This window comes from Aquarana catesbeiana, linkage group LG07 (genome assembly GCF_042186555.1).
Source record: "Aquarana catesbeiana isolate 2022-GZ linkage group LG07, ASM4218655v1, whole genome shotgun sequence".
In the NCBI taxonomy this organism is placed as follows: domain Eukaryota; kingdom Metazoa; phylum Chordata; class Amphibia; order Anura; family Ranidae; genus Aquarana; species Aquarana catesbeiana.
In genome coordinates, this window is record NC_133330.1 from 167,300,446 (window position 1) to 167,372,534 (window position 72,089).

The 72,089-nt window shown below is 42.7% G+C and overlaps 1 protein-coding gene across 1 annotated transcript; it reads right to left on the reverse strand.

Moving 5' to 3' along the window:
• Positions 1-12,009: 12,009 nt before the first annotated feature.
• Positions 12,010-50,458, reverse strand: TMCO1 (transmembrane and coiled-coil domains 1). Its single transcript, XM_073592858.1, has 7 exons — positions 50,261-50,458; positions 46,739-46,816; positions 43,746-43,805; positions 38,565-38,611; positions 24,200-24,267; positions 21,231-21,375; positions 12,010-13,731 (listed from the first exon to the last, which is right to left on the reverse strand). The coding sequence occupies exons 1-7, from the start codon at positions 50,328-50,330 to the stop codon at positions 13,633-13,635; spliced, it is 567 nt and encodes a 188-aa protein (XP_073448959.1). The 5' UTR covers positions 50,331-50,458; the 3' UTR covers positions 12,010-13,632.
• Between the last annotated feature and the right edge of the window lie 21,631 nt (positions 50,459-72,089).

Consider the following 72,089-nt stretch of genomic DNA (forward strand, 5'->3'; position numbering starts at 1 on the left):
CTCTGCTGATGTATATGGCAACAATGTTGTTTTGAGCATATGGATTTTAAATGAGAGGCTTATCGTTTAAGTGGATAAATCGCTGGAATGCTGGGTAGTTTCTCTTTCTCACTTCCCTCTTTGATAAAAACAGCTTTCTGCTTTGCAGGGATTTTGGCATATACTGTAGCTTTAACATATTGGAAAGTTAGCCATTTAGAGAAATATCAGCAACAGTCTAACCATTTATGTGGGATACGAATGGAAAATTCACCCCTTGTAGTACAACTTTGTCTCTTGAGGTGATTATCATATAACAATAAATGCCCTGTTTGGTGTGGTACCTGATGAATTTAAAGTATATCTCCCCTTTGCTTCCGCACAAACTTGGAAAAATGAAATCCTTTCTCTGGCTTGGTTACACGGTCAGCAATGTGGATGGTCTTTATTTCTGCCATTCAGCAGGTTGTTGTCCTATTGGTTTAATATGTACAAATGTCGTTGTCGTCCTCCAGAGCGTAAACTTTAATCCAGAAATGCTTAACCTTAGTGCACGGCCACCCTATATAGTACATTTTCCCCACCCACAACCCCAGAAGCAAAATGCTCAGGTACTAAGTAGCATCAAGAGACTACCTTATAGAACGATTTTAATGAGTGAGACATTCATGGTGCCTTTATAAATGCTAATAGACCAATCCCTCCAGTCTATAGTCTCATGGGCAGCACAGGGATACACTTTAAGAGCTTGTGGACTGCCTCCCATAGATTTACTAGAAAACAACACAGGCCTCTCTACAGAGAGCAGCAATGCGGCTGTATTTGTCCCCTTGCAAAGCTAGGACTAAAAACACTTACATCGCTTAGTAAAAGCAGCACACATTACACTTGGTAGGCACAGAGTTAACACTTTGATTGCTCCTAGCTGTTAACCCCTTCGCAGACAGTGTCATTAGTATAGTGACGGTGTATAGCAATGTTTCTCAACTCCAGTCTTCATGGCACCCCAACAGGTCATGTTTTCAGGCTTTCCATTATTTTGCACAAGTGATTTGATCAGGTTCACTGCCTTAGGGCTGATTCACATCTATGATTTTTTTAGTGCTTTTTGGTTTTTGCAGATTTGCACTACAGTCCATTTAATATGGTTTCCTATGGAACACATTTTATAGTGCAAATCTGCAAAATGCACTAAAAATGCATAGGTGTGAATCAAGCCTTAGTAATTACCACAGCTGTTTCATCTGAGAGAAATCTTGAAAACATAACCTGTTCGAATGCCATGAGGACTGGAGTTGAGAAACACTGGTGTTTAGTATTAAGACCCCTTGCACACCGAGGTGATTTCCAGGTGTTTTAGTGCTAAAAAAAAAATTAGCGCATCTCATGTCTCCCCAGTATGAAAGCCCGAGTGCGTTGGCAGGACGGGAAAAAATACACCGCTCCCAAAAGGCCCTGCCTATTCAAATGAATGGGCAGTGCTGCCGAAGTGCCTGTAAAGGGCTTCGGCAGCGCTGCATCACGGGCGCTTTTAACTCTTTCTTCGGCCACTAGCGGAGGTTAAAAGTGCCGCTAAAACTAGCGGCGCTTTACCACTAATGCACCCTCGCCAGATGAAAGTAGCCTAACACTGATCACTCTATTAGCGTTGCTGGTGGTGTCAGTCAGTTCCCACAATGTGTCAGATTGCTTGCCACACTATCACAGACCCTGATCACCACCATTACTAGTATAAATAAAAATTCCAGTATATTTCATAGTTTTTAGATGCTATAACTTTCACGCAGACTGATTAATATACAGTACTGGGATTTTTTTTTTTTTTTTTTTTTTTACCAGACATGTAGCGGAATACATTTTGGCCTAAATTTATGAAAAAATAGTTCAATTTTGGTCTCTTCTGACCAGAGCACCATCTTCCACGTTTGTTGTGTCCCCCACATGGCTTCTCGCAAACTGCAAACAGGACTTCTTATGGCTTTCTTTTAACAATGGCTTTCATCTGGCAACTCTTCCATAAAGACCAGATTTGTGGAGTGCACGACTAATAGTTGTCCTGTGGACAGATTCTCCCACCTGAGCTGTGGATCTCTGCAGCTCCTCCAGTGTTACCATGGGCCTCTTAGCTGCTTCTCTGATTATTGCTCTCCTTGCCCGGCCTGTCAGATTAGGTGGATGGTCATGTCTTGGTAGGTTTGCAGTTGTGCCATTCTCTTTCCATTTTCAGATGATGGATTGAACAGTGCTCCATGAGCTGTTCAAAGCTTGGGATATTTTTTTTTTTTTTTTTTTATAACCTAACCCTGCTTTAACCACTTCAGCCCCGGAAGGTTTTACCCCCTTCCTGACCAGAGCACTTTTTACAATTCGGCACTGCGTCGCTTTAACTGCTAATTGCGCGGTCATGCAATGCTGTACCCAAACGAAATTTGCGTCCTTTTCTTCCCACAAATAGAGCTTTCTTTTGATGGTATTTGATCACCTCTGCCGTTTTTATTTTTTGCGCTATACACGGAAAAAGACCGAAAATTTTGAAAAAAAATGATATTTTCTACTTTTTGTTCTAAAAAAAATCCAATAAACTCAATTTTAGTCATACATTTAGGCCAAAATGTATTCGGCCACATGTCTTTGGTAGAAAAAATGTCAATAAGTGTATATTTATTGGTTTGCGCAAAAGTTATAGCGCCTAAAAAACTAGGGTACATTTTCTGGAATTTACACAGCCTTTAATTTATGACTGCCTATGTCGTTTCTTGAGGTGCTAAAATGGCAGGGCAGTACAAAACCCCCACAAATGACCCCATTTTGGAAAGTAGACACCCCAAGGAATTTGCTGAGAGGCATGTTGAGCCCATTGAATATTCATTTTTTTTGTCCCAAGTGATTGAATAATGACAAAAAAAAAAAAATTACAAAAAGTTGTCACTAAATGATATATTGCTCACACAGGCCATGGGCATATGTGGAATTGCACCCCAAAATACATTTAGCTGCTTCTCCTGAGTATGGGGATACCACATGTGTGGGACTTTTTGGGAGCCTAGCCGCGTACGGGGCCCCGAAAACCAATCACTGCCTTCAGGATTTCTAAGGGCGTACATTTTTGATTTTACTCCTCACTACCTATCACAGTTTTGAAGGCCATAAAATTCCCAGATGGCATAAACCCCCCCCAAATGACCCCATTTTGGAAAGTAGACACCCCAAGCTATTTGTTTTGAGGCATGTTGAGTCCATGGAATGTTTTATATTTTGACACAAGTTGCGGGAAAGTGACAAATTTTTTTTTTTTTTTTTGCACAAAGTTGTCACTAAATGATATATTGCTCACACAGGCCATGGGCATATGTGGAATTGCACCCCAAAATACATTCAGCTGCTTCTCCTGAGTATGGGGATACCACATGTGTGGGACTTTTTGGGAGCCTAGCCGCGTACGGGGCCCCGAAAACCAATCACTGCCTTAAGGATTTCTAAGGGCGTACATTTTTGATTTTACTCCTCACTACCTATCACAGTTTTGGAGGCCATGGAGTGCCCAGGTGGCACAAACCCCCCCCCAAATGACCCCATTTTGGAAAGTAGACACCCCAAGCTATTTGCTGAGAGGCATGGTGAGTATTTTGCAGCTCTCATTTGTTTTTGAAAATAAAGAAAGACGAGAAAAAAAAATTTTTTTTTTCTTTTTTCAATTTTCAAAACTTTGTGACAAAAAGTGAGGTCTGCAAAATACTCACTATACCTGGGGTTTTTTTTTGCCACCTGGGCATTCCATGGCCTCCGAAACTGTGATAGGCAGTGAAGAGTGAAATCAAAAATTTACGGCCTTAGAAAGCCTGAAGGCGGTGCTTGGTTTTCGGGGTCCCGTACGCGGCTAGGCTCCCAAAAAGTCTCACACATGTGGTATCCCCGTACTCAGGAGAAGCAACAGAATGTATTTTGGGGTGTAATTTCACATATTCCCATGGCATGTTTGAGCAATATATCATTTAGTGACAACTTTGCGCAAAAAAAAATAAAAAAAATAAAAAATTGTCTCTTTCCCGCAACTTGTGTCACAATATAAAATATTCCATGGACTCGACATGCCTCTCAGCAAATAGCTTGGGGTGTCTACTTTCCAAAATGGGGTCATTTGGGGGGGTTTTGAACTGTCCTGGCATTTTATGCACAACATCTAGAAGCTTACGTCACACATTACCCACTCTTCTAACCACTTGAAGACAAAGCCATTTCTGACACTTTTTGATTACATAAAAAAATAATTTTTTTTTGCAAGAAAATTACTTTGAACCCCCAAACATTATATATTTTTTTAAAGCAAATGCCCTACAGATTAAAATGGTGGGTGTTTCATTTTTTTTTTTCACACAGTATTTGCGCAGCGATTTTTCAAACGCATTTTTTGGGGAAAAAACACACTTTTTTAAATTTTAATGCACTAAAACACACTATATTGCCCAAATGTTTGATGAAATAAAAAAGATGATCTTAGGCCGAGTACATGGATACCAAACATGACATGCTTTAAAATTGCGCACAAACGTGCAGTGGCGACAAACTAAATACATTTTTAAAAGCCTTTAAAAGCCTTTTTCAGGTTACCACTTTAGATTTACAGAGGAGGTCTACTGCTAAAATTACTGCCCTCGATCTGACGTTCGCGGTGATACCTCACATGCATGGTGCAATTGCTGTTTACATTTGACGCCAGACCGACGCTTGCGTTCGCCTTAGCGCGAGAGCAGGGGGGACAGGGGTGCTTTTTTTTTTTTTTTTCTTTATTATTATTATTTTTTTATCTTATTTTTAAACTGTTCCTTTCATTTTTTTTTTTTTTTAAATCATTTTTATTGTTATCTCAGGGAATGTAAATATCCCCTATCATAGCAATAGGTAGTGACAGGTACTCTTTTTTGAAAAAATTGGGGTCTATTAGACCCTAGATTTCTCCTCTGCCCTCAAAGCATCTGACCACACCAAGATCGGTGTGATAAAATGCTTTCCCAATTTCCCAATGGCGCTGTTTACATCCGGCGAAATCTAAGTCATAAAATGCTCGTAGCTTCCGGTTTCTTAGGCCATAGAGATGTTTGGAGCCACTCTGGTCTCTGATCAGCTCTATGGCGTGAATGGCGTACCTGAAGACAAAAAAATGGTTAACAATAAAGCACAGTAAATAGTAAGGTATAAAAAATTGCATATCTGAAAAGCAAACATGATAAAACATAATAACAATAAAACATTGCAGAATAGAATACAGTAAAAAAAAAAGAGCAGAACAATAGAGAGAGAATAGAGAGAGAGAGAACAATAAAACGACAACTATTTTTTTTTTATTTTATATTTTTGTATGTGTTTTTTTTTTTTTTGTAACTAACTTTTATAACTGTAACCGGTTCCAGGTTCGGGTCTCTCAAAATGCGATGGCATCTTGGGAGACCCTGTGAAAGTGTGCCTAGTCTGTGCAATGCTGTACCCTACGCTAATACTCAACTAGTGAATGGTAGCGTTCAAAACATTCACCAATGCAAAGACCAGAATTGTCAGGACAGGAGGGACAATAATAGCGGGTGTCACGCCTATATCCGCGCTTGCTGCAGACACATCATCTTTTTGGGGGGGGTTCGTTGGGTAGGGGTACTCGAGAGGACATAAAGAAAATGCCTCTCATGCAGCCGACTGCATTTGGTTGGGGATGTGAATGGGGGAAGTACGGGCGCTGCAGAAGCGGTGGGTTCCCAATTAGGATTGGCGAATGCAGCAGGAAGGGCACTATGGGCACGACGGGCCTGTGTTTGTCTTCTTGGTGGCAGCGGGACACTACTTGTGCTTGCCACCTCACCAGCTTGAACTGCACTTATGGGACTCACCACGTCACCAAGTGTTACTGCAGTGCTGGTTTGACTACGACCGGGGTGTACTAGGCCGCTGGTGCTTGCCAGTTCACCAAAACGCTACAAAAAAAACTGTTAGCGATCGCAGGGATCAGGCCTGACTCTGCGAACGCTGCAGTTATGCGTTTAGTGTTTTGTAAGTGACAGTGATCGATCGATACTGCACTTGGGTGGGCTGGGCCGGGCGGAGGGGCAAAACGCAGGTGCTAGCAGGTATCTGGGCTGATCCCGCTAACACTGCGTGTTTGGGAACCCTAAACTGCTGGGGACGCTAGTATAGATCTGATCGGATCAGATATTGATCCGTTCAGATACTATACCACTAAGGGAGCTGTACGGTGCGTGCGTGGGTGTTAGCGGTACTGGCGCTAATCTGACGCTGCCTGGGGCTGGTGCTTGCCAGTTCACCAAAACGCTACCAAGAAAACTGTTAGCGATCGCAGGGATCAGGCCTGACTCTGTGAACGCTGCAGTTATGCCTTTAGTGTTTTGTAAGTGACAGTGATCGATCGATACTGCACTTGGGTGGGCTGGGCCGGGCAGAGGGGAAAAACGCAGCTGCTAGCGGGTATCTGGGCTGATCCCGCTAACACTGCGTTTTTGGGAACCCTAAACTGCTGGGGACGCTAGTATAGATCTGATCGGATCAGATATTGATCCGTACAGATACTATACCACTAAGGGAGGCGTATGCTGCGTGCGTGGGTGTTAGCGGTACTGGCGCTAATCTGACGCTGCCTGGGGCGACGCATATCACCGCCGGGCGATCAGGGGGCTAAACCTTTATTCAGTAATAAACGGCGGGTGCCCTGACACTATAAAAAATAAACGAACTAACCAGCGTCACCCGTAACGGTTATACGGTGATCAGTGGTGAAAGGGTTAACTAGGGGGCAATCAAGGGGTTAAAACATTAGGTAGTATGTGGGGGTCCCTGTCGCTATAAAATGCTGACGGCGAACCTAAATGTTTAGGTCCCTAACTAGCGTCACCAGCGACACTAATACAGCGATCAGAAAAATGATCGCTTAGTGACACTGGTGACAGGGGGTGATCAAGGGGTTAAAACTTTATTAGGGGGGGTTAGGGGGGTATCCTAGACCTAAAGGGGGATAATATTAACTGCCCTAACACTGTAACTGTCACAAACTGACACCATGCAGTAATCAGAAAAAAAAAAAAAAAATACTGCTTGCTGTCAGTTTGTGACAGGGGGGGGGGGGGTGATTGGGGGGGATCGGGGGTGTAAAGTATGCCTGGCATGTTCTACTGTGTGTGTGTGTGTTGTGCACTTACATGTCTTCTCTCCTCGGCGCTGGGACGGAAACTGCCAAGCCGAGGAGAGATGACATCACATCCTCTGCCTGTGTGAAACTACACACAGGCAGGGGAGGATTCCGATTGGCTGGGAGCGATCGCGGGGGGGGGCCACGATCGGATGGTCTCCCCCTCGCCTCCCGACGCTCCCAGTCAAATGCCGACCGCCGCTGGCACCGGGGGGGGGGTCCGATCGGACCCCCCGCCCGCGGGAGGCAGATCACGTACAGGTACGCGATTCTGCCTGCCCGTGCCATTCTGCCGCCGTATATGTGCGTTAGGCGGTCGGCAAGTGGTTAAACTTCTCCACAATTTTATCCCTAAACTGTCTGGTGTGTTCATTTGCCTTCACGATGAGGTTTGTTCACTTAGGTTCTCTAACAAACCTCTGAGGGCTTTAGAGAACTGCTGTATTTATACTGAGATTAAATTACATACAGGTTCCACTAAGTATTAGTTAGGGGTATCAGAGTAAAGGGGGCTGAATACAAATGCATGCCACACTTTTTAGATATTTATCTGTAAAAAAAAAAAAATTTGAAAACCATTTATCACTTTCCTTCCACTTCACAATCATGGGCCCCTTTGTGTTGGTCTATCACATAAAGTCCCAATAAAATACATTTACATTTTTGATTATAACATGACAAAATGTGGAAAATTTCAGAGGGTATGAATACTTTTTCAAGGCAATGTGCAGTGCTGTGAAAAAGTATTTGCCCCCATTGCTGATTTTTTTTTATTTTTTTGCATACTTCTCACACTTAAATGATTCAGATCAAACAAATTTTAATATTACACAAAGATAGCCCGAGTAAATCCAAGATGCTCTTTTTAAAATTATTTCATAAGGAGAAAAAAACAGTTCAAACCTTCCTGGCCCCATGTGAAAAAGTAATTGCCCCCATCCATGCTGAATCATGAATGAACTGTGATTAACCACAATTTTTTGGAAGGCCAAGTTAAATTTCACTTGCCACACCCAGGCCTGATTACTGCCAGACCTGTTGAATCAAGAAATCACATAAATAGAAGCTGTCTGACAAAGTGAAGCACGCTAACAGATCACAAAAAGCCACACATCATGCCACAATCTAAAAAAATTCAAGAACAGATTTGATACAAAATAATGAACATGTATCAGTATAGGAAGGGTTTTAAAGCAATTTGTAAGGCAGTGAACCATGGGGAGAGCCATTATCCACAAATGGAGATAACTTGGAACAGTGGTGAACCTTCCCAGGAGTGGCCGGCCTACAAAAATTACTCCAAGAGCATGACGACTCATCCAGGTCATAAAAGAACCCAGAACAACATCTAAAGAACTGCAGGCCTCACTTGCCTCAGGTAAGATCAGTGTTCATGATTCAACAATAAGAAAGACTGGCATAAAAAAAAAAAAAAAAAATGGCATCAATGGGAGAGTTCCAAGGCCGAAGCCACTGCTGACCAAAAAGAACACAAAGGCTCATCTCACATTTACCAAAAAACATCTTGATTATTCCCAAGACTTTTAGGCAAATATTCTGTGGACTGATGAGACAGAAATGTTACTTTTTGGAAGGTGAGCGTCCCGTTACATCTGGCATAAAACTAATACAGCATTTCATAACAAGAACATCGTACCAACAGTCAGACACGGTGGTGGTAGCGTGATGGTTTGGGGCTGCCTTGCAGCGTCAGGTCCTGGACGACTTACCATAATTGATGGAACCATAAATTCTTAGCTGTCAGAAACCATGAAATCAGACCGAGACAGAAGTACAGTGAAATCACACTCGTTTAAAAATAAAAGTAAAAAGAACAAACATAGTCAAAACACAGCCAAAGTTCGGTAACTGGAATGGATAGTCAGCCAAGCCAGAAGTCAGGGATGAATGTAGTGGAACAGCAAGCAGGATCTAGAGCCAGAAGGGATGTCAGCCAAGCAAGTCTTTAAACAGGAGATCTCTGTGATGCTGACCAAGGGGAAGGCAGAGATCCTCTGGGCTGGACGGCTTAAGTAGGCAGGACTGATGAGCAGGATATCATCAACAGCTGAGTAACTGTGAAGAGATAGGAGCTGGCAATTAGCCGACAGCTGAGCGGCCAACTCTAAGTAGAAGGGCTGAGCCCAGCCCTGACACTCTACCATAAAATCCTAAAGGAGAATGTCCAGCTATCAGTTTATGACCTCAACTGCACTTGGGTTATGCAGCAGGACAGTGACCTGAAACACAACAGCAATTCCACCTCCAAATGGTTCAAACAATGCAAAATATAGGTTTTGGAGTGGCCTAGTCAAAGCTCAGACTTAAATCCATTTGAGATGCTGTATCATGACCCTTACACATGCCGTTCATGCTGGAAAACCCTCCAATGTGGCTGAATTAAAACAATTCTGCAAAGAAGAGTGGGCCAAAATTGCTCCACAGCAATGTGAGACTCATTGCCAGTTATCACAAACGCTTGATTGCAGTTGTTGCCGCCAAGGGTGGCACAACCAGTTATTAGGATTAGGGGGCAATTACTTTTACACATGAAGCCAGGCAAGTTTGGACAGCTTTTTTGCCTTAATAAATGAAACAATTAATTTAAAAACTGCATTTTGTATTTACTCGGGTTTTCTTTGTGTAATCATAAAATTTGTTTGATGATCTGCGTAATTAAAGTGTGATAAATATGCAAAAAAATAAAAATCAGAAAGGGGGCAAATACTTTTTCACACACCTGTATGTATGCTAGAAAATATACAGTTGCAATAAAAAGTATGTGAACCCTTTTGGAATGATATGGATTTCTGCACAAATTGGTCATAAAATGTGATCTGATCTTCATCTAAGTCACAACAATAAATAATCACAGTCTGCTTAAACTAATAACACACAAAGAATTAAATGTTACCATGTTTTTATTGAACACACCATGTAAACATTCACAGTAAGGTGGAAAAAGTATGTGAACCCTTGGATTTAATAACTGGTTGAACCTCCTTTGGCAGCAATAACTTCAACCAAACGTTCCCTGTAGTTGCAGATCAGACGTGCACAACAGTCAGGAGTAATTCTTGACCATTCCTCTTTACAGAACTGTTTCAGTTCAGCAATATTCTTGGGATGTCTGGTGTGAATCGCTTTCTTGAGGTCATGCCACAGCATCTCAATCAGGTTGAGGTCAGGACTCTGACTGGGCCACTCCAGAAGGCGTATTTTCTTCTGTTTAAGCCATTCTGTCGTTGATTTACTTCTATGCTTTGGGTCGTTGTCCTGTTGCAACACCCATCTTCTTTTGAGCTTCAGCTGGTGGACAGATGGCCTTAAGTTCTCCTGCAAAATGTCTTGATAAACTTGGGAATTCATTTTTCCTTCGATGATAACAATCCGTCCAGGCCCTGATGCAGCAAAGCAGCCCCAAACCATGATGCCCCCACCACCATACTTCACAGTAGGGATAAGGATTTGATGTTGGTGTGCTGTGTCTCTTTTTCTCCACACATAGTGTTGTGTGTTTCTTCCAAACAACTCAACTTTGGTTTCATCTGTCCACAGAATATTTTGCCAGTACTGCTGTGGAACATCAAGGTGCTCTTGTGCAAACTGTAAACGCGCAGCAATGTTTTTTTTGGACAGCAGTGGCTTCCTCTGTGGTATCCTTCCACGAAATTCATTCTTGTTTAGTGTTTTACGTATCGTAGATTCGCTAACAGGGATGTTAGCATATGCCAGAGACTTTTGTAAGTCTTTAGCTGACACTCTAGGATTCTTCTTCACCTCACTGAGCAGTCTGCGCTGTGCTCTTGCAGTCATCTTTACAGGACGCCCACTCCTAAGGAGAGTAGCAGCAGTGCTGAACTTTCTCCATTTAAAGACAATTTGTCATACCGTGGACTGATGAACAGCAAGGCTTTTGAAGATACTTTTATAACCCTTTCCAGCGTTATGCAATTCAACAATTCTTAATCGTAGGGCTTCCGAGAGCTCTTTTGTGCGAGCCATCATTCACATCAGGCAATGCTTCTTGTGAAAAGCAAACCCAGAACTGGTGTGTGTGTTTTTTTATAGGGCAGGGGAGCTGTAACCAACACCTCCAATCTCATCTCATTGATTGGACTCCAGTTGGCTGACACCTCACTCCAATTAGGTCTTGGAGATCTCATTAGTATAGGGGTTCACATACTTTTTCCACCTGCACTGTGAATGTTTACATGGTGTGTTCAATAAAAACATGGTAACATTTAAATTCTTTGTGTGTTATTAGTTTAAGCAGACTGTGATTGTCTATTGTTGTGACTTAGATGAAGAACAGATCACATTTTATGACCAATTTGTACAGAAATCCATATCGTTCCAAAAGGGTTCACATACTTTTTATTGCATCTCTCTCTCTCTCTCTCTCTCTCTCTCTCTCTCTCTCTCTCTCTCTCTCTCTCTCTCTCTCTCTCTCTCTCTCTCTCTCTCTCTCTCTCTCTCTCTCTCTCTCTATATATATATATATATATATATATATATATATATATATATATATATATATATATATATATATATATATATATATATATATATATATATATATATATATATACATATATACATATATACACATACACACACACACACACACAGGTGTATGTATATATATATATGTATATATATATATATATATATATATATATATATATATATATATATATATATATATATATATATATATATATATATATATATATATAGATAGATAGATATATAGATAGATATCTATCTATATATACACATACATACATATACTCACACACCCATGCATTCGTTTCAGCCAGACATAAAAGCCAAGTCACAAATTTAATTGGATCAAAAGCCATTTTAATATGAATTAACATAATCTTTGAATACAGGATTTGAGGGTTTACTTTTCTGCATGAATTCTATTGTTTAATGAATGATAACCATTCTACACTGGTTCTGTTGAATGAAAACTGTAGATTCTACAGCTCAATTAAAATTAGGATTCCAGCAGGTGTCATAGAATACCTCTGTTATACTTGCACTCTGACTGAAAAAAAAACAAAAAAACAGCTGCTCAGAAAATGGGATTTTTGTACTTGTTATAAATCCCTTTCTTGGAGCCCATTGAGGAATAAAAGGGTTTCATATTAAAACATGAACTTTGGCCAATTTTCTTTAGTTGGCAGTATAACCCTCAGTTGAGGAATACAAAACTTTGTGTCTCTCAATGGACAACAAAGAAAATGGGATTTCTGTACTAATTGTAAATCCCTTTTCCTGGACTCCACCAATGGACACATTGGGGGTTATTTACGAAAGGCAAATCCACTTTGCACTACAAGTGCAAAGGGAACTTGAAATTGCACTGAAAGTGCATTTGAAAGTGCAGTCGTTGTAAATCTGAGGGGTAGATCTGAAATGAGGGTAAGCTCTGCTGATTTTATTATCCAATCACGGGCAAGCTAAATTGCTGTTTATTGTCCTTGTATGTCCCCCTCGGATCTACAGCGACTGCACTTCCAAGTGCACTTTCAGTGCAATTTCAAGTGCACTTTGCACTTGTAGTGCAAAGTGGATTTGCTTTTTCGTAAATAACCCCCAATGTGTCCATTGGTGGAGTCCAGGAAAAGGGATTTACAATTAGTACAGAAATCCCATTTTCTTTGTTGTCCATTGAGAGACACAAAGTTTTTCGTAAATAACCCCCAATATTTCATATGAAACATGGATTATACTGCCGCCTACAGGAAATTGCCAACAGTTAATGAATATGAAAGGCTGTTTTCTTCAATGGATCATAGATACAATTTTAACATCATTCTAAACTAAATAGAAATACAGTACCCCATTACAGAGCAGGTGTACCTTAAACGCATTTACCGCTTTGTAAGCAACAATGCCCTTCCCCAACAGCCCTCGAAGGCATCAAACGGTCTTGTTCCAAGATTTCTGCTGTGCCTCCAACTCAGCACTACACAGTCTATCCCTTGAAATCTTTACTACTGGGTCTGGCTCCTTCTGCAACAGGTGAGCAAGCAGCTTTCAAGGGCTAGAAATGGGCATTAGGCCGTTTAAACAGACAAAGTACAAATGAGTTGCAATAGATTTACCATTTTCAGCACTGACAGGTGTATGAGCCCTGCTCCTTGAACTACAGTATCCCTTAGCTAATAGTCAGAAAGCCCTAATACTTTGCGTTTTAAAATAAATACAGATTAGACCGTGCTTGTTTTAGATTTTAACCTACATAATTTGTTTTTATACACAGAGAAGATTTTGTTTTAAATAATGTGTTCTAGACTTTTCAAGTTGCAAGTACTATAAAAAGATTCAGTGTATGAAAGAGTAAATTGTCCGTTCAGTTGCCATAAATCTGTTCAGTTTTCCTAAAATCAGTCCCACAGAGTCCACTGCATTTTCTAAAAAGAAAAATATTTAGAAAAGCTTTTATGTTTATCTTAAGAGAATTTCCCAGCTTGTGGAGGGGGTCCCAAGAATCCTCCAGCCTGTTTTGTAGCCGCTCGGGATGGTGCAAGGCCCAGCATTTTCTGAATGTTCTGAAAGAAAACAAAAACAAAAAAGTTTTATATTCTCTGCTTCAAAATGGCATATCAAAACCCACATGTCAAGGGTATTTATACACACACCTGAAAGTAAATCACTAACGGGCTGCAGAGGTGAATAATAAGGGAGAATATATTATATATTTATATATTAATTGGACATGCACCGAAATTTCGGCCGTCGAAACATATTGTCCGAAAACTGTGTTTTCTGCATTCAGCCGAAAGAAGAAAAGGTGCTGATAATGGCAATGAAAAGGTGAAGGGGTTACCCCCGGATGCCGCACATTGCGGGGGTGTCATTCGTCCTCCCCTCCCTCTTACAGAGCAGCGATCTTGTTGTGTTACAGAGCAGAAATGTCCGGGTGGCCGCAGTAACAATGTCCCGCTTCCTGTGACAGACAGCACACTGATACAATCCCGGTAAAATTGAATCAGGGTGACGTATCAGAGGAGGCAGGACATTGTTACTGCGGTCACTCAGCCAGAGAAATTCAAATCCATCTCTGTGACAAAGCGGGAGTTTGCCGCTCTAATCCGGCCACTGGTAGGCTGCACCTGACAGCCACGCTGCATCTTAGAGGCGCTGGTGAGGCTGCATTGATCTCAAGAGGTGCACTGAATGGAAATGTTGCTAATACTATTAGTAGTGTGTTTAAGTTTAAGTAAGAGATTGCAGACATGATACAAGAGATGGTCAGAGACTGAGGACATGATACAAGAGATGGTCAGAGACTGAGGACATGATACAAGAGATCTGCAGACTGCATTTTTCTTGAGCTTTTCCTGCACTAAAGGTGCCAACAATTAATTCATATTAATTTAAATTGATGAAATGAATTAAAAGTCGAATATAATACAATTATATATAAAAATATAAATATTTTTTAAAAACTATTGCTTTTTGCTAAGTGCATCCTGCATTTTCAGTAACAAAATTTCCATTCGGTGCACCCCTAATTAAAAAAATTACAGATATAGATATCTATATATCTATCTCTCTCTCTATGATAGATAGATAGACAGACAGACAGACAGACAGACAGACAGACAGATAGATATAGCTATCTATCTCTATATACATACACACATTTTTTTTTTTTTTTTTTTAATTACACATACACACACGCAAATTAAAATAAAAGATGGGCTACATACGCATTAGCTAATTAGCACTTTGTGCCAGCTATAAAAGTAGTGCGTATTCGATAACGTTTCAAATTAACCACTTGCTTACTGGTGGGCACTTAAACCCTCCTCCTGCTAGAGCTGCACAATTAATCGCTAAGAGACTTTATCTGCTCACCCAGCTGTCAAAAGAAAGCATCAGGGCAGTCTGCCAAGTTTAGAACTTGAAATATTGTAACTAACTTCCTTCTTAGATCAAAGGGATAAACAATTAACCCTGCCAAGTTTTAAACAATGTGTAAGTGCAGGAAATGTAACCACTTAAAGTCTAAATCTTTTTCTGACACTTCTTTAAGTTAAAATCAATATTTTTAGCTCAAAAAATTACTTGAAACCCCCAAACATTATATATATATATGTATATATATTCTAGCAGAGACCCTAGGGAATAAAATGGCAATTGCTGCAATATTTTAAGTCACACTGTATATACCCAGCGGCCTTTCAAATGCAATTTTTTGGGAAAAAATACACTTCAATAAATAAATAAAAAAAAAAAACGAAACAGTAAAGTTAGCACAATTTTTTTTGTGTTAATGTGAAAGATGTTACGCCGCGAGAATCGTGAGAGAATCGTGATCTATCCTCTAAGCAAAAAAATTGTGATTCTCATTTTAGCCAGAATCGTGCATCTCTACCTCCTAACCAGACCAATTTTAAGCTTTCAGCGCTGTCACACTTTGAATGACAATTGCACGAACATGCAACACTGTACTTAAATTACAGTTTTATCATTTTTTTCACACAAATAGAGCTTTCTTTTGGTGGCATTTAATCACCTCTTAGTAGTAGTTACTATGTGGGTTATAGGCCACCTTCAGGTGATGGACACTGGCATGCCCTAAGACAAAAAAGTGCACTCCCTATATAACCCCTCCCACTACTGGGAGTGCCTCAGTTTTGTAGCAAAGCAATACACGTGTATACTAAGAAGGGAGGGACCTCTGTGTCCCATGATGTACTTTAAAGAAAAAGATTTTACAGGTAAGCAGTTTTAAAAATCCTATTTTCTTTTCATACATCAGGGGACACAGAGCCATACTAGTTACTATGTGGGATGTCCCATAGCAATGCCAACTGAAGGGAGGGAGACACAACAAAAGTAGGACACCAAGAGACTAGAGGACTTATACTGCAGCCTGCAGTACACTGCGCCCAAAGGCGATATCCTGATGGCCTTTTACATCTACTTGATAGAATCTGGCAAATGTCTGGATTGAAGACCAAGTTGCGGCCTTGCAGATCTGATCCATGGAGGCTTGGTGATACACTGCCAAAGAAGCACTAACAGCCCTGGTGGAGTGCGCTTTAATATGAAAAGGAGGAATTTTCCTCTTTTACCATAAGCTTGAACAATCACTTGACGAATCCATTTAGAAATGGTAGATTTCGACGCCGCCTGTCCTCTTTTAGGACCGTCTGGCAACACAAACAAAACATCTGTTTTACGAATCTGAGCTGTCGCTTTTAAATAGACCTTGACGCTCTCACCACATCAAGAGAATGTAGTGACTTTTCTTCCACAGAACAAGGTTCTGGAAAAAATGAAGGCAGAAAAATATCCTGGTTTAAATGAAAACCTGATACTACCTTCGGTAGAAAATTAGGATGAGGCCGCAATACAACCTTAAATCTGAACACCTTTGAAAGCTTTTACATAGTTTGTTTGGCCCAGATTGGCCCAAACGGTCTTTCACGAAAATGAGGCCACTGGATGTGCAGTATAAACTGAATGAAAATGTGGCAATATATAGCATGCCGCACTGTTTGGGGTTTGAGCCAAAACCTCCAGTCTCATACACAGTAGAGTATCACAGCGGCGCTACATCATAGACTATACTGTGTTCTGGGTACGAGACCGGAAGTCTTAGCTCGAACCCGGAACACAGTGCGATATGCTGTATGTAGCCGCAGCTACATACAGTTTATACTGCACATGTTAGCAAGGGAGAGTTTGTTTGGGCCAACTGGCCTAACTAAAGAGCTTTAACCATTTAAGCCCCGGACCATTTGGCTGGCGAAAGACCAGAGATTTTTTTGCGATTCGGCACTGGGTCGCTCTGACAATTGCGTGGTCGCGCGACGTGGCTCCCAAACAAAATTGACATCCTTTTTTCCCCTTAAATAGAGCTTTCTTTTGGTGGTATTTGATCACCTCTGTGGTTTTTATTTTTTGCGCTATAAACAAAAAATAGCAACAATTTTGAAAATTTTTCTTTTACTTTTTGCTATAATAAATATCCCCAAAAAAATATATAACAAAACATTTTTTTTCCTCAGTTTAGGCCAATACGTATTCTTCTACATATTTTTGGTATTTGATTGGTTTGCGCAAAAGTTATAGCGTCTACAAAATAGGGTATAGTTTGGCATTTTTATTAATATATTTTTTTACTAGTAATGGCGGCAATCAGCGATTTTTACCATGACTGCAACATTATGGCTGACATGTCGGACAATTTTGGCACTATTTTGGGACCATTCACATTTATACAGCGGTCAGTACGATTAAAAATGCATTGATTACTGTGTAAATGTGACTGGCTGTGAAGGGGTTAACCACTAGGTGGCGCTGTAGGGGTTAAGTGGGTCCTAAGGAGTGATTCTAACTGTGGGGGGGAGGGGCTATGTGTGACACGACACTGATCACCGCTCCCGATTACAGGGAGCGGTGATCAGTGTCCTGTCACTAGGCAGAACGGGGAAATGCTTGTTTACATCAGCATTTCCCCATTCTTACTCCCTGTGAGACGATCGCAGGTATCCCCGCGGAAATTGAGTCTGCGGGACCCGCGATCACACTCACGGAGGTCGCGGCGAGCGCGCCCCCGCAAACCGCTTCTTAAAGGGCAATGTACAGGTACGTTAATCTGCCTGTACGTGCCCTTCTGCCGACGTATATCGGCGTGAGCCAGTCGGCAAGCGGTTAATTCATTCCTCATAGTGGATTTTATAGGTGAACTTATCCTTTATATAGTCTTAAGCAGAATTTTCTAACACTGAAGTAGACAGAATATGGAGGAGTTGTGCATGGCAACTCATCAGCTTCTAGCATTCAAAAATTAAATGAACAAGCTGAAGATGACTAGATACGGTATATAGCTGCTCCAGAATTAGTAAACTTTTCCTATGTCCGTTAGCGGTTCATGTTGCTTTGCAAACTCACATATGAAATACTAAATCGGCACTCCTCATTTCTTGTGGACATATGCTACTAACTGGCTATAATCCTACTATGACTCACATTTACAGTTCTTTCTACGTGATTTAGTTCAGTTTTACCTTTCCCCCCCAAGATCTGCAAGATTACACTGGTAATGTCCTCTCCATGTATTCTTTATCTTGTAGATCAAGCCAAAACATTGAATAGGTACAAAGTATCTGAACTGTAAACAATACACTTGGTAAGAAAGACACCCTTCTGAAAAACTTGGCTGACCACCTTGCTGTTATTGGCCTCCAGACTTCCTGGGACAATGACACCATGCAGAAAGCGAAGTCATATTTCTACATACTGTGTACCAAAAGCTGTTGCATCACAATCGCAAATCAACTAATATTTTCAGAAGGAAAGTCAGCAATGGCACCTTGCATATTTATCCATTCAAAATGGGAAACTGAAACAAAAAGGAAGCTGTAAACTTTTTAAAATGGTCAAAGCAAACTTACCTACTACACCAGTTTGCCTGGTCTTTAGAAAAGAGAGAGAAGGACGGCGCCCCTAAGTGCAGCATGTATGATAAAAGTATTTATTACAATAGATAAAAACACTCACATTTGAGTTGCTAAAAACCAGCATATAAAGTAGTTTAATCCGCGTGCTCCCGGGGGATGTGGGTGTCACGGGCCAGTGGAGGGGGTCCTGGGATGTGAATCCTGTGACCTGGGTCCTGGTAGCTGTTCCGGTGGTGCCGTGGGTGCTCAGAGCCTCCGGGCGGCCAGGATGTCGGTCATGGATCCTCCGTGGAGCGCTATGCTGTCCTGCGTCTTCACTTCCGGGAGCGGGGTGAGGCGGGCGGTGCTTCGCGTTATGCTGGTGGCCATATTCGATGTTGGAACTTATACCATAGGCAAGGGGAGGGGTGGAGAGGTGATTAGGTGGAGGACGGGACTATGTATAATGACTGGGCGCTTAGGTAACCATGGTGATGAGGTGTACACAATATGGAAGGAGAGTGAAGGGGGATGGGGAGAGGACGGAGAGGGAGGGGGGAAAAGAGTTTGTGGTGGTAAATTATGTAGTGTGAATGAGTATGTTTTGGTAAGACATATGTATATATAATTACAGAGAGAGGTGGGGTAGATCTAGTGTATAATACATATGCACCTCTTGGCCCTCTCCTATACACCTCAAGTATCATGGCCGGCCAGCCAGCCCCATGCCACTCCACCATTTGTCCCCCCTTTCCACCCCCCTCCCATCTAGGACATATATGCCTATTACAATTTCCACATTTCCTTCTCCTATATTTATTTATTTTTTTCTCCTATTATTTATTTTTATCATAATTTTTTTTTTTGTTATTATATATATATATATATATATATATATATATATATATATAATTTTTACTTTCATTTTTAATTGTAATTATATCCACCCAATATTCCCCATAATATTCCTCTTATTCCTAATACCCGTCTGGAAGCACACACCTCCTTATTCCCCCCTCTTTTCATCCTTTGTCCCAATCTTGTGCGTTTTTTATATATAAAATTTTTTTATATATATACATTTTATTTTATATAGTACATATGTTATTACCATCATTGCGTCATTCCTCTTCATATAGAGCGCCTTCCCCTTATTCCACGATCTATCTTCACCTCTCTCTATAATTATATATACTTCTTGTGCGTTTTTATATTTTTGCTCATATATATTTACATTAATATATATATATATATATATATATATATATATATATATATATATATATATATATATATATTTTATTTTATATAGTACACGTTTCCATCCATTATGATCATTGCGTCATTCCTCTTCATATAGACCGCCTTCCCCTTATCCCACGATCTACCCCACCTCTCTCTGTAATTACATATACATATTTCTTACCAAAACATACTCATTCACACTACATAATTTACCACCACAATCTCTTCCCCCCCCCCTCCCCGCCCTCTCCCTGTCCTCTCCCCGTCCCCCTTCACTTTCCTTCCATATTGTGTACACCTCATCACCATGGTTAGCTATGCGCCCAGTAACTATACATAGTCCCGCCCTCCACCTAATCACCTCTCCACCCCTCCCCTTGCCTATGGTATAAGTTCCAACACCAAATATGGCCACCAGCATAGCCTGATGAAGGAGCACGCATGCTCTGAACGCGAAGCACCGCCCGCCTCACCCCGCTACCAGAAGTGAAGACGCAGGACAGCATGGCGCTCCACGGAGGATCCATGACCAACGTCCTGGACGCCCAGGGGCTCTGAGCACCCACAGCACCACCGGAACAGCTACCAGGACCCAGGTCACAGGATTCACATCCCAGGACCCCCTCCACTGGCCCGTGACACCCACATCCCCTGAGAGCACGCGGAAGAAACTACTTTATATGCTGGTTTTTAGCAACTCAAATGTGAGTGTTTTTATCTATTGTAATAAATACTTGTATCATACATGCTGCACTTAGGGGCGCCGTCCTCTCTCTTTTTTCTTGTTCCAGAGCTCCTTCTAGCTTTTATAGACTGGCTGCCTTCCATATACTCAGCATCTTTTTATCCTTACATGGACTAATACCTGAACTTGTTGTGAAACATTAACTATTACCACCAAGTTTCCCCTCTCAGGAACCCTCAACCCACCCCTCTCCCCCCTACCTTTTTTGGTTATGTGTACCCAGCTACATCCATTGTGGGCCATATTAACCCCTTGATCGCATATCTATTGCCTGGTCTCTAGCTCTGATTTATGGATAAAACGATCAAAAATCTTGGCTCAGTGAAACTGCTTGTATATGTTGAAAATCAATTACTGCCATTAGACAATATATATATATATATATATATATATATATATATATATATATATATATATATATATATATATATATATATATATATATATATACATATACACATACACATACACACACACACACACACACACACCTATACACACACACACAGACAGTATAAAATAGATATATATAAATTAATTTTAGCTACAAAAATAGTTCATGCATAAATACCTTAAAATCAATAGTGCATTTACAATCATTAGTGCAGCATAGGAAGCGCAGAGTAAATTAGAAGGTCATTTAGAACAGTTTTATACTTACTTGACGGATGGACATAGTACAAAGTATGTACAGGAATATAAATGAACAATCTGTATAATCCTCCCCCAGCAAATTTCTGTGAGACAGTCCTTGAATATAGGAAAGAGGGACAAAGGGCAACTTTGCTACGACCCGTCCATCAAAACTGGAGAGAAAAAAACGTAAATATTAAAATGGTCAGCTTTGTATGCATTACCATCTAGAAGGCACACACTTTTTTCTGCAAATGAAATGTCCTTACATCTTTCTTTCCAAATGTTTTCACAAACATGCATGCTTGAAATGCCTGAATGGGCATGTTTATATAAAAGGAAGTATGGCCAGACAGTGTAGACATTCTCCACTGGAGCCTACAGTATACACCTCCAGAAGCAATGCAATGCGCCTACCAGCACATGCTGGAAAGACATGAAGCTCCTGGTCCAGTTCATCCACTGATCTAAGATAAGGGGGGAGGAGGGGTTAGGATAGGGGTATATAGTATAGGAAAAGCAAAGGGGGCTGTTCGCTTTAAACAGCAGGAAGAGTAGTATTATCCTGTAATAAGACTATTATAACTATGAATATAAAAAAATGTAATATTGGTATTAATAGTAATATAAAACATGTAACTTCATAATATAGAATTATTAATATAAAAATATTACTATAATAAATTACTGTTACACAGAATAAAAAGAGAATTAAAAAAAAAAAAAAAAAAAGAAACTATGATAATCTTGCCAGGGGCCGGCACACCATTCATCCCCATGGAAAGCATTAGCCAAATTTTACTTAGATCATCGGCTTAAAGAGGCTGTAAATACTGCGTGACCATAGGCAGGACAAGTCCATAAAAAATGTCAGATTTTGGAAACAGCTCTTCCCACACACCTGCGTCATTCGTTTACAGGAATCTGTGAATTAAAAAAAAAAAAAAACACGCGGCAGGCGGACTTGAAGTTTTAATTGAACTGTGGGAGTGCAGAACAGTACATTTGTAGTTCATTCACATATATGCAACAGAGCTGCAAGCACTGTGTGCAGGAGTTTGACATTGCACCCGTGATCTGCTAATCATGGGTGTCCTACATTGCAGGTTCCTGTATTAGTTTGTATTATAAAAAAAAATGCCCATTTGTTTACTTGCAAAAAGATGGGCATTTTTTAATGAAAGGTAAATTTAGCTTTCAAAAGGATAGGTTCACCTTTAGAAACATGTTACACCCGCATATAGGGTGTAACATATACCATGTTGCTATACATCAGTCTCCTTCAACCCCAGAGTCCCTCCTGTGACAGCTAGTGGGGATCCCCTCTCTCATAGCCGCTGTCACTTATAAAATTGGCACAACTGTGAAGGGCTCTGCCTGCACAGCCGCATCATTCGTTCACAGCAATCTGTGAATAAATGAACTACAAGACCCATCTGCTGCCATGACAGGCAGCTCAGTAACTGACAGCCCATACAGAGGTACTGGAACAGAGCTGCAGGAAGTGTCTGCAGGAGCCCGACATTGCCCTCATCATCCACTGACACACAAAAATGAGTACACCCCACACATTTTTGTAAATATTTCATTATATCTTTTCATGTGACAACACTGAAGAAATGACACTTTGATACAATGTAATAGTGTACAGCTTGTATAACAGTGTAAATTTGCTGTCCCCTCAAAATAACTCAACACACAGCCATTAATGTCTAAACCGCTGGCAACAAAAGTGAGTACACCTCTAAGTGAAAGTGTCCAAATTGGGCCCAAACTGTCAAAATTTTGTGTGGCCAACATTATTTTCCAGCACTACCTTAACCCTCTTGGGCATGGAGTTCATCAGAGCTTCACAGGTTGCCACTGGAGTCCTCTTCCACTCCTCCATGATGACATCACAGAGCTGGTGGATGTTAGAGACCTTGTGCTCCTCCACGTTCCATTTGAGGATGCCCCACAGATGCTCAATAGGGTTTAGGTCTGGAGGCATGCTTGGCCAGTCAATCACCTTTACCATCAGCTTCTTTAGAAAGGCAGTGGTCGTCTTGGAGGTGTGTTTGGGGTCGTCATATTTCAATATTGGCCTCCGGCCCGGTCTCCAAAGGGAGGGGGGATCATGCTCTGCTTCAGTATGTCACAACACATGTTGGCATTCATGGTTCCCTCAATGAATTGTAGCGCTCTAGTGCTGGCAGCACTCATGCAGGCCCAGACCATGACACTCCCACCACTATGCTTGACTGTAGGCAAGACACATTTGTCTTTGTAATCCTCACCTGGTTGCCGCCACACAAGCTTGACGCGATCTGAACCAAATACATTTATCTTGGTCTCATTAGACCACAGGACATGGTTCCAGTAATGTCCTTAGTCTGCTTGTCAAACTGTTTGCAGGCTTTCTTGTGCATCATCTTTAGAAGAGGCTTCCTTCTGGGGATGACAGCCATGCAGACCAATTTAATGCAGTGTGCGGCATATGGTCTGGGCACTGACAGGCTGACCCCCCACCCCTTCAACCTCTGCAGCAATGCTGGCAGCACTCATAGGTCTATTTCCCAAAGACAACCTCTGATAATGACGCTGAACACGTGCACTCAACTTCTTTGGTCGTCCATGGCGAGACCTGTTCTAAATGGAACCTGTCCTGTTAAACTGCTGTATGGTTACACCATAGGTTACACTGTTATACAAGCTGTACACTCACTACTTTACACTGTAGCAAAGTGTCATTTCTTCAGTGTTGTTGCATGAAAATATATAATAAAATATTTACAAAAATGCGAGGGGTGTACTCACTTTTGTGAGATACTGTAAAATATATATATATATATACATACACACACACACACACACACACACACACACACTAACATATACATACATATATACACACGCACACACCTATAGATATCTATCTCTCTCAATCTAGGTGTTTTGATATGTATTTTTTTCAGAACATCCTCTGCTTATTCATGCATGAAAGATGAGATAACTTACATTGAGTTGAACATTCCCATCAAAGCTGTGAAACAAAATCCAATGGCAAACATGGACTTCATGCGCACCTATTAACAGACATAAATGTTAGAAACCTTTTATCTGCAATATGGTAAATGTCATGTTACATACATACATACATACAATTGTATAATATTATATATATTACAGTCAGGTTCATAAATATTGGGACATCAACACAATTCAAATCTTTTTGGCTCTATACATCACCACAATGGATTTGAAATTAAACAAACAAGATGTGCTTTAACTGCAGACTTTCAGCTTTAAATTTGAGGGTATTTACATCTAAATCAGGTGAACGGTGTAGGAATTACAACAGTTTGTATATGTGTCAGTCAGGAACAAGTTTGTATATGTGTCTCCCACTTTTTAAGGGACCAAAAGTAATGGGACAATTGGCTGCTCAGCAGTTCCATGGTCAGGTGTGTTATTCCCTCATTATCCCATTTACAAGGAGCAGATAAAAGGTCCAGAGTTAATTTCAAGTGTGCTATTTGCATTTGGAATCTGTTGCTGTCAACTCTCAATAAGAGATCCAAAGAGCTGTCACGATCAGTGAAGCAAGCCATCATCATTAGCCTGAAAAAACAAAAACAGACCCATCAGAGAGATAGCGAAAACATTAGGTGTGGCCAAATCAAGTGTTTGGAACATCCTTAAAAAGAAAGAACGCACCGGTGAGCTCAGCAACACCAAAAGACCCGGATGACCACGGAAAACAACTGTGGTGGATGACCGAAGAATTCTTTCCCTGGTGAAGAAAACACCCTTCACAACAGTTGGCCATATCAAGAACACTCTCCAGGAGGTAGGTGTATGTGTGTCAGAGTCAACAATCAAGAGAAGACTTCACCAGAGTGAATACAGAGGGTTCACCACAAGATGTAAACCATTGGTGAGCCTCAAAAACAGGAAGGCCAGATTAGAGTTTACCAAACAATATCTAAAAAAAGCCTTCACAGTTCTGGAACAACATCCTATGGACAGATGAGACCAAGATCAACTTGTACCAGAGTGATGGGAAGAGAAGAGTATGGAGAAGGAAAGAAACTGCTCATGATCCAAAGCATACCACCTCATCAGTGAAGCATGGTGGTGGTAGTGTCATGGCGTGGGCATGTATGGCTGCCAATGCAACTGGTTCTCTTGTATTTATTGATGATGTGACTGCTGACAAGAGCAGCAGGATGAATTCTGAAGTGTTTCGGGCAATATTATCTACTCATAATCAGCAAAATGCTTCAGAACTCATTGGACGACGCTTCACAGTGCAGATGGACAATGACCCGAAGCATACTGCGAAAGCAACCAAAGAGTTTAAGGGAAATAAGTGGAATGTTATGCAATGGCCAAGTCAATCACCTGACCTGAATCCGATTGAGCATGCATTTCACTTGCTGAAGACAAAACTGAAGGGAAAATGCCCCAAGAACAAGCAGGAACTGAAGAAAGTTACAGTAGAGGCCTGGCAGAGCATCACCAGGGATGAAACCCAGCGTCTGGTGATGTCTATGCGTTCCAGACTTCAGGCTGTAATTGACTGCAAAGGATTTGCAACCAAGTATTAAAAAGTGAAAGTTTGATGGATGATTGTTAATCTGTCCCATTACTTTTGGTCCCTCAAAAAGTGGGAGGCACATATACAAACAGTTGTAATTCCTACACCGTTCACCTGATTTGGATGTAAATAAATACCCTCAAATTAAAGCTTAAAGTCTGCAGTTAAAGCACATCTTGTTTGTTTCATTTCAAATCCATTGTGGTGGCGTATAGAGGCAAAAAGATTTGAATTGTGTCAATGTCCCAATATTCATGGACCTGACTGTATATTTTACACTAATTATATATATATATATATATATATATATATATATATATATATATATATATATATATATAACAAACATACATATACAATGATCAGCCATAACACTATGACTACTGACAGGTAAAGTGAATCGCATTGATTTTGTTACAATGGCATCTGGAAGTGGGTGGGATATATTGGGCAGCAATGAAGGTTGGTTCGAGTAGTACGATCCAAAAAGAAGAGCAAAAGCAGCTTAAATTGAGGAAAAAGTGCTGGTTCTGATGAAAAGGTGTCAGAACACACAGTGCATCGCAGTTTGTTACGTATGGGGCTGCAGATCAGTCAAGGTGCCCATACTGCCCCGTGCCCACAGCCAAAAGCACCTACAGTGGGTACATGAGCATCAGAACTAAACCACAGAGCAATTGAAGGAGGTGGCTTGGTCTTATGAATCACATTTTCTTTTACATCAAGTGGATGACCAGGTGTGTGCGCGCATCTCTTACTTGAGGAAGAGATAGCAACAGGATGCAGTATGGGAAGAAGGCAAGCCGGCTGAGAAAGTTGTCTGCTGCTTATGGCTTGGTGCCAGATATCACAGTATACCTTCATTCATCAGATTTAACACTCTGTTCGATTCAGTTACGTTGGGGTGGTGCTTCTCAAAAAAAAAAACATGGTATTCATTGCATTTTTTCCATAACGGATTTTATGGCATCACTGCTAACCTCCTCCCTGTCTTCCTCAATGGAATGATCCTCAAAAAAGGCTGCTGCTGCTAACTGTGTAGTTCAGAAAGTTCTTCCGTGGTCAGCTCCTCCTTATGTTCCTCAACAAGCTCCTCTACGTCTGCACCATCAACATCCAGATCCATACAATTGTCCATGGACACAATCTCCTTTCACTACATCTGCATCAGACCCTTTAAAGTCACGTTCAGTGACACATTCTGGCCACAGTTTCCTTCAGACTGAGTTTGAGGTTCGGTGAGTGACCTCTTCCCAGACTTTCTCAATGGGGTTAACGCAATGGAGAACATTGAAGGAATTCTGGAAGAAAAAATTTCAGAGTCAAGGACGTCTCTTTAGTGACATTAAAACACTTAGTGAGGAGCGCTTTTGTGTACAGCTTTTTGAAGTTGCAGATCACTTGCTGGTTCATCAGCTGCAGAAGAGCTGTCGTGTGGGGGGGTTGGGACTTGACCTTTATGAAGTCATACTCAGCATCCATATCAAGGCTGGAGGGTGTGCCGGGGCATTGTCCATCAGAAGAATGCACCTTTCAGGCAGTTGGTTGTCAGAAAGATATTTTTTTACGGTAGGTGCAAACACCTCGTGCAAGTCATTCCATGAACAATTGCCTTGTCCTCCACATGACAGGCAGTCTGGCCTTGTTCACATTCTGTTCCCTGAATGCATGAGGGGTCAGGGAATGGTACAACAGTAGTGGCTTTATCTTCAGATCGGCGCTTGCACACAGCAAAAGGGTCAATCTATCCTTCATGGGCTTGTGCCCCGGCAGTGCTTCCTGCGCGATATAGGTTCTGTTCGGCATCTTTTTCCAGAAGAGCCCTGTTTCATCACAGTTGAACACTTGTTGAGCGATGTATCCTTCTGTTTTAAAGAATTCCCCAAATTCTTTCTTTGTAGGCTTCTGCACCGGCCTTGTCAGAACTGGAAGCCTCATTATGTTTTGTCACACTGTGGATGCCACTTCTCTTGCAGAATTTTTCAAATCACCCTCTACTGGCTTTAAATTCTTCATTTGTTGCACTTGTAGAGGGGTTTGTTTGCAGTAAATCACTGTGCTATGTCCTGGCTTTTTCACAGATCATAGCTTCACTAACACTATCACTTGCCAGCTGTTTCTCATTAAATCACACTAACAAAAGTTTTTCCACCTCTTTCAGCACTTGTGTCCTCTGCTTGGTTAACAACGTTACTCCTTTTGCGACAACAGCTCCTTTGATGGCAGCTTTGTTCTTCAAAATAGTTGAGCTTGTCGACTTCATCATCTTGTACTCCGAGGTCAGATCAGTCACACGAACACCACGGTCATCCTTTACTATAATTTCTTCTTCAGCTCAATGGTTATTTTGTTCACAACCTTATTCTTGATGATGGCTTTTCCGATGAGATTCCGCTCAAGCTTGCCTTGCATACACACGGTCACACAAAAGTTCGCTGAACTTTCGACCGTCAAGAACGCGGTGACGTACAACACTACGACGAGCCGAGAAAATGAAGTTCAATGCTTCCGAGCATGCGTAGGAATTGCTACAGATGATCGCATTTTCGGATAGGAACTTTTTCCGACCGAAAAATTGAGAACATGCTGTTAATATTTTGCTGGCTGGAATTCGGCCAGCAAAATTCAGATGGAGCATACACACGGTCGCATTATCTGACCAAAAGCTCCCATCGGTCTTTTGCTGGCCGAATTTCCGATCGTGTGTACGCGGCATTAGAATTCCTGCTCTGCACATTCTTGTCACCTTTATTACCGCTCTGCACTTTTTTTTTACCACCATTTCCGCTCTGCACATTCTTGTGACCTTCATTACTGCTCCGCACCTTCTTCTTACCACCATGCTTGCTCTAAATTTTCTTTGGAGCCATAATTGATGTCCAGTACAGTACAGTATGTGCTAAAAAGCTGTGTTGTGTTTGTTAAAAATATGATTTTTTATATTAATCAGACATAAGATACATGGGACATTACAATAGTGAGTTGGTCAGATTACTGTCAGTTTTTTGGCTTGAGTAGATTTCTCAAACAAATGCTGTTTCATACAATGGGGTTAGATACCATTGTTGTATTCATTTGACAGTTTTCAACAGGCTATTGTCTCTATAGCTACAGTACACAAGAGATTTACTTGTTTGAGATTCTTTCAGCTCTTAAACTGAAAGAATGACTGTTAGATTACTGTCAGGTGTTGGCTTGAGTAGACAATGGGTACGTAGATATCATTTTTGTATTCAATTGACAGTTTTCAACAGTCCATTGTTTCTACAGCTACAGTAAACAGGTATGTTTTCTGTTGTTTGGCAACTATGGTAAACAGCCTGACACATAAAAGGGGTGAGTAGAGACTGACACACACACACCATCATGTGGCAAGATCAGAAGCCACTCATGATAGAGGAAAGGTGCCTGATGCTCCAGGAGAATCGTTGCCAATGGAGATCACGAACATACAGTAACAGAAGATAAGTAACCTTTAAGTGTATTTGTACTGATATAGACCATAGGCTGTTCATTTGCTAGGCATTTTGCTTGTTATAGATATCTGTCAGTCTTGTATTGTATTCCTAAGATTGTAATAGTTTTGTATGTACAGCATCTTTGTATAGTAAAAGCACATTTACACACTGCAGAAATCTCAGCTTCCTTGCTTATACCACAGAGTAACCTTGCTAGATAGACACAAGAAAAACAAAAGCACACAAAACTGTAAAAGCAAGTGTGCACCGGGATATGTACAGTACAGTACTAAAAAGCACACCAAAAAGCGTCAAAATACTGTAAGTGTCTTACAGTACACTCATAGTACTCTTCTCTGTGACCCTGATCCACCTACAGGAAGTCACAACCATGTGTCAGAGCAGGGAAAATGGCCATGGCTCGTGTTCATAAACTGAAGCGGAGATCGCGTACTGAAGCAATTTTTTATGAACTTTTCTGTTCGCAAACCGAGTTATTCGTGAACAGAAGCGTTCGTGAACAGAAGCGTTTGTGAACCGAGGTATCACCGTATACTGTATATTTGGCTTTTTCTGGAGATCCTTCCTTTGGCAAAAGAATGTATTTCTAAACTTTTTTTTTGTAACCTTTCCTGACTGCAACACAAAGGCTACGAATGTAAATCTCCCAACAATTCTAAGCTGCCTGACTGTTAGGCTGACTCTTTAGATTCTGTACTTTGAGTCAACGATCTGGAGGTACGTCATAAAAGTCAAGACCTCATCTGCATAATTGTTTTGAGGGTCAAAATGACAGCCAGGCAACTAGCAATCGATTCCATCAAACAACAATTTCGGTTACGATAGTAATGTCAAATAGTCCAAAATAAAGTGACTGTTGTTAAGGCCTCATGTACTCTGGGCATTTAGCCCAAGTTGCATGAGATCCCAGGGTTTTGGTGTAGGCAGAAGACACAGGTGAATTTGCCAGTCCCTCTGCCATCAGCCTGTAAAACTCTGTGAAAGGCTGAAAAGGACTGGGCAGTACAACCAGTCGTACTAATGTTTAGGGCAAAAAAAGGAGGTTCTGACCAGAAGTAGCAAAAAGGTATGCCACATCCCTTAATAACATGAACAAGAGCAAAATGTTCCCCTGGGGTGGGATTTTGGAGGCATTACCACAAAAAGTATATTGATAGTAAGAAATATTTTATTACAAAAACAGAAATATAACACACAATAATCAAAGTATACCATAACACATATAAAAATACAAATATAGAATTGCATCGGGAGTGCAGGTAACAACAAGAGGTGGTATATGTCACACACGACAATAAATGAAAACCAGACTGATATTATAAGATGGAGTGGGTCTCACTAAACCATGCAATAAGGTGTTCTCTAAAGTAAAATCTAGTAAATGCCCCCAATCCATCAGAGTATATTACCTATGGCAGCCAAGAGCGCAGCACTGGTGCACCGTCCACCTCCGATCACAAGATCAGAGTGGATGGGCTAAGGTATATATTCACAGTGGAGGCACTCCCAGCTGATTGTGATGACAATCAGCTGGGCGCCGTGTGTTCCCTGAGTTGTCTCCTCCCGTTCACCACAGCTGTCAAGCAGACAGCCTATGAAACGGCATCCCGTCCTCCTCGTCCAATCCTGGACCCCCTGGGAGTGGACCGCGCCGCGCCCCCCCACGCACGCCGGCCCCGGTTCCCCACCGCGCACGTGCGTTAACCAGACTGTAACGCACCGTCACGGGGGCAGACATAGGCTGTCTGCTTGACAGCTGTGGTGAACGGGAGGAGACAACTCAGGGAACACACGGCGCCCAGCTGATTGTCATCACAATCAGCTGGGAGTGCCTCCACTGTGAATATATACCTTAGCCCATCCACTCTGATCTTGTGATCGGAGGTGGACGGTGCACCAGTGCTGCGCTCTTGGCTGCCATAGGTAATATACTCTGATGGATTGGGGGCATTTACTAGATTTTACTTTGGAGAACACCTTATTGCATGGTTTAGTGAGACCCACTCCATCTTATAATATCAGTCTGGTTTTCATTTATTGTCGTGTGTGACATATACCACCTCTTGTTGTTACCTGCACTCCCGATGCAATTCTATATTTGTATTTTTATATGTGTTATGGTATACTTTGATTATTGTGTGTTATATTTCTGTTTTTGTAATAAAATATTTCTTACTATCAATATACTTTTTGTGGTAATGCCTCCAAAATCCCACCCCAGGGGAACATTTTGCTCTTGTTAATGTTTAGGGCAGTACATGCACAGAGATTTAAGCCCCAGAATGCAAGCAGTCTGCATTTCGAGCAATCATCCCTGAGCTGATACTGCCCTAAATGTTGGTACCATTTGGTGCATCATCCAGCTGTTGCAGTTGTCAGCTTCGCATAGAGATTTACAGGCTGTCAGCAGCAGGGCTGGATGGTGCACCTATGCCTCCTGCCCACAATAAAAAGTTAAGATCTCATGCACCGGGGCTAAAAGTCCAGTGTGCATGAGGCCAAAAGCATGGATGGATATGCCCACTATTTTCAGATCTGAATACTATCCTGTGCTTGAAACTACCTTCTTTTTCTTAACATGTTTATTCTGGCTATTGTGAAAAAAAATATGCAGCTATGTAAAAAAGTATCATTTTGTAGTTTGTCTTTATCCTTGCAGGGGAGTAAAGATTATGTAAAAATATCATGTAACAGTAGGCAGTGCCTTCAGCCAAGGACAGCTAAACCACTAAAAGTTACAGTAGATTGAGATAAAAAGACACCTGCAAAAAGAACATGTATGAGAAAAAAGGCCCATTATTAAAGCTTGCAAAGTAATGCCGTGTACACACGGCCGGACTTTTCGACCAAACTTGTCAAACGGAACAAATTAGTCGGACAATTCGACCGTGTGTGGGCTTCATCGGACCTGCAGCGGACCTTTTCTGTCGAAAATGTGACAGACTTTAGATTTGGAACATGTTTCAAACCTTTCGGACGGACTCGAGTCCGGTCGAAAAATCCGCTCGTCTGTATGCTAGTCCGACGGACAAAAACCGATGCTAGGGCAGCTATTGGCTACTGGCTATCAACTTCCTTATTTTAGTCCGGTCGTACGTCATCACGTACGAATCCGTCGGACTTTGGTGTGATCGTGTGTAGGCAAGTCCGTTCGTTCTAAAGCCCATTGGAAGTCCATCAAAAGTCCGTCGAAAGTCCGTAAGGAAAGACCGTCGGACCTTTGATGCCGAAAAGTCCGCCCATGTGTACACGGCATAAGGGTTTAGATTACTTGCAGTGTCTGATGCTTGGCACAGAAGCAAACCTTTTGTGATAAGTTTATGGACCTTGGATAAAACTCTAGCCACAATATTTTTTTCTGTTTTGGAATAAAGCAGGAAAGGATTAAGACCCCGGACAATTTTTGGAAAAATATAGAATTGCGCTACATATGAATATAGTGTATGAAATAAATGCACATTTACACACTAACCCAATGAGGCTAATGAAAACAAAACGCCAAACGGAACTCATAATACTTCAAATGTCATCATAGCACTTCCCAGCTCTTGGGAGGCTATGCATGGCATGTAAATACATAAAAGGCACTAATAGTGTAAAATCTTTAAATGTTATTATTGTTTTAAAAACACAATATTGCACTCACAATTATGTAGTAGAAAAAGCTCCTATATGTCTGGTGCGCCGGCCAGTAAGCACTCAGACAAGCCCGTCCTACTGGAATCATCAACAGCGATAAGAGGTGACGCAAGCGCGTTGCTCCGCCCTATGCGTTTCGTAATAGAAAGGGGCACGTGCCCCTTTAAAGGTTTTACACTATTAAAGGTTAAAGGTTTTACACTATTGCAGCCTTTCATGTCTTTACATGTCATGCATATCCTCCTATGAGCTGGGAAGTGCTATGATGACATTTGAAGTATTATGAGTTCCGTTTGGCGTTTTTGGAGACTTTATTATTATCGCCAACAAGTCCAGACCTTTGGCTGCATCTGATACGCCCTGGAAGGCAACCTTTAAACACAGTCTTCCCTTGATCCTCTGTAGTGGGGGGGGGGGGATCAAGGGGGATCTGGTAAGCAGCAACCCTCTATTCATTGGTGGTGGACCATACACAAGCTTTCCACATTATATTGGAAGTCTCACAATATATGGATGGACTTTATTATCACTTTAATTTAATATTTATAGTTCATGGGTGATATCGTCATTTAGGTCTTTTGGACACATTTTTTTCACATGTTTATTTAATGAATTGTGTATTGAATCAGTTTTCATCCAATTTTTTGTTTGTTTTGTTGTCATGTTATAATTTTTATTCACATTATACATGGTCATACAGTTAATAGCTTGTTATCACTAGTCTCATTGGGTTAGTGTGTGAAAGTGCATTTATTTCATACACTATATTTATATGTAGTGCGATTCTATATTTTTCCAATCTGATCACTGTATTTATGTTATGCATGAGAATTGCTGCTTTTATAGTTTTCTTCACAATAATTTTCCATACGGTATTTCACTAATACTCTTTTGATATTGGTACACGTGTTTATTCGTTTTTCACCATAGCGCAGTTTCTCTTTTTTTTTCCCTTTTTTATTTTCATCCCGGACAATTTTTACTGCTCTCATTGGGCCTCTTGTGTCCCAAAAAATAGAGCACACAGATGACATTAAAGAATAGGAAAATACTGGAATCCCAGTTTGTTATTGTTCGATCAAGGGGTTAATATGGCGCACAATGGATATAGCCGCGTACACATAACCAAAAAGGTGGGGGGAAGGGGGAGGGTTAGGGGTTCCTGAGAGGGGGAACTTGGTGATGATAGATGTGTTTCACAAGTTCAGGTATTAGCCCATGTAAGGATAAAATGATGCTGAGTAAAATGAAGGGCAGCCAGTCTATAAAAGCTAGAAGAAGCTCTGGAACAATAAAAAAGAAAGAAGAACGGCGCCCTCTAAGTGCAGCATGTATAAAAATATATTTATTACAATAGATTAAAAACACTCACATTTGAGTTGCTAAAAACCAGCATTTAAAGTGGATGTAAACCCAATGTCATCCTTTCTAAACTACTGTCATAGGGGTTATCTATAAGGATGTACATGCCTCCTGCATGTATCCTTACCTGTCAAATGTCTCCCCTCTGTCTGTTATGAGAGCCAAAAAACTGCAGATTCTGTGGGTGGGTCTGCTGTCTGGAGCTCGGTGGGTGGAGTCGTGATGTCAGTATACTCCCCGCCCACCTCTACACTCCCCTGTGTATTTCTAACACTGAACTTCTGCTATGATCTCTAACATCCAGTGAAAAGTCAGGAAAGACACCACATGACTTCAGCATGCCCAATCATGCTGAGGTGTGGAACAGCCAATCCTTGCAGAGCTGCTGAAGAAAGGAGTGGGGGAGGGAATTAAAAAATACTGCATGTGTCTTAACTTAGGCTGTCATTCACAGCAAGGGGGAGTATTTGACAAAGTTTTTCTCACTTTGTCAAGATTTTTCTCACTGAACAATAAAAGAGGATTGCTCAGAGATGGATTAACTCTGTGTGACAAGACTGGGCTCAAATGATAGGAAATCTTATACTCTACAGTATGATATCAAAAAACAAAAAAATGTTTTTTTTTGGGTTTACATCCACTTTAAAGTAGTTTCATCCGCCTGCTCCCGGGGGATGTGGGTGTCACGGGCCAGTGGAGGGGTCCTGGGATGTGAGTCCTGTGACCTGGGTCCTGGTGGCTGTTCCGGTGGTGCAGAGAGTCCTCAGAGCGGCTAAGATATAGGTCATGGATCCTCCATTAAGCGCCGTGCTGTCCTGAGTCTTTACTTCCGGGAGCGGGGTGAGGCGGGTGGTGTTTCGCGTTCAGAGCATGCGTGCTCCTTCATCAGGCTATGCTGGTGGCCATATTCAGTGTGGGAACTTATACCATAGGCACGGGGAAGGGTGGAGAGGTGATTGGATGGAGGGCAGGACTATGTATAGTGACTAGGCGTATCGGTAACCATGGAGATGGGGTGTACACAATAAGAAAGGAGAGTGATGGGGGACGGGGAGAGGGCGGGGAAGGGGTGGGGGGGGGGGGAGATGAATGTATTGTGAACGAGTATGTTTTGGTAAGAATATGTATATATGTGTGTATATAGATCGTGGGGTAAGGAGAATAGAAGTATATAATTATAGGGAGGTGGGCGGTATATATGGGGAGAATTGACGCTATGATGGTAATGGAAAAAAGACGCACAAGCTGGGGACAAAGAGGAAGGGGGAATGAGGGGATGTGTGCTTCCAGACGGGTATTAGGAATAAGAGTACAATCCAACCCGTAGCAATGGCCAATGCTCCTTACCCCACGATCTATATACACACATATATACATATTCTTACCAAAACATACTCGTTCACATTACATTCATCTCCTCCCCCTCCCCTTCCCCGTCCCCCCCCACTCTCTTTTCTTATTGTGTACACCCCATCTCCATGGTTACCGATACGCCCAGTCACTATACATAGTCCCGCCCTCCATGCAATCACCTCTCCACCCTTCCCTGTGCCTATGGTATAAGTTCCCACACTGAATATGGCCACCAGCAAAGCCTGATGAAGGAGCACGCATGCTCCGAACGCGAAGCACCGCCCGTCTCACCCCGCTCCCGGAAGTAAAGACGCAAGACAGCACGGCGCTCCACGGAGGATACATGACCTATATCCTAGCCGCCCGGAGGCTCCGAGGACCCTGGGCACCACCGGAACAGCCACCAGGACCCAGGTCACAGGACTCACATCCCAGGACCCCTCCACTGGCCCGTGACACCCACATCCCCCGGGAGCACGCGGATGAAACTACTTTAAATGCTGGTTTTTAGCAACTCAAATGTGAGTGTTTTTAATCTATTGTAATAAATATATTTTTATACATGCTGCACTTAGAGGGCGCCGTCATTCTTTATTTTTTAGTTTGTTATTGTTGTCTGTGACCTACTGGAGATTTTTCCTAACTACCTGTGGGGTGACAATATTGTCAGTGGGACAGAATAAAGGAGAATTTTTCCAATGAAGATATAGACAGCAATAACATAGTTGTGCATCCTTCCCCTATTCATAAATTAAAAAAATAAATAAATAAGAGATATGAGAAATATAAGATTAAATGAGACCAGACAAACTTTCCGACTACTAGCAAAAGCCTGGTCAGTCTTTATTTGTGGTATAAAGACAAACTGTAAAAGACATTTTTGCAATATTTTCTATATACATACCAAAATTCACCTTTAACCACCCGCAATCCTGCGGATGGGCAGCATGCACAGGTAAAATCGATGTATCCATACATCACTGCCTACTTCCGGTTTTGGGGCATGTGCATGTCCCTCCCGCTGTGAGTGTACACAGCGGGAGCCTGTCAGCAACTCCCAGCCAATTCACGGCTGGGACCCGCTGATCGGCTTTGTACAATAACAGCCCAGAGCTATCGCAGTCCCATTATGAGCACCATCACTGATCGCCACCATTAGTAGTAAAAGATAAGTAAATAAACAATTCTTAAAAAAATATATACAGTTGTGCTCATAAGTTTACACACCTGGCAGAATTTATGATTTCTTGGCCATTTTTCAGATAATATGAATGATAACACAAACTTTTCTTGCACTCGTGGTTAGTGTTTGGCTGAAGCCATTCATTATCAATCAACTGTGTTTACTGTTTTTAAATCATGACAACAGGAACTACTCAACTGACCCTGATCAAAAGTTTACATACCCCGGTAATTTTGGCCTGATAACATGCACACAAGTTGACACAAATGGGTTTGAATGGCTATTAAAGGTGACTATCCTCACTTGTGATCTGTTTGCATGCAATTTGTGTGTGTGTATAAAAGGTATATAAAAGGTATATAAAGTTTCTGGACTCCTGACAGACCCTTGCACCTTTCATCCAGTGCTGTACTGACGATTCTGAGTCATGGGGAAAGCAAAGAATTGTCAAAGGATCTGCGGGAAAAGGTAGTTGAACTGTATAAAACAGGAAAGGGATATACCAAGGAATGCTAATCAGCGGTGATCAAACTCTAATCAAGAAGTGGAAAATGAGGGGTTCTGTTGAAACCAAACCATGGTCAGATAGACCAACTAAAATTTCAGCCACAACTGCCAGGAAAATTGTTTGGGATGCAAAACAAAACCCAGAAATAACTTCAGGTGAAATACAGGACTCTCTGAAAACATGCGGTGTGGCCGTTTCAAGAGGCACAATAAGGAGGCACTTGAAGAAAGATGGGCTGCATGGTCGAGTCACCAGAAGAAAGCCATTACTACGCAAATGCCACAAAGTATCCCGCTTACGCCAAACAGCACAGAGACAAACCTCAAACCATCTGGCACAAAGTCATTCGGAATGATTAGACCAAAATTGAGCTTTTTGGCAACAACCATAAACGCAACATTTGGAGAGGAGTCAACAAGGCCTATGATGAAAGGTACACCATTCCTACTGTGAAACACGGGAGGTGGATCGCTGATGTTTTGGGGATGTGTGAGCTACAAAGGCACAGGGAATTTGGTCAAATTTGATGGCAAGATGAATGCAGTATGTTATCAAAAAATACTGGAGGAACATTTGCATTCAATCAGCCAGGAAGCTGCGCATGGGGTGTACTTGGACACTCCAACACAACAAAGATCCAAAACACAAAGCCAAGGTGACCTGTCATTGGCTACAGCAGAATAAAGTGAAGGTTCTGGAGTGGCCATCTCAGTCTCCTGACCTCAATATCAGTGAGCCACTCTGGGGAGATCTCAAACGTGCAGGTCATGAAAGACAGCCCAAGAATTTACAAGAACTGGGAGGCTTTATGCCAAGAGGAATGGGCAGCTTTACCATCTGAGAAGATAAGGAGCCTCATCCACAAATACCACAAAAGACTTCAAGCTGTCATTGATGTTAAAGGAGGCAATACACGGTATTAAGAACTGGGGTATGTAGACTTTTGAACAGGGTCAGTTGGGAAGTTTCTGTTGTAATTATGATTTAAAAAGAGTAAACACAGTTGATTGATAATAAATGGATTCAGCCAATGTGTTATCAATTCATATTCTCTGAAAAATGGTCAAGAAATCAAATTCTGCCAGAGTATGTAAACTACTGTATACACTAAACACACACATACACCATAGTTTGTAGGCACTATGACTTTCATGCAAACTAATCAATATTACATGTGTCAAAAAACATGTAGCAGAATACGTTTTTGACAAGATGTATGTAGAAATTTGATATTTATACTTCATTAAAATACCACTTACCATAGATAGATCACGGTTATTATTTTTTAGCTTCTCTTCCTGACGTTCTGTAAAAATGACAAACACATTTCTGTCACTAAAATTTATATGAAAAATGTCTGGTTAATCGATGCTTCAACGAGCAGGAAAAACAGACAGGGTGGCACTTCGGCACTGATTCACACAGGCAACAGTACAGAAACGGTTACACGAACATCATAATTATCCTTTTTCTTAATTTGGCAAAGATTTAACTTAGAAATAGTGGCGCTATAAATCACATCAATACATTGATACCACAAAATGTATAAATAAAAAGAATGAAATTAAGATGAAAATGGATGAAATGAATCATCCACTAGTGCTAGTAAACTCAAACAATGCATAAATATAGTGTCCGTGATAGTCCCAATAAAGTTCCCCCTCCAATGATGAACGGGAAACCATTAAACTAATAAACATAAATAAATTAGAAGATGAATAAGCGATAAAACAATATTGAATAATAATGTTGATAATGATGACAAAAGTCTGTGCAATCTTATATGGAAAAATGAAAAAAAAATTATAAAAAAAGTCCATGCAAAGTACTGTGTGTCAAAAGAGTGAATAAAGGAATCTTCCTATACAATAAAACTGTCTTCCACCACACCGACTGTGATCCTCTCTTATGGAGCCGCACTCACCCAAAAAATATTGCCTCGCACTCTCATGCTCAGCGTCTGGGCAGTAACACAGTCCCCCGGGGATAATCAAGATATGAGGAACTGTAATCAAGGCGAGTAAAGTTCTTCAATTTACAGCAATACTCATCGTGAGGAGAAGTATCCACACGAAAAGAAACAATGCTTTAATTTATCGCAGAGTTCAAGGACTATCTGACTGGGAAAGAAAGCTTCTTAAACGGCCATACACTGGATCGGCAGTAGTGGTGGCAGATCCTTTTGTTATTCTGAAGTAATAGCTGTTCGCTTGTCTGTCATGTTGTGCACTTAGTCACTGAATCTTAATGGGAGTGATTTCATAATATCTCAGCTACTGCTTTCTTTCCCAGGCAGATAGTCCTAGGACTCTGCGATAAATTAAAAGCATTGTTTCTTTTCATGTGGATAATTCTCCTCACGATGAGTATTGCTGTAAATTGAAGAACTTCATTGCCTTGATTACAGTTCCTCATATCTTGATTAGCCCGGGGGACTGTGTTACTGCCCAGACGCTGAGCATGAGAGTGCGAGGCAATATTTTTTGGTGAGTGCGGCTCCATAAGAGTGGATCACAATCACAGTCGGTGTGGTGGAAGACAGTTTTATTGTATAGGAAGATTCCTTTATTCACTCTTGACAGTACTTTGGACTTTTTTTATAATTTTTTTTCATTTTTCCATTTAAGATTGCATGGACTGTTGTCATCATTATCAACATTATTATTCAATATTGTTTTATATTCATCTTCTAATTTATTTATGTTTATTAGTTTAATGGTTTCCCGTTCATCATTGGAGGGGGAACTTTATTGGGACTATCACGGACACTATATTTATGCATTGTTTGAGTTTACTAGCACTAGTGGATGATTCATTTCATCCATTTTCATCTTAATTTCATTCTTTTTATTTATACATTTTGTGGTATCAATGTATTGATGTGATTTATAGAGAAACTATTTCTATTTTAAATTATCATTTACACACCATTTTATATAAGTTGGCAGCTTTATTTAATTTTAATCTTTTCGTATTGTACAGCAGCGCAGTGGTGGATTTTCAAGTTTTGTTGAGCGGCACTTGAACATCAATTTTTTAGTAAAGATTTAACTTAGTCTACTGCATTGGGGGAATTTTTCTTATGAAAGAAATAATGACTAAAAATCTAGACAAAGGAAGGATTCATTATGCCAGATACCATGGTGCTGATTTACAAATGGCAAAAAAGTTGTTCACTTTGCAAGGGAATTTTTCCTTAGCTTAGGGAATGAAGTGAAAAGCTACTTCACAAAGCATAATCAATCATCTGCAAGGAACATTAAAAAAAAAAAATTTAAAAGAAAAGCTAAGGGAAAATTCCTCTGCAAAGTGAACAGTTTATTCCCCTTTAGTATATCAACCCCCATGTCTCTAGCCTGAAAACACTGGTAAATTAACCAACCTTTAGGAATTTTAAAACCTCAGTAAAAAAAATAAGCAGAATAAAGCATCTGTGGAATTTACTTTTTCAGTGATAAAAAAAATTCTGGTACAAAAAAAAAAAAAAAAAAAAGTTTAAAATCAAAGTAGCCCTAGCATCAGCTATATTTTTCTCATGTTAAGTGTATGCATACCAAGTAATGTATAACACTTATTACCTCTTACAATGATCAAAGTGCTCCTGAAAATACTTAGTTTTTCTTTCTTTGTTCAGGTATTACTTGAGGTCAGCATGCACGTCAACTGAGAAGCGGTCTTAAAAATGATACAATTGTAGAATTCTGGGCTGTGTTCACAAGTCTGTGAAAGACAAAGTTCACCTCCTGCTGCCAAAATTCACCATGTGACTTGCTGCAGACTTAGGCCCCGTACATATGATCAGAATAGCATACAAAAAAATACCGCTTTCAACTTAATCGTATGATAATCTGATGGTTAGTACACAGCTTTCGTTCAAAATTTTCCAAAGGGACAAACACGAAAATTTTTCTCGTACGATAACAGATCGTATGATTTTCATCTAATCAGTACAGCTTTAGTCCGAAAATACAATACAATACAAGTAGATTACATCACTTCCAAATTTTTATTCTGTCGTACAAGAATTTTCGTCCTTTAGTAACCTATTCATTTTCAAAATGAGATTAGCATACACAAACAAATGAATAAAAACAGACGATCATTTATACGATAATCTCATTGTGTGAACTAGGCTTAAAAATGTTGCAGGCTGAACACTGGAGACAGTTGCTTAAGGAAATGCTTCCCCCTGTCAGCAACCAACTGATGACATTATTTCAGCCTAGGCAAAGCGACCTGACAGGGGCTTAGGGATGGTTTGTTAATTATAAACCTTTTTGTTTTTATATACAATTACTGTATAGACTGACGCTGAATTTTTTCATGAGCACAATGAGAGGCAAAGTTAAATATATCCAGCCAATCAAAGCCTGCAAAACATTATATAGTTTTCAGATACAAGATCTCAAAAAACAGCAGTGTTTAATGATTTTTTTTTTTTTTTTTTTTAAACGGTAGTTTTTTGAAGAAGGCATCTTGTATTAACTCATCAACATAGCATGAAAACAGTTATGCAAGAACTATACAATAGTTTCCTGAAAATTGTGTATTAATGGGCAGTATACCACAAAGTGGTAGAGTGCCTATAACAAGCTGTTATCAGAGGAGCAAAATATATTTTTTTTTTTATTCATCCTGTGTAAATTCTGCAATAAAGTATGTGAAATGCTGCTTGCAGATACTTGATATTGCAGGCACAATCTGGCTCCCATCAATGCAGTAAATCTCCAAGGGCTGTATGGCTCTCCAATGGTTTGCTACAGTTGATTATGCCAATAGAGCAAGTTGTCAATTTAAAAAAAGGGTGTGGAGATGTTGCTGGTGGAGCAGTAGCAATCAAAATATATTGGGAGTTATTTACTAAAACTGCATGGTGCAAAATCTGGTGCAGCTCTGCATAGAAACCAATCAGTTTTCAGGTTTTATTGTCAAAGCTTAAGGGATAAGTTTACCTTTGAGAACATGTTCCCACTGCTGCAGACTCTCTTCGACCTGACGCCTCTAGTGACAGTGAGCCAGGGGATCTTCTCGCGCCCCCAGCTCACTGTCACAATTTGAGTTCTGTGAATGGGAGAACTACAACTACCGACAAACTTTGCGGCTGTCAGCTTGTAGTTCTTAATGAACAACTAGGGTGCTGTTGAGTGCTCTAGGTAGCTCATTGATGCTTCCTGTCATTGTGTAACTGTCTGCTTTTATCAGAAGTACGAGTAGACGACTTACGGCTGACAGGCTGCAAGAGCCTGAAATTGCACCCACCCCACAAAGATGTGCATTTATTTTTTTTTACAAAAGGTGAACTTATACTTTATTTAACCGAGCTGAAGTTAGAAGCTGATTGGCTACCATGCGGAGCTGCACCAGATTCTGAGTGTTCCAGTTTTAGTAAATCCCCCATTATTTCTACTTTATAGTCTGTTAACTACTCAAATAAATAGTGCAGCGTTAGACATTTAAGTAATCATAGGGGTCCGCTTATAAAGTCTGCTGCGAAAAAAAAAAAAGTGTATTATTACAAGTAAATAAGAGCTATAAAAACTATAAAAAAACTCAAGTACCAAAGCAAAGTAAAGCCTGGTATACACGATTGGATTTTCGGCAGGGAATTGTGTGATGACTGTTGGCCAAAAATCCGACCGTTTGTACGCTCCATCAGACAATTGTTGTCAGACTTTCCGCCGACAAGTGGCTGGATTATAAATTTTCCGCGGACAACAGTCTGTTGTCGGATTTTCCCATCGTGTGTACACAAGTCCATCACAGAAAAGTCCAAAGTACAGACACGCATGCTCAGAATCAATGCTCAAACACATTAGCAGAAGGGGCCCAAAGGGTGGTGCACAAGAGCTGAAATTCCACATAGTATGTCACTACGTTCGTGTTTGTTGGCCGACAATTGTGTACCGTTTGTATGCAAGACAAGTTCACAGCACATGCCCTTCGGGCAAAAGTCTGGCGCTTTGTCTGCGAAAAATTTGATCGCGTGTACGAGGCTTTAGAGTGGAAGTTCAGGCAAAACATACCTAATGCTAAACCTGCTCTCTGACACATTCTAAACCTAATCTATCTAACCTGTAAAGCAAAAATCTCTATACTTTCCTATTCTGCAGCCGATCCTGTCCAGTCCCGGCTTCAGTGTGGAGGCAGGTGCAGGAGAGGCAGCTGACAATGTAAGCCCCATAGCAAGTCTATGGGTGACGTAATTTCCCAGCCGTTGGTCGGTCCTCTCCTACACACAGCCTCCGTCACTTAAAACCGGACTGGTTTGGCTGCAGAATAGGTAAGTACAGCGATTTTTGCTTTACAGGTTTAGATAGATTAGGTTTAGAATGTGGCAGAGAGCAGATTTAGAGTTAGTTAGTTTTTGCCTGGGGTTCAGTAAAGAAATCAATATCAAAATCTTAACAAGTTTCATACAGGCCACTAGAAGATATAATTACCTATTTTTTTCTTTTGTGTGCGTCCAGCAGATTCTGTTATAGCTTCCTTTTTCTTTTCCACTAAAAAAAAAATACATAAAATAAATAAATACATAAAAACAAAAAACCAAGTATCGCCCCAAATTGTATCATCATTAACCATCATTCAGCACAGTTTTAGCGTCAAAATATCTCTTGTACAGTACAACTTTTAAAAGGAAGCATTAACAAAATATATAAAATTCAGGGCAAGATGAAGATGAGATAAGATGAGACAGAAAGTTCACGTAGATGGATGATTAGCGCCAATCCAATCTGATGGTGTTCCACAAACTAGAGGTGCACCGAAATTTCGGCCACCAAAAATTATCGGCCGAAAATGGTGTTTTTTGATTCTTAAGCATCTGTGCATTGTCTACTGGATAAGTTAGGCCGTTATTCACATTCAAATTGCAGCGTCAACTGCTGGTATTTTTCATCTTTTTGGAGAATTTCTCCTCCAGGGGATAGAGAATTGCAATTTTCTTAGGAGGGAGAAAATGCTTATCCGGGTGATCCCATTCAGCAAAAATAAGCTGTTCTAGTAATGCATGTGCAGAAAAACGCATGAAAAGGTTGAGAAGGTTTTAAGGAACCCAAGGAAGAAACCAAACTTTCAGGAGACTCCGTTAGGGGTAGCATGAAAGTAGAACGACCCATCTCCGTAAGAGATTGTATCAGCAATTTCTCAGATTTGAGAGACCTAAAAAGGCTCATCTACCGTTGTTTCCTCTGCAGAGGAATCATCATCGGTTTGTTTTTCCTCCTGATTGACTGAGGGTAACACCTCATCCTGTGCCCACTGTTCCCCTTGCAAAGGTTATGAAGTGGGGGAGGGGGATCTAGCACGCTTCCTATCCATCTGAATGGAGGATGCGATTAAAGCCGCTAAGCTTTCTTCCAGACCCTGCAGGGAGGATGAAAGGACATCTTCAGTCACATATACAGGGGCTGAGATGTGAGAAGCAGATGCACCATCAATTTGTTCCAAATGGCTCACCCTGGCTTGCCATAACTGGTAATTCAGGCGAGGATGACAGCATGGAAATGCAACTCGGGATCCTAGCGCCTGGGGGTAAAATCTTTACTTATTTGGTTTTTGTGGTGTCTTTTTTGGTAGGCATAGTCCTAAGTACAAAAACAAAGACAATACACAAATTGCACTTAATCACTGAAAATAGTCATGACATTTAAAGCCGCTATAAAATTCAGCCTAGTGCTGGGAAAAAAAGTGTTGTTCCTGTATCAGGAATGCCAGTTTGCAACCCTCACATGTCTCACAGCTCGTGTCCTTGTGTTGCAGGCTGCTTGTTTTCTTCTCATCAGCCAAGGAGAGACTGTCACAGCTGTGTTGGAAGATGTGTCTCCAAATGTCCAGCTACAGGATAGCTCTTTAAAAAAAAAAAAGAGCTTTTATCTGAGACTTCAAGGGCAGTTCTTTGTGACCTATTGTGTTAATGCTACAGAATTTAGCCAACCAAACAAGTCACAATAAGTACTGTATGTATAAAACAATACTGGGAACCGTCGGGATCTCAGGCTTGCAAAACTGTTCTCATTTGATATTTTTTGAATGCTGTCTGCACCGCAATAAGCATTCCTTGTGTTCCTTCTCAGTCAGAACACACCGATCAGCAGCCGATCAAGAAAGGTTTTCCAACATGCCCGTTTGACAGACGTTTATCTAATGATCAACTTCTGTCGAACGTAGACAGCCATACATGGATTGAAATTGTTTGGTCACACAGAGTGCAACTCCATTGATCCAACACTCGTGCTTGTGGAGAGCTGGAAAAAAAATGCTGAAGGTGCATATCTTGTGTTGTGGTGCTTGTGTAGCCCATTCAAAATGAATGAGCAGCCTAACTGCAACACAGTAGCAACAGAAAATACCCTTAAAGGGGTTGTAAAGTCGTATAGTTTTCACCTTAATGCATTCTATGCATTAAGGTGAAAAACCTTTTGTGCTGCAGGTGCCTCCAGAGACCCCTCCTTTGTCTTACCTGAACCCGATCGTTCCAGCGATGTGCACAAGCCCAGCGACTCAAGCCGCTGTCTGGGGTCCTCATTGGATAAACTGATAGCAGGGGGAGCCATTGGCTCCCGCTGCTGTCAATTAAATCCAGTGACACAGGAACCACGGGCAGGGCCGAATCCTGTCTGTGTCAATGGACGCAGCAGTGGGACTCGTGAGCGCGCCCGCACAGGCGCCCCCAGGGAAAGCGTCTCTCCGTGGGGTCACCCTATGAAGAGGAGCAGCTAGGAACGACGCTGGGGCACCCCAGAATAAGAGGATCAGGGCCGCTCTGTGCAAAACCCTTGCACAGAGCAGGTAAGCTCTTATAATATTTGTTATAAAAACCAAAAAAAAACAAAAAACGAACCTTTACAATCACTTTGAAGCCCAACTCCAGGAAGTGCAAAAACGCCTCTCTCCATTCCAAGTTGTGGGCACTCTCTCGCCATCCTCATGTACAATATAGAACTTTTGTCCTTGCATTGGATTTGGCGATGTCAGCGTGTGATCGCTGGCCAGAGTGTCCTAGAGAAGAGGCTTCAAGGTACTGATCACACTGATGGAGGAAGCCTGCCTAAGCAAGGAATAAGGGAAGTATTACAGTTCCTCCTTAGGAACTGGTAAGAAACCTCCCCAACAAGAACACACACATCTTTAGAAGAGTGTGGGAGGGGTTAAAACTCCTGACATAATTATTAATGAACTCCTCAGACCCATAGGCAACATCACCCTCCATTTCTTGTACAGGTGTCAGAGACAGAAAAGGAAAATCCCCCAAATGGGATCACAGACACAAAAATCATAAGATGAGATTCATTTCAGCTTTTCCCAGCACTATGCAAAACTAAACCAAAAAAAAAAAAAAAAGAAGAAGAGGAGGAAGAGGAAGAGGAGGAAGAGGAGGAGGAGGAAGAGGAGGAGGAGGAAGAGGAGGAGGAGGAAGCCTTCAAGAACTTACATTTTTTACTTTGCTTCTCAACTTCAGCTTTTAATCTTTTGTACTTGTCCGTTCTGTAAACTAACACCCAAGTTATACCTAGAAGTCAAACACATAAAACAAAAGTGGATAAAGGAAACTATATACTGTAGACAGAGAAGCACAAATCTGAACTGTGTAATTAGACAGACCACCACAGAGCCCACACCAGTGAAATCAGCATATTGGGGGAGGGCAGGACTCCAGTATAGAGGGTGAAGGACAGGCCAGCTGCATTGAGACATCAACTTAAGCTCTCCCACTGCAGACATGAGGGCCCGTTCCCACTAACAAGCCCTGAAATTGGTTCTAGATTTTTTTTTTTTACCTTAAAAGGGGTTTGTAAACCATCATGGGCTTTCACCTAATGCATTCTATGCATTAGGGTGAAAAACCTTTTGAAGTTCTGCAGCCCCCCCCCCCCCCGTTTTACTTACCTGACACAGATCTTTCTCTGGCCGGAAACGAGCACACCATCTATAGCTGGTGTCTTGTGTCCTGATTAGATAGACTGATAGCACCGCAGCCATTAGCTCCCGCTGCTGTCAATCAAATCCAATGACGCGGCACAGAGTCCTGCATTTTGTGTGAATGGACACAGATGCGGGACTCGGGAGCATGCCAAGGAAAGCCCTTCTCCAATGTGGACACTCGATGTGGCGAGGAGCCGCCGGGGGACCCCAGAATAGGAAGTTCGGGGTCACTCTGTGCAAAACGAACTGCACAGTGGAGGCAAGTATGACATGTTTGTTATTTTTAGGAAAAACAAGGGTTTACAACCCTTTTAAAGTGGATGTAAACCCTCACATATACCCAGTGAAGTGAACAGCCTCAGATGATACACAGAGATGAAACAAATCCTCCTACAGGCTTTACATGTATACCTGCACTATTCCCCTTTCTACACCCTTTGAAAAGTGCAGATCATGTTAAAAATATTTCTTCATTATTCAGCAGTAAATAGGGGTGGGTGGAGACACTGTATGAGAGCTGATTGGAGGAAAGGGACCTCCACCACCACCCCCCTCCTCCATATAGGCCGAGGAAGCAGGGAACATGCAGAGCTGTATTCTGAATATATAGGCTCCCTGCTTATCTCCCTCCCAGATACATATTATCAGCTCATGTTATCTCATGTGTGGAGAAATGAAGCACCAGAGAGAGAAAGGTCACTTAGAGCTTTGGAGAGAGAAAAATAAACATTACAGATATATGTGCTTAGTTCAAATTTCATGAATGGGTTTTACAACCACTTTAACCACCGGAAGGATTTACCCCCTTAACAGCTTGCCGACCAGCCGCTGTCGTTATATGGCGGCAGGTCAGCTCTCCTGAAATCGCGTAGCTGTAAGGCAACTCGTGCAGGTGCGATAACAGGCAGCTCGTGCCCCCTGATGGAGCATGCCTGCCGGCGACCCGCGATCGCCTATTACAGAGGCAGAACGGGGAACTGCCTTTGTAAGCAAGGCGATTCCCTGTTCTGACAGGTGACATGACAGGGCTCTACTGTTCCCAGTGACTGGAAATAGTGATCTCTGTCATGTTCCAGTAAGCCCATCCCCCCACAGTTAGAACACACCTAGGGAACACATTAACCCCTTGATTGCCCCCTGGTGTTAACCCCTTCCCAGCCAGTGACATTTACCCAGTAATCAGTAGCTATTTATAGTACTGATCGCTGTATAAATGTCAATGGTCCCAAAAAAGTGTCAAAAGTGTCCGATCTGTCCGCCGCAATGTCACAGTCCCGCTAAAAATCACTGATCACTGCCATTACTAGTAAAAAAAAAATAAAAATAATAATACATGTCATAAATCTATCCCCTATTTTGTAGACGCTATAACTTTTGTGCAAACCAAATCAATATACGCCTATTGCAAATTTTTTTACCAAAAATATGTAGAATATATATCGGCCTAAACTGATGAATACATTTGTTTTTTTATATTTTTTTTTTTATATTAAAGCAAAAAGTAAAATTGTCGCTATTTGTTTATAGCGCAAAAAATAAAAAACGCAGAAGTGATCAAATACTACCAAAAGAAAGTTCTATTTGTGGGGAAAAAAAAAAAGGACACCAACTTTGTTTGGGTACAACGTCGCACAATCGTGCAATCATCAGTTAAAGCAACGCAGTGCCATATTGCAAAAAATGGCCCGGTCATTACGGGGCTGAAGTGGTTAAGGACCAGGTCCTTTTTTGGCGATACAACACTGCGTCGCTTTAACTGACAATTGCGCGGTCGTGTGGCGTTGTACCCAAACAAAATGCATGTCTTTGTTCCTCAGTTTAGGCCAACATGTATTCTACATATTTTTGGAAAAACAAAAAAAAAATAAAAATAAAAAAAATAAAAATCGCAATAAGCGTATATTGATGGTTTGCGCAAAAGCTATAGAATCTACAAAATAGAGGATAGATTTATGGCATTTTTATTTTTTACTAGTAGTGGCAGTGATCAGTGATTTTTAACGGGATTGCAGCGGACAGATCTGACACTTTTTTGAGACCAGCTATAAAAATGCACCAATTACTGTATAAATGACACTGGCAGGGAAGGGGTTAACACCTAGTGGTGATCAAGGGGTTAAATGTGTTCCCTAGGAGGTGTTTCTAACTGTGGGGGGATGGGCCTGACTGGAGGAGATCGCCGTTCCTGATCACTAGGAACAGACAATCTCTCTCTACACCCCTGTCAGAGTGGGGATCTGTTTGTTTACATTGACAGATCCCTGTTCTGGCTCTCTGTGTAGCCATCGCGGGTGGCCGGTGGAAATCACAGCCGCCTGTCATGCGCATCGGCGCAGTGCACGCGCCCACTGATTCTATTGCACGAACCGACGTACAGCTATGGTAACTTTCACAACAGAGCCAACCTGCCACAGTATGACGGCGGCTGGTCAGTAAGTGGTTAATGTAATCCCTGCATTAAGGTAAAACATGCCCCCTCACCTCCCCATATACTTTATCAATCCAGGACTATACCAGTCTGTAGCAGCCATAGTCTCTGTTGGCTCCTGCTGCTGTCAATCCAAATCCTGTGAGCACAGAGGAGGGTGGAGGGTTGGGGCTGAGCCCTACTGTGACTATGGATGCACACAGCCCGGATTGGGAACAAGCCTTCAGGTGTGCCCCCACAGCAAGTGGCTTGCTAATGGTTCATACAAGGAAGCGGCGGTTCGGGGCCACTCTGTGCAAGCGGGTAAGTACAACATTTCTTATGTTCCCAAACAAAAACAAAAAAAGCTTTACAATCACTTGAAATTGGCCATGAAGTGTTAGAACTTTAGCAGGTTCCTGAGGAATCTGCTCAGTGGGTAGCCCTGTTGGCTTTCTTTTGGACAAAATTCCTCATTTGAAAAATTGACAGTGTCAGCACACAGTCTGTGGACGGCGCTCTATGAGCGAAGAATGTATGATAAATCACATGAGTTCTAATAGAAGTCCATCCCCTGTCATTGCTTCCTCCTCTGATCTCTCGCCATCTTCGCACAACACTCACCCTCGGCGAGCAGCGCGGTGCACACAGAGATGAAGACGATCAGCACCGTGTCTGCAAACATCGTACTCATCTTGTCAGATCTCCTCTCAGCGCTGAACCCGTCCACCACCGTGCACCGGAAGCCAGTCAGCACTACGGCCCTGACGTCACCACGCCGAGCGGAAGACTGGCAGAGTGTGCCCGAAGGGGGAGGAGCCCTCCTGTACCTCATAGAAAAAGAACATGGTTCCGTTTCCTGTACATCTCAGGGAGTTATTCTCCTTGCGTAATATGTACCAATTTCCCAAACAGAAATAAAAGGAAACCTGTTATGAAAAAAGACATGGAGGCTGTCACTGTTCTTAAAAATAAAAGTTGTCTGGCTGTTATCCTATTCAGTGCGTCAATCATTACAGTAAAACTAAAAGCAAAACTTGAAATGAGAGGCAATCCCCTTCAAATGAACCACTTCAGCCCCAGGTCTATCCTTATTCCTGACTCTTCTTTTCTAATGTAAAAAGCATGCAAAAAATATTTGCTAGAAAACTACTTAGAACCTCCAAACATTATATCATTTTTAAGCAAAGGTCCTAGAAAATAAAATGGTGGGTGTCGTAATTTTTTATGTCACACGGTATTTGCGCAGCGATTTTTCGAATACATTTTTTTGTGGCAAAAATACACTTTAATGAATATGAATTCACAAAAACACAATGTAACACCCAGGGCCGCCATCAAGGGGGTAAGGCAGTACTCCTTAAGGGGCCCCATTGTGCCCAAGGGGCCCGTCCGGCCAGACCCGCTCCTTCTTCAGCAACACATGAAACTGTCATGCGCCAGCCGGGCCAACGCGGCACTCGCTATAGAGAAGGAGAGAGAAGTCTCGCTATAGGGAAAGAGAAGGGAGCTTAGTAGTCTCAGCCACTGATGTCAGTGTATCTCCCCCGCTCGCCCCCTCCTTTCTCCTGTCAGCAGTGGAAAAGAGAGAGCAGCTCTCACCTGGTTCGCTGCTTAGCTTGTTGCCCGGTCTGTTTCCCTCCCCATTGGCAACAGCAGAGCCAATCAGAAGTGACTAGGGTCTAGGAGAGCATCATGGGACATGTAGTCCCAGAAGATTGTCTGTCCCATTGTTGTGCACAGGCAGCAAACTTCAGCCCCCAGCATGCACTCTGCTTGGGGAGAGAGAGAGTCTGGAACCCAGGAAGAAGCTGAGGGAGTGATTGCTATAGGACACAGGAAAAAGAGAGGACTGTGCTGGAGGAGCCAGAGAGGGAGCCACGCTATATCATTGCCATCAGAGAGGGAGCCACGCTGTGCCCATGCCATCAGAGAGGGAGCCACGCTGTGCCCGTGCCATCAGAGAGGGATCCACGCTGTACCCGTGCCATCAGAGAAGGAGCCACGCCGTGCACGTGCCATCAGAAAGGGAGTCACGCTGTACCATTGCCATCAGAGAGGGAGCCACGCTGTGCCAGTGCCATCAGAGAGAGAGCCACGCCGTGACTGTGCCATCAGAGAAGGAGCCACGCTGTGCCCCTGCCATCAGAGAGGGAGCCAAGCTGTGCCAGTGCCATCAGAGAGAGAGAGCCACGCTGTGACTGTGCCATCAGAGAGGGAGCCACCGTGCCATCAGAGAGGGAGCCACGCTGTGCCCGTGACATCCGAGAGGGAGCCAGGCTGTACCATTGCCATCAGAGAGGGAGCCACGCTGTACCCATGCCATGAGAGAGGAAGCCACGCTGCCCAGCACCACCAGATAGGGAGAAAGACTGAGCCACTGCCATGGTACAGACATGCTACACTACTGACCAGAGTCGGCCTGGGCAACTCAGAGTGAGCGTCCAGCCAGAGGGATCACTGCTGCAGTTTCGCTGGGTCTGGTAAGAGGGCCTGTTGGCCGTTATCCATTACTGCTCCTAGGGACTGAGCAGGTTAGGCAATTCCTAATGGCTATCCTCTAGGCCCTTTTGACCGACATAATGCGTGCCAACGAGCTCCAATGCAGGACTGCCAGGCCGAAAAAATGGGGGGGGTGACACCATGTTTTGCCGCACCAGGTGACATCAACCCTAGTGACATCACTGCCCCCTCTGCTTTATATTTGGACTTTATTTAATATCCTTCTCCTTGGATGAGACACCTGAGGCTGCCAAGCTTGCATTGTGAAAATAGATGAGGATGATTCTGGGTTGCCCAGGCCATCTCTGGTCAGTAGTGTAGCATGTCTGTACCATGGCAGTGGCTCAGTCTTTCTCCCTATCTGGTGGTGCTGGGCAGCGTGGCTTCCTCTCTCATGGCATGGGTACAGCGTGGCTCCCTCTCTGATGGCACGGGCACAGCGTGGCTCCCTCTCTGATGGCACGGTCACAGCGTGGCTCTCTCTCTGATGGCACTGGCACAGCGTGGCTCCCTCTCTGATGGCAGGGGTACAGCGTGGCTCCCTCTCTGATGGCACGGGCACAGCGTGGCTCCCTCTCTGATGGCACGGTCACAGCGTGGCTCTCTCTCTGATGGCACTGGCACAGCGTGGCTCCCTCTCTGATGGCAATGGTACAGTGTGGCTCCCTTTCTGATGGCACATGCACAGCGCAGCTCCCTCTCTGATGGCACGGGCACAGCGTGGCTCCCTCTCTGATGGCACGGGCACAGCGTGGCTTCCTCTCTGATGGCACGGGCACAGCGTGGCTCCCTCTCTGATGGCAATGATATAGCATGGCTCCCTCTCTGACTTCCCCCAGCACAGTCCTCTCTTTTTCCTGTGTCCTATAGCAATCACTCCCTCAGCTTCTTCCTGGGTTCCAGACTCTCTCCCCAAGCAGAGTGCATGCTGGGGGCTGAAGTTTGCTGCCTGTGCACAACAACAATGGGGCAGACAATCTTCTAGGACTACATGTCCCATGATGCTCCCCTAGACCCTAGTCACTTCTGATTGGCTCTGCTGTGGCCAGTGGGGAGGGAAACAGACCAGGCAACAAGCTAAGTGGCGAACCAGCTGAGAGCTGCTCTCTCTTCTCTGCTGCTGACAGGAGAAAGGAGGGGGTGAGAGGGGGAGATACACTGACATCCCGGAGCTCACCTCTCTCCCTTGTCACATCACTGCTTGTATTCACTGGGGAGACTGAGCTGGGGAAAAGAGCCTGATTTATTGGTGGAAAGGGGGGGGTTGCAATTAGTGAAAGGCATCAGTGGCTCCGACTACTAAGCTCCCTTCTCCTTCCCTATAGCGAGACTTCTCTCTCCTTCTCTATAGCGAGCGCTGCGCAGGCCCGGCTGGCGCATGACAGTTTAATTTCATGTGTTGCTGAAGAAGGAGTGGGCCTGGCCGGACAGGCCCCTTGGGCACACTGGGGCCCCTTACAGGAGTACTGCCTGTACCCCCCTGGTGGCGACCCTGTTTATAGCGCTGATCAATGTAATAATGTCACTGGTCCCCAAAAAGTGTCATTTGGGGTGAGATTTGTCCGCCGCAATGTCGCAGTCCCGCTAAAGATCGAAGATCACTGCCATTACCAGTAATAACAATTGAAAAAAAATAAAAGTCCCTAAATCTATCCCATAGTTTGTAGACGTGATAACTTTTGTGCAAACCAAGCAATATATGCCTAGTGCGATTTTTTTTTTTTAACCAGTAGAAGAATATATATCAGCCTAAACTGATGAATAAATTTGTTTTTTATATGTTTTTTTCTGGATATATATTATAGCAGAAAGTAAAAAAAAAAAAAAAAATGTTTTTTTTTTTCAAAAATTGTCGGTCATTTTTTGTTTATAGTGCAAAAAATAAAAACCGCAGAGGTGATCAAATACCACCAAAAGAAAGCTCTATTTGTGGGAACAAAAGGACGTCAATTTTGTTTGGGTACAGCGTTGCACGACAACGCAATTATCAGTTAAAATCACGCAGTGCCGTATCGCAAAAAATGGCCTGGTCAGGAAAGGGGTAAATCCCTACGGGGCTGAAGTGATTAAAATAGTGCATGCTTGTGGAATGGCAACAAACTAGGGTAGTTAAAGCGGACATTTACCTATAACAACTTGATAAAAAAAGAATATTCTTTAGTAAGGAACATAGATTCCACATTACTAATTTTGCTACCAACATTAGTGGGTGCTGTGAATTGCCTCCAGTATGCTCCTGATTCTTCTTGCTGGAGGCTACTATTTTCCTGAAGACCCTGAACAGCAGTAAATCATAAAGCAGAACTAAACCTATCGATTTAACAGTTTCAAAAAATTGTTACATTATACCCATGTTATTATCAGTTAAAGGTCAACTGTGTTCCTAGGTGTGTGTAGCCATGATATTCCACCCATAATCCCCATGCAGAAATATTATTATATGCATATTTTTACCAGAAACATGTTAAATGTGTTCCTTAGAATGTGTAATCATGATATTCCACCCATAATCACCATGTAGAAAAATAATTATACATATATTTTTTATCAGAAATAGGTACAATTTTCTCCTTGGAATGTTTAGCCATGCTATACCCCTCATAATCCCCATGTAGAAAAATAATTACTAATAATTGTACAGCTGCAAGTATATAAATCAGCAAGTGAACAGTAAGTGCCGGTTCACACAGGGGCGACTTGTCAGGCGACCTAGTCGCCTGACAAGTCGCCTCCCATTCTGTGCTACGGAACCGTTCTAATAGGAGCGACGCAAGTCGCTCCGACTTAGAAAAAGGTTCCTGTACTACTTTGGGGGCGACTTGCATAGACCTATGCAGAAGTCGTTTTGCAAGTCGCCTCGGAAGTCGAGGCGACCTGCAAGTCGTGCCGCCCCTGTGTGAACCGGCACTTAAACATTAGCAACTGCTTCTTGCAACATAGTATCAAGCACTGCAGAAAAGAATAACATATTTTGAGTAACAACAGAGTCATTACCATATATACTGTAGTATCTCATATCCCCTCACATTTTTGTAGATATTTTATTATATCTTTTCATGTGACAACACGGAAGAATTTACACTTTGCTACAATGTAAAGTAGTGAGTGTACAGCTTGTATAACAGTGTAAATTTGCTGTCCCCTCAAAATAACTCAACACACAGCCATTAATGTCTAAACCACTGGCAACAAAAGTGAGTACACCCCTAAGTGAAAATTTGCAAATTCGGCCCAATTAGCTATTTTCCCTCCCTGGTGTCATGTGCCTCATTAGTGTTACAGGGTCTCAGGTGTGAATGGGGAGCAGGTGTGTTAAATTTGGTGTTATCGCTCTCACTCTGTCATACTGGTCACTGGAAGTTTAACATGACACCTCATGGCAAAGAACTCTCTGAGGATCTGAAAAAAAAGAATTGTTGCTCTACATAAAGATGGCCTAGGCTATAAGATTGCCAAGACCCTGAAACTGAGCTGCATCACAGTGGCCAAGACCATACAGCAGTTAAACAGGACAGGTTCCACTCAGAACAAGCCATGGTCGACTAAAGAAGTTGGGTGCACGTGCTCAGGGTCATATCCAGAGATTGTCTTTGGGAAATAGACGTATGAGTGCTGCCAGCATTACTGCAGAGGTTGAAGGGGTGGGGGGTCAGCCTGTCAGTGCTCAGACCATACGCCGCACACTGCATCAAACTGGTCTGCATGGCTGTCGTCCCAGAAGGAAGCCTCTTCTAAAGATGATGCACAAAAAAGCACTGCAAACAGTTTGCTGAAGATAAGCAGACTAAGGACATGGATTACTGGAACCATGTCCTGTGCTCTGATGAGACCAAGATAAACTTATTTGGTTCAGATGGTGTCAAGCGTGTGTGGCGGCATCTAGGTGAGGAGTACAAAGACAAGTGTGTCTTGCCTACAGTCAAGCATGATGGTGGGAGTGTCATGGTCTGGGGCTGCATGAGTGCTGCCAGCACTGGAGAGCTACAGTTCATTGAGGGAACCATGAATGCCAACATGGACTGTGACATACTGAAGCAAGCTTTGGTGATGGCACGGCTCCGGACATCCTCTTTTCGGCAAAGTTGGCCTTCCTTGGGCTGCCGTATGCTTGCGTTCCATCAGTGGAGCACAGGCGCTGCCATTGTGCGTCAGCGGCGTCATGACATGTGATGCGGTCCCACCCCCTACCTGGGGGGCGGGGCCATGCCCCGTCCTGCCAGGGGACTCCAGGGAGACGGACCGCACAATGATATCGTGCGGTGCCCTCCCATTTGCTGCACCAGCTGTTTCCCATCGCGATCAACATCGTGATTAGCTCCTGTTCCCCTCACAGGTGCTCATATACCGGCCCCCAGGCCTCTTTTTAGATGCTGAGGGAGCTGTCAGTTATGAGCAAGCACAATTCATTCGTAAGGTCAGTTCATTTATTTATCTTTTGACAAGTTCTGGTACTCTTTGCCCTGTACAAATATACTCTTTGAGATGTCAGGGCATACGATTGCTGCAACCCTTATTCTATTGTTGGATATACTTCCACAGCAATTGATTTTGACACAGATACATATATATCTCTTTATACTATTTATAACAGCAATGGTTCCAGTTCTGGTGGGTGACCACTTTGTGCCCCACAATGTCTGAGTCCTCGTAATGAAGCAAGCCCCAGTTCCTATATATGGTTTGGCTGCCTGGTGGATTTGGAGAGTGCGTGTCCCATTGACCAATGAGTTTCCTGACCTAGTCAATTCTTTCAGATATTTGCCTTATGTGAATTGTTTGCCATGTAAGTAAACTAATTCATGCATTATATCACATATCATGTTAATGTACTGCATGGTTTGCTATTTATCTGAACAATGATAAATATTATTATTTTGTACTTAGAACCGGGTCACACTGGGACGACTTCGCCTGACAAGTCGCTTCCCGTTCTGTACAATGGACCCGTTCTAATAGGAGCAACGCAAGTCGCTCCGACTTAGAAAAAGGTTCCTGTACTACTTTGGGGGCGACTTGAGGCGACTTGAGGCGACTTGCATTGACTTCTATATAGAAGTCGTTTTGCAAGTCGCCGCTGCTGTACTGTGCAGGTCGCCGGAGGCAGTCACGCTGCAAGTTGTGCTGCCTCAGTGTGAACAGGCTCTAAAGGTGAACTTATTTGTATATTCCCTCTCTCTTTGTAGAAATCTTATACCCATTTGAATCAATAACATAAAACCTCTGAAGAAGGACTTTCAGTCCGTAACATGTATGGTGTTATATACACTGTATCTATCGCCGCGAGTCCTTTACACCAGGATGGTGATTCATCCATACAATTGTATCAATCAGGGTATCAGATATGGCTTCTATGCTCTTTATGTATTGTTTGTACATGTCTATTATTCATATTTTGTAATAAAATTTATACTTTGATCTGTCTATGAATGACCCCAAGGGGTTCCCCACCGTACCTCCGGGACCAGGTGTTTTTTCTATGTTTTCTATAATTGGGTCAGACAGACCAAGCCTTTTCATATACAGTCCCATCCCTCCTCGCATGTCTTGACATACTGAAGCAGAGCATGATCCCCTCCCTTCGGAGACTGGGCCGCGGGGCAGTATTCCAACAAGATAACGACCCCAAATGCACCTCAAAGACATACATTGCCTTTCTAAAGAAGCTGAGGGCAAAGTGTTATGGAAATGATTAAGAGCTCCAATCGAGCCCAAGGTTATCTGCTGCTGTCTCTAATTTGAAAAGTGTTGATATGCATGCATATAAAAGTAAACACTCTGAGACACGCTCAGAATTGCTAACTCATTACACTTCTGATTTATTCAAGGCGGTGTTAATGTTTTATACACACAAATACGTCATTGCTATGTTAGTCTAATAGGTACATCTCATTGGTTAAGATAGAAAAGAAGATGGATAATTTTCATAACGAGGTTTGGTTCTCTTTGGTCTTATCTTCAGTTCCGCGTTCTTTTGATGTGTGGGAGGTAGGGGGTACACGCCATCTTGAGAAAATATAGGAACAGAGCAAATCTGTATACTTATATAATGAGTAAGGAGAAAAATATGTATACACATAAGAAAATAGACATTTTCAGATTACTATTATTATTATTTACATCACATTCCTTCACAATCCCCCCTAAAATGACTATTTTCTCTTTTCTGTCCCTAATACTAAAGGTCCTACTTTTTGGCCTGGCCCTTCTCCTCAGCAACTCTTTTAGGCTGTATATAGAATTGGGCAGTAACTGTTCACTTCCCTCCTCGATACAGCTGGAGAGGTGCAGTCAGGCGCTATCTATCCCTATAATCCTATAGGATTGTGAGATTATGGACAGGGAGTGACTGTAGGGGAGTGAAGGGTTTGTCATCTTCCATCATAAGGAGGTCCTCTTCTTCTTGGTGGAGAAATGTAGGTGTGCTATTGTCTACAGCCTTGCTCATTAACTTTTTTACAAAAGGTAGAATACAGCATATAATCAGGGCTAAAAGATCCAGGATTATTAATACCGTTACCCGTATCTGGGCGAGCACCTTCTGCCACCCACTCATCCAGCTAAAGTATTGATCCCATGGGTCTGTGATACCTGAGTTCTTCAACTCCAGTGACAGATCTTCTAATTTCTTTATAGCTAGAGTAACCTTACCATTTGGGCCAATATTATCAGGAATGTATGTACAACAGGTTCCCGTTTTTTCCTATGATTTTACAAAACACCTCCTTTCCCAGATAGCACCATGTCTAAGGCCATCAGGTCCTGGAATGTCATGTAGGAAGTGGGGGCTAACTGGTCAGCAATTCCCTGGAGGGCATCTTTAGTGTAATTTACAAATCTCTGTTGGTTATAATATGTGTAGTGTCAGGTCACCTAGAGGCTGGGTGACAGATGCACACCGTTGGGATCAGGAATGCACCGCAAGGTAGTGGTCCCTATGGCTGACTGCTGCGGATTGTACCCTGGGAGGTTCAGGAATCAGGTCTACTGGATCACTGACACAGATCCCACTGGGAGCTAGAGCATAGATTCCCCAGGGCGCGGAGTCTAAGAGCCAGCAGGTGTTCACCAGAGCCTCTAGTGGTGAGGATGGACTGCGCTGCAGTCTGGCTCCAGGTCGCGGCCCCCAGGGTCTCACAGCTCACGCTCACGGTAGACTACAGGAGAAGAGGAAGGAGGGAGCTGTCTGGAACATCAGGGTCACAGGCAAACAGGGATGGCCGGGAACAGGCCAAAGTCGGTAACAGAAATCAGATGTAGGAAACATAGCAAGTACACACAGAGGCTAACACACAGTGGTTGATCAGCACTGCTGGCTTGCAGTGCACAGGTTAATATAGGGTTCCCTGATAGGGCCTGGGGTGGGGCCATGCTTATAGGGGAGGTTACAAAAGCAGTCTGGTGAGGGTCAGCTGGTCTCTAGAGATGAACACATGGAGACAGGTATGCTGATCGACAAACTCTATTGCATAACCATGACATGTAGTTAATCCAATCTACATTCTTGCTGACAGTTGTTATGGGGATCAAAGACTCAAAACCAGCTTTTACCTGATCCCTGGCTTTAAACTCATCAGGGACCCCCCTTGTAACCCCTATGACATGTATGTATACATGAGGATCAAAAGCTTCCGGAGAGAGCTGCTCGCTTCCTCCTCTGACTGTGTGCTGGGTCAGTGCATGTATCAGGGGTATCTTTGGTTAGGATATGGGGCTTTCTATTTTCATCTTTTTTGTCTAATGCACTCTGTGGTTGCCCAGTCTGGCCCTGGGTTCCAACCCACTGGCCCCCACAGAAACCACAACTCTGTCCCCAGTAACTGTCTGTGTGGCATACATATATGTCCTTACCGTCAGGGATATCACTGTACCAATGGCATCACCATGAAGGGTCAAACGGACAAGGTACTATGTCACAGTAATCTAAGGTAAAGGCGGTCACATGTGTACCTGAAGAGTTACACCAAAATGTAATTATGTTATCATTTTTGTGATGGCCACCTCCTGGGCCCCTCCCCCTAGATCAAACAGAAAAAGGATATGCAGCACCCGAAAACACGCTCTCCTGCAGTGATAAGCGTGCATTCAGGTGTTCTTCCTGGCCAACTTGACTGAGGTGGCTGTGGTCAGCAAAACTTGGAATGGACCATCATAACTTGGCTCAAGGATCTCCAGACAGTAGTTGGTGTGTTCCTGTATCTAATTCAGGATCTGGAATGGAAGAAAACACCTGGACATGCATTCAGGTTAATTCTCGTGATAATGTGGTTACATAATTAGTCAACACATCAGACTGTAACTGTAACTGTTGTGGAAAGTAACAACCAAGTCTGGGAGCTGAACCAAACAAAATTTCATAAGGGTATAGGGCATGTTTCCCCTGGGGGTGTGTCTGACACTGAACAGGGCAATGGGCTAACTGTCTGGCCAACTCATGTTAGTCTCTTGGGCCATCTTTAACATCCTGTTTTTAGTGTCCCATTCATCCTTTCTACCTTCCCGCTACTTTGAGGGTGGTATGGGATGTGTAGTGCCAACTGAACCCCCAGTGCTGCCCAAATCTCTTTAGTAAGGGTTGTTGTTAGGGCTGGTCCCTGATCTCTCAATATCACCTCTGGGACCCCAAATTTACATACTATCTCACTCAGTAGTTTCTTAGCTGTGGTCCTGGCAGTCATGACCACTTCCACTAGGGCGTATTCGAATCTGCCACTTCTTGGCACTTGAGAATGATCAATTTACATCCTCTGGAATGGGGTATAGGGCTTTTGCCAGGTGCTTCTTCTGTGCTTCTTCTGTGCATCTTCTGTGCATCCTGGGTTACATTTGGTGCAGATAATGCATGATCTGTAGAAGTTGTCGGTCAGTGGAGTAACTCTTGGTGCAACACTTGTTGATAAGAGAGTTCATAAAAGTCTTTGTCAAGTGGGCAGCTCCATGTGCCCATTGCACCACAGCTGGGTACATACTCCTGGGTAGACAAGGCTTCTTGTTGCACTTGAATAGTCCATTTCTGAGAGTTGCTCCTCTCCGTTTCCAGCTTTCCTTCTTATCCACACTTGTTTCATGTAGTTCTTTTAGATAAACTCTGTCCACTGGGAAAGTCTGTAAGGTAAGCACGGGGTGGTCTTCTTCTACCACCCTGCTGTCCACTTCCCGCGGACCACCAGCTGTCTGTTTGGCAGCTGTATTGGCTCGATGATTGCCTTAAGCTTCCTTTGAGTTCATTTTGTCGTGTGCTTTTACTCAGAATAGTCACTTGGGTTGTGAGAAGCAAGGCATCAATCAAGTTTTTACAGGTGTTCCTGCAGCCATCAGGAATCCTCTGTCCTAGATAACACCATAATCATGGGCAATGCTGAAAGCATATCTTGAGTCCATATGAATGTTGGCTCTTTTTCCCTCTGCCCATTTACGTGCTGTAGTAAGTATACAGCTCTGCCTCCTGTGTAGTCATCACCGGTGGTAAGGCTTCAACTTGTAGAACAGTGTTTTCAGTGGTGACCGCGTGTCCTGTGCGGTCACGGGGGTGACAAGTCAAGACTCTACTCCTCCTCCTCCTTTCCCCCCTCGAGAAGTGGAAGAAGGGTGGTAGGGTTCAGTGTTTGACAACTTAATAGAGTAATGCTGTCCAGTAGGAGGGAACACAGGAGTCTCAAGTGTCTGGTAGTGGACAAGTGTTTCGGCTGGATCTTGGTTGAATATGGCAACAACGTCATGGGGAACAAGCAGAACGAGGCAGTGTCCGAGGACCAAGTTCAAAGTTTTGTCAAGCAAGGCTTGTGTAGCAAATCCAGCTCGCAGACACAATAGGCCTCCTCTTGCTACCGCATCCAGCCGACAGGAATAATATCCTATGGGGCGTAGGCTGATGCCGTGTGATTGGGTGAGTACACCTGCAGCATGTCCCAGACGTTCGGATACAAAGAGCCTGAGCGTTTTGTCGTAGGCTGGGAGCCCTAGCGCCGGGGGTGGCGCACTCAAGGGTTTCAAACTTTAGATATTTCTTCAGGAGACATCTGGAAGGGTCTGATTGCAGAGCATCAGTAGGAAGGCTTCTGGAATCCATGCTCTGCACTAGGAAATTAGTCCAAGGAAAATGACAGGTGTTGAGCACCACTGAAATTTGGGCTTTGAGGCTCTGCAGCCCTGGTTGGCAAGATAGCACAACAGGCTTTCTGAGGTGACTTTAACAGGGGGTAAGTCCGCTGCACAAAGGAGAAGGTCATCAACATGTTGGAAGAGAATCACTTCCGGGTGTTCCTCTTGCTATGTGTCAAGGATGATAGCCATAGCTTTTGCAAACTGGCTTGGAAAGTTCTGTGCTCCTTGCGGCACAACTGTTTAGGTATGTTGCCGTTTCTTTCCGTGGATGAATGCAAAAAGGTACCAGCAGGAGGGGTGAGGGTGGACACTGAAGAAAACGTTTGTAAGGTCCACCTCTGTGAGGTATTTTGCAGTCAAAGGCATCCACAGTAGGTACCTGGTTCTCTTTTTAGGATTCTCTTCTTGGGGTTATTGTGGTTTCCGGGGCAATGAAGCGCCCTCTTTTAGCTTGACTGAAACTGGTGGCACCTTTAAGTGACCGTTGTCTTCCGGTCCTGCGGACCATAGGCACGCAGGGATTCTGTCAAGTACTTCCTGCAGTATTGAACTTGAAGTTTTTGCTTCATTAAGTGTCATCAGGAGAGGCTGAGAACACAAAGCAGATGAGTCTTCTAAAGATAGGGGAGTATGTAACTTCACCCCCCCTTCAGGCGTGTCCTGATTGAGGCCTGTAGTCTGGACAACACATCAGCTCCTAGTAGATTCAAGGGACATGTAGAGGACACCACAAATCTGGCAAGCAAATCAGGAAGTGGACTGGAGCGGGGCACCCCATCCATTCCTACGCAGGAAACATCAATAGTGGAAAGGAAAGAATTATCAGGCAGGTCCACAGCCCTCAACACGCTTCTGGCTGTATCCGTAGAAAGGTGGTAGGTTTTCCTTGTATGGGTAACGTGACTTTTGCTAAGGGTCCCCCAGTTCCACTTGAGGACACTGCCATAAGGGGTGACACGGGTTTGCCCATTTCCTAGTGAGAGTTGGGGCGTGGTGGTGGTGGTTCATGTCCCCGTTGCCCTGCATAGGGTTCCCTGCCTCGTCTGGGACATCTTGGGGCTCTGCATTCTTTCTTTATGTGGCCCCGTTTCCCACAGTTGTAACAGGTGATCCTTTCCCTGGTATTGGGCAGTGGTGGTGGACGAGTGTAGGTGGGATCTTCGTCATGGGTTACCATGAGGGGCGTTGGTTTTTTACCTTTTTGATTTTCTATACCTCTGGCCACCAACAATAAATCAGACATTTTCATTGAATGGTATTCAGGGCGGGCCACCATCAGGCCTTTTCTGATATCCTCTCTGAGCCCTGAAACAAAAGCAGTTGATAACATGTGTGTGTGTGCCTTTATGAGTCTAGCATGATACTTCTTCACAGACTCCCCTTTATCTTGGGTAATATCTTGGATTGTGGTCTTCTGATCCGTCAACTTCTCCTTTGCCCAGTCGTGGAGTTGTGCACAGAACTCCACGCCTGAGGTGTAGGAAGTGGCACTTGTCAGGCAGGCATCATTGAAGGCCATCTGCATGACTGGCCAAAAGACATATCCTGCTTTGATTTGGCATAGGCTGATCAAGTCTCTCCAGGCAGCTGAGTAAGTTTCTTGTATCTGCACTATCCTGTGGTAGAAGGGAATTGGCTGCTTCTCTGGGTCAGGCAGACTTGTCACTAAGGCCGCTGTTTGTGATAGAGTAAAAGCGACATACATCACTGGTGCCCCTTCTGGTAACCGAGACTGTTGTTGGGGCAGGGGCTGACAAGAGGCACTGTTCTTTACGGTTGCCAGCATGTGTTTGAGATCCTCTCGGAACTGAGAGTCTGGAGCCAGATTGGGGGTTAAATCAGTGGGTGGCCTTGCTGCCTGCTGTCGGGCTTCCCACTCAGATGCTTCTTCATCATTAACATATCCGGCCTGGGAATGTAATGCTCCCGTATTGGGGAAGACAGGTGTGTGGTATGAACCATCTTGGTTTAAAACAGGGAGGGCTGGGTACAGGCTGTTTAAGCTTACTGGGTGTACCAAGATGGCCGCCGGGCTGAGTTGTCACAGTGGGTTGTGCTTGGGTGGTGAGAAAGGAGTGGTTGTTAGACGGAGGGCAGTGCTGTCCCTCCCCTCCTTTGTTTCAAGTTCCAACATATCATCAGCTCTGTGATATACATACATAATACAATCGCCATCTTTCTTAACTTCCTTTATCCAATTTTCTTTATCACACAGGATTTTTCTCCCTGTCTTCTTCAGCAACATAACTTTCGCAACTTCTTTCAACTTTGTTAACTATTTCAACATCTTCTTTGCAATATCACTTTCATTACAATATCACTTTCTCTCGTACGACCAAGGGGTTAATATTTTTCTCAGCGTTCTTATCAGCAAATTCCTTCGGTGGGAGCTCATAAGACTAATGTACGGTTAATCTCAGAACAAGAACAAACACATCAGGGGTAGTGAGGAGCAACGGCCCGCGACCCAACAGATCTCCCGGGCAGCCCCCCTCCGACCTTAACCAGTCCCCACCCCCTCTCGTGTATATAGCAAACAATAAACCACAAATACAATCACGACAGGACATTACACCTGCCACTCTTCGAACTGCAAAATTTCAGCAGGCTAAAATAACCACAAGGGCAGACCACCCTGCAAAAATAAACCCGTTTATAGACGTTTTTTTTTTTTTTTTTTTTTTTTACTGTTACCCGCTCTACACCAAGAGGCCGACAACTCGTCTTGGGGTGAGACTTCTGTAACACTCTCAGACTGCAAAGCCAGCAGCTGAGACAACCCTCAAAGGTTCATCGAACCCAGAGTACACCCGTCCCATAAACGTTTGCTACAAGGGAAACAATCTCACTCCAGAGGCCGACAGCTCGTCTGGAGATGAGACCACACATTCACACATGTAGCACCCTTAGACTGATGAGTTTCGTAGCCCAAAGAATGGCAGACAGTGAACAAATACAGTCAGCAGAAACCCATTGACAGGTTCGTTAAAACAACCTCAGGCGAGGAAATACCTGCCTCTAAGACAGTCTCAGCATACCGACAGAATCCAGCCGTCAACCGAAAGATAAGAGAGTCGTACAGTGGTAAGAATATAAATCAACTCACCGGTACTGTTAGGGCTGCGCAAAGACCCCCTCTGTTATCTTTCAATTAACGCCCGAATGCTTGTCGCGGTATAACTTCGACTGTAGCCTGAGGTCCCGGGTTTCGGCACCATCTGTTATGGAAATGATTAAGAGCTCCAATCGAGCCCAAGGTTATCTGCTGCTGTCTCTAATTTGAAAAGTGTTGATATGCATGCATATAAAAGTAAACACTCTGAGACACGCTCAGAATTGCTAACTCATTACACTTCTGATTTATTCAAGGCGGTGTTAATGTTTTATACACACAAATACGTCATTGCTATGTTAGTCTAATAGGTACATCTCATTGGTTAAGATAGAAAAGAAGATGGATAATTTTCATAACGAGGTTTGGTTCTCTTTGGTCTTATCTTCAGTTCCGCGTTCTTTTGATGTGTGGGAGGTAGGGGGTACACGCCATCTTGAGAAAATATAGGAACAGAGCAAATCTGTATACTTATATAATGAGTAAGGAGAAAAATATGTATACACATAAGAAAATAGACATTTTCAGATTACTATTATTATTATTTACATCACATTCCTTCACAAAAGGTGATGGACTGGCCAAGCATATCTCCAGACCTAAACACTATTGAGCATCTGTGGGGCATCCTCAAACGGAAGGTGGAGGAGCACAAGGTCTCTAACATCCACCAGCTCCATGATGTCATCATGGAGGAGTGGAAGAGGACTCCAGTGACAACCTGTGAACCTCTGGTGAACTCCATGCCCAAGAGGGTTAAGGCAGTGCTGGAAAATAATAGTTGCCACACAAAATATTGACACTTTGGGCCCAGTTTGGACATTTTTACTTAGGGGTGTACTCACTTTTGTTGCCAGTGGTTCAGACATTTAATGGCTGTATGTTAAGTTATTTTGAGGGGACAGCAAATTTACACTGTTATACAAGCTGTACACTCACCACTTTACATTGTAGCAAAGTGTAATTTATTCAGTGTTGTTACATGAAAAGATTTCATAAAATATTTACAAAAATTTGAAGGGTGTACTCACTTTTGTGAGATACTGTATGTGTGTAAAATGTACACTGACATCTAGTGAGAGTTCTGAGCATTGCAGCCAATAATCCAATCATCCCATCATCCCAATATGCAGTTTAGTACATCCCTCAATATGTTTCCCAGCTACTGTGCAGGTACAGCAGCAGGATCTAGTATTACCCTTAACCACTTCTGGACCGCCGCACGCCGATGTATGTTCCTATTTTGAAGGAGGATATCGTTTGTTATGGCAGCAGCTAGCTGCCATAACCCCGGTATCTCCGTATTCGGCCGGCGGTCCGCTACAAGATAAAAACTTTTATCAGCTGTGCCCTCCGCCGCTTACCGGAGCCATTGGCAGCGGCAGAGGCAATCGAGTCCGTTCCCTAGCTGTGCATGGAGAGGAGTGAGGGGAAGATGGCCCCCACCCGTCTCCATGACACTGCAGGGCGGAAGCGACGTCAAAATGTCACTTCCGCCCATAGCTCTTAAAGGGCCATTTTATTTTTTTTTATTTTTTTTTTGCATTTTACTGTAAATATGATATCCGAGGTCTTTTTGACCCCAGATCTCATATTTAAGAGGTCCTATTACAAGGGATGTTTACATTATAATAGGAATAAAAGTGACACAAGTTAAAAAAAAAAAAACAGTGTAAAAATAAAAAATAAAAGGTAAAATAAATAAGAAAAAAAATTTAAACATTTTAAACGCGCCCCATCCCGCCGAGCTCACATGCAGAAGCGAACGCATACGTGAGTAGCGCCCACATATGAAAACAGTGTTCAAACCACACATGTGAGGTATCGCCGCGATCGGTAGAGCGAGAGCAATAATTCTAGCCCTGGGCCTCCTCTGTAACGCAAAACATGCAACTGGTAGAATTTTTTAAATGTCGCCTATGGAGATTTTTAAGGATAAAAGTTTGTCGCCATTCCACGAGCGGGCGCAATTTTGAAGCGTGACATGTTGAGTATCAATTTACTCGGCGTAACATTATCTTTCACATTATTAAAAAAAAAAAATTGGGGTAACTTTACTGTTGTCTTATTTTTTGATTTAAAAAAGTGTATTTTTTTTTTAAAAAGTGCGCTTGTAATTAATCAATTAATTTATTAATCTAATTAATTTTCTAGCAAAAAAAAAATGTTTTTAACTTGTAAACACCACATCTAAAAAAAGAGGCCCGGTCTTAAAGTGGTTAAAGCGGCGTTCCACCCAAAAGTGGAACTTCTGCTTTAAGCACTCTTCGCCCTCTTACTTCCTGTCCCACTTCCTCCTTCCTCTTCACAGCCACCTAGACGACTCCTCCTCTAGCCCTAGGCCTGCCTTCCCTTCTAGCAATCTTCTGGGACACGTCACAGGTCCCAGAAGATTATCTGGCCAATAGCAGAGTGCAGAGCGCCTCACGTATGCGCAGTGCGCACCCGGCCATGAAGCCATAAGCTGTCACGGCCGGGTGCCCACAGTTGCTATGACAGCGCCGCGGAGAGGAGGGGAGAGGAGCGAGGCTCCAGGCGCCCGCTTTGCTGGACCGTGGGACAGGTAAATGTCTGTTTATTAAAAGTGTAGCTGCTGACTTTTAATAAACTAAAAAACGGGTGGAACTGTGCTTTAACTTCTTGGTTTGAGTTCTGCTAGCTTCGCAGCTCAGAGGTCATAGGCTTTCCACACCTCCCTCTAAGTATGTCATTGTGCCTCTACTTTTTTTTTTTTTATTTAGGAACAGCAGTCACCATATAACAAAGACAAATCAGCTAGCATGTAGAAACTCAAAATACCAGCTGGATACGTCTCCCCAGCACAGGAAAGGGCGAGAAAAAGGGACAAATAGGGCACTTATAAATGACTAAGTGGGGGGATTATGGGACCCCCCCTCCCCCCCCCAAGGCCTCCTGCACATCGATCTAATAACTTACCAATGGAAGGATCTTGAGTATAAAAAGCAAGGTATTTTCCGTACAGCTGTGTAAACATGCATACTCATATACACATGTAAAATACTTCTTCATCTCCTCTAGCTGCCAGTGTTTCAATCTACATGTATACATGCATTGCTACCCCACCAAACACAAACAATTCTATTTTTTTTATGGCTCTGAATGCATTGCTGAATTAGGGATCTTTAGGCAGCTGTGTACATTGTCCTATAGACAAAAATATACTTGTGTTCAGATCTGTGAAAAAAATGCTACATGGCTACAAACGTAATGTTTGTTTTATTTTTATTTTTGCCCGTGAGAGGCCTTACATGCCTGGTTCCTGCCTGGCAGAGAAAGAAAGTAGTTCCTACAGAGAACTTCCTTTGAGGAAATGAATACATGACTTCCTTCAGATACTAGTAACACCTTCATCACCGGCCACCTAGGCTAAGGAGATGTAATGGAACAAACTCTGCAAGATGGCTTATGTGTAATATAAAATCTAGATAAAGCTGAAGATAACACAGATTTAGTAGTGTGCATGAATGTACATGTTTTAAACTGCAATTTTTTGTGTTTGCATTAAAAAAAAAATGTTTTAGTTCTGCTGTAATGTCTGCCGGCTTTTTTCACATAACTTTTAGATGACTTTATTGCAGATGAGATCTGAAATGTTTACTAAGAGGTTGATGTATCCAAAGTATTTACATTACTGATATTTACTTACAAGAGACTTTGCTAACTGAAAGTGACTGACATAACTGCTGATTGATACATCCTGATCAGTGGCTTTATTTATTGATATTAATTAATCACTGAATTTACTGACGGTTTCTGTATTCAGTTATTGGTGATTTTTGTGATGATGTTATAGCAACCTGCCCTAAACACACTTCCTACTCCTACTCCAGCAAAAAAAATCTGACGATTAAAGGTTTTTGAAACCTTCCAGATATTCAGGCTTAGCAATACTGGAGGAGGTTTCAAGCACATACATGCTTCTTTATTCTGTAATTTTATAAAAGTATCATAATCAAGAAACATCAATACTTTCTGATTGTGTGTTCCTGATCTGGTTCATGCTTTGTAAATCAGTGTGCATCTGCAGCATTGACACCATATTCAAAATCCAGGATCAGTCTAAAAGACGTGAATAGTTTTTATGGAACTACAACCAAAAGATCCACCTGCCCCTCAATGCTACCTTCAATCAAAAAAGGTAATAAATGCAATTGAACATTTTGCTATTACAGTACTTGGTTGTATCCCTCTGTGTCCAGCCAACTTCCACAATATTAAGGCTCCTTTCACACTGAGGCGCTTTGCAGGCGCTAAACTGCTAAAAATAGCGCCTGCAAAGCGCACTGAAAGAGCCGCTCAATGCACTCCATTGTGAAAGCCCCGAAAGCTTTCACACTGGAGCGGTGGGCTTGCAGGGCAGTCCAAAAAGTCCTGCAAGCCGCATCTTTGGAGCGCTGTAGGAGCGGTGTATTTACCGCCCCTAAAGCGCCCCTTCCCATTGAAAACAATGGGGCAGCGCTGCAAAACCGCCCGCAAAGCGCCGCTGCAGAGGTTTTAACCCTTTTTTGGCTGCTAGCAGGGGGTTAAAACCGCCCCGCTAGCGCCGCTAAAACGACGGTAAAGCGGCGCTATATTTAGCGCCGCTGTACCGCCAGCGCCCGCACGCCTCAGTGTGAAACTAGCCTAATGCCCCGTACACACGGTCGGATTTTCCGATGGACAATGTCCGATCGGAGCGTGTTGTCGGAAATTCCGACCGTGTGTGGGCTCCATCGGACATTTTCCATCGGATTTTCCGACACACAAAGTTTGACAGCAGGCTATAAAATTTTCCGACAACAAACTTTCGTCACGGCGCAATTTTAAAAATGGTTTAATACAGCGCACTCTCTTCTTCTTTATAACGTGAGAAGAATTAAGTAGTTTTGCTGCTCATATTCACACAGACTTCTCACAAACTTATTTCTTTATTATTTATCGTGATTCCCTTAATATATTTTGATTTGTCACATCTGACAAAAATATTTATTTATTTATTTTTTTTTAAAGGCAGTTTTTTTTTAGATTTTAGGTTTGTATTTTTTCCAAGGCTGATCTTTGTTTTATTTTATTTTTAGTTTTACTCCAGAAAAATTTTGTGTGTTTTTTGTGTGTCAAGTTACCACAACACCATTATTATCTTGTATTATTTAATCTCAAGGAGATTGTTTGGTGTTGGTGTCCCTTGTTAATTTCATATAGTATTTTTGAAATGTACCTGAATCCTCACAAACTGTCCTTTTTGAAGGAAAAAACACATAGGCAAGTATAATTGAAACCAAAAATCCTTTATTAAGGGCTCAGAACCAAACAAAGAGGGAGGCAACACTGGATAAACAGCAGAAATTAGCGAAGCCTTGGACCCCCAGGGCAGACATCAATTCTTGAACATCAAAATTGGTGGCCTGAGGAGTCCATATGTAAGGGAGTGCAGTCTGGTCCAGAAGTCCCAGAGATCCGGAAAGCAGCAGATGACATCTGTGTCCCCAGGCTGTGGTACCACAAGAAGCTGCATCTTTTGCCAGACCAGACTGGACCCAGGGTCATCACTTTCTGGTCTTCCTTCCACGCTTCATTCCCGGCTGTGGCTCTGCTGTTGGAGATGTGGCAGGAGGAGGAGTAGGACCTGGAGGAGTAGGACCTGGAGGAGGAGGAGGACTAGTAGGACCTGGAGAAGGAGGAGGAGAAGTAGAAGGACCTGGAGGAGGAGGAGGAGGAGGAGGACCATGTGTGAGGTCACAAATGTGGGTATCAGATGTTAGTTGGGCCCTCAACCCCTTATTGAGAGCTTCCAACATTAATGACTCACACATGAGTTGTTGGCCCTCCTCCATCCTCTGCATTTTACAGGCAATTATGGCAGCAAAGTCCTCCTCCACAGTGTGTGGTGCTCCCAGGGCCTCTGTAGCCTTCCAAAAGAGGCCTATGGCAGCCTCCTCTAGGGTACTCCTCTTCCTGCCACTTTCTCTTTGCAGGTGGATGGGAGGGACCTGCATATCAGGCAGCCTGCTCGGCCCGGCCACCTCCTGACTGAGACTTCCCTGTGTATGAAAAAGGGACTTGGTTTTACTTTTTGCATTATCAATCACAATCATAAATTCGTACTCCAAACTAACATCTAGTTAACATCATTGATTGGACAACCTGAACTATTTAGAGGAATGCTATACCTGGCTTAAGCTGGGCTCCTCCACATGTTGCTGCCTGGAAGGCCCAGGTTGGGCGTCAGAAGCCTCAGCTGGGGGGGAAGGAAGCGTGGAAGGAAGACTGGAGAGTGATGACCTGGGTTCAGCCTGGCCTGCCAGAAAATGCAGCCTGTCATAGTACCACATCCTGGGGACATAGATGTCATCTGCTGCTCCGGATCTCTGCGAATCCTGGACTTTCTTGCGCTCCCTTAGATATGTACTCCTCAGGCCACCAATTAGGATCCTCAAATAGGTCATGTCTGCCGTGGGGATCACCTGCTTCACAATTTCCAACAATTGATCCAGTGCTTCCTTCCTCTTTGTTTGGTTCTTATAATGTGGGTGGTTGATCTCCCACAGACAAGGCAGCTCCCAGAACATGTCAATGAAGATTGCCATGAAGTCGGTATCGTTCAAGATATCCATTTTCACTGCAAGACACAACACAAGACAAACCCTAATGTCAGGCAAAACTCTCCTAATCTTGTTACAATATAGGCCTCAATGTAGAAGCAGTATAGGCCCAAGTTTGGCTCTTACCTTCGTTATC

Coding starts and splice junctions, on each gene's coding strand:
- TMCO1 (XM_073592858.1), bottom strand. CDS start 50,330: ATGAGTACGATGTTTGCAGACACGGTGCTGATCGTCTTCATCTCTGTG. Junction 38,612..43,745: donor CACACAAAAGAAAAAAATAG/GTAATTATATCT, acceptor TCATTTTTACAG/AACGTCAGGAAGAGAAGCTA. Junction 21,376..24,199: donor ATGGGAATGTTCAACTCAAT/GTAAGTTATCTC, acceptor TTTTCTCTCCAG/TTTTGATGGACGGGTCGTAG.